We start from the raw sequence: 72,089 nt of genomic DNA on the forward strand, positions 1-72,089 counted from the left end.
TTACCCATTTACTGTTATTTCATATGAGATGTGTGTGGAACTGTTGGAACAAAACCACATACTTCCAAGAAAGTAGCACTACAGGTGAAGAAAAAGAGCCTTTAATCTTAAAGTTCATGTGAAAAAGTAGAAAGTTTTGTAAAAATAGTATCTTTTCAAGTGAAATGATCTTAAATCTGGTCAATAAATCTAATATTTCCCATTTTCAGATGGTTGTGCACTGATTATGAGATTATCCATCTTATTTCTAAACACTTTTCACTTGTTTTAAGTCATTTTATTTAGTAAAATTATCTCACTATACTGGCAGGTAATTTTGCTGGCATCAAGCTCATTTCTGCCAACATAGTGAGATAAATTTACTTAATAAAATCACTTAAAACAAGTACAAAACGCCTAGAAATGAATTAAAACGTCTTAAATTAAGCTTATAACAATCTTAACAGGAGAAATATTAGATTTATTGACTAGATTTAAGATCATTTTACTTGACGCGATGCCGTTTTTTGCAGTGTAGTGAAGATTTAGGGTCTAAATCTGCTGCTCTTGGACAGCATCGCTTTTTTTTAGACTGTGCAACAATCAGAACCGAAGTCCTAATAAATATGTGCAGCTTTGCGTGTCTGGGAACAGAATGCGATAGCCTATATGAGGCATTTCCTTTGCATCTAAGGGTCCGAGCCCCGTCATTAGTCAATCAGATAAAGTCCTCCACGGCCCTCCTGCGAAATTCAATTTGTTTGGTTTCCTGGATGGAATGTTTGCTGAAGATTTGCTCCGAGCGTCACCCGAGCCCCCCCTGCTCTCCCATAGCTGACCCTTCACTTACAATATCCAGATGTGGCTTCCAAAGCACAAATATGTTCCAGGCATGTTGTTCAAGAATATGCCAAGTCATTCTCTTGACCCTTAGAAGCGCAGTGTATTTTCAGCTTTTGCTAGGAATTAAATACACATTACTTACTTAAATTACTCAACTGCGTTTGTAATTATGTAGTTAGCCACATAACGAAGTAATTGTCTGCACTCGATGTGTTTTTCTGTGTGTTTCTGGCAAAAAAAAGCAAAACATGACTGAAATCTTTCATCAAATCATTTTTTAAATAGAGATACATTACTAATAATATATACTGCACACACACATATTAAATAAGACTAATTCGCTGACTGCACTCTGAAAAAAGATGGTGCTTTAGTTAAGAAAGTGGTTCCATATAGAACCATGAACACTCAAAAACCCTCTGCATGATGAAAGTGTTCTTCACAATGTGCTGTAGTTGGTTCTATATAGAGCCTTTTTGAAAAGCGTTCTTCTATTGTTACGATGTCAAGCTTTTGGGTGCTATATAGAACCCTTTTCAAAAATGCTCTATATAGAACCATTTTCTTTACTAAAGAACCCTTGAAAAAGCATCGTTTTCAAGAGCGTAAACTGTCGGACTCACACTGATAATGATAAGCTTGCAGAGACGTTTGGTGAAGCAAATTTAACACCTTGAGGCACCTGATAACTTCACATGCTGATAATTGTGCATGTTTCTAGTTATTTAAGCATCTAACTTGCATCACAAAGGACGTTTGAGTTTGGCCCACCAGAAAGGTACCCACCCCAACCTCACTCAGAAAGAAAATAAACATGTTTTGTGTTCTGTAAAAGTGAGTTATTTATGTTATCATCATGACATAATGGGAGTTCTTTCAGTGAGATAACAACTGTTATGTTGGTATAATGATATAAATGATATAAACTTGAAATCTTGAGAAAACACATAAAAATGACTCGTTATCATGAAAAAACAGAGTAAACCATGCAAATCGCTGGACCTTTAGCCTCTCTGTAAACTCTTACAGTCGAGACAAATCCTGCAGTTTAACACACACCAGAAGCCCTGATGTTATTTTTACTTAAATAATAAAAGTATCATTGGTTGTAATTAGTTATAATCAGATAAATGAGTTATAACTAACCAGTCAGTTATAATTCGTTATAATTGTTTACTATCTTGCAAATAGTTGTGGTCACTCAATCCAGGCAAGTTGTCTGATTGAAAACTTAAGTGTACTTATTTTTATGGAAGAACACAAAAACTCTACTAGACGAGCATTGAGAGAGTAAGGCCCAGAATTCCTAGCATGTTAGTTGATCATCTTTTATTTTTCCTTCAGATGTTGTTTTCAAACATATACAAAATGGTAAACGCCATCCATTATCAGCTCCACATACTATATAGGTGCACTTTGTAGTTCTACAGTTACAGACTGTAGTCCATCTGTTTCTCTGATACTTTGTTAGCCCCCTTTTACCCTGTTCTTCAGTGGTCAGGACCCCCATGGACCCTCACAGAGCAAGTACTATTTGGGTGGTGGATCATCCTCAGTACTGCAGTAACACTGACGTGGTGGTGGTGTGTGAGTGTGTGTTGCGCTGGTACGAGTGGATCAGACACAGCAGTGCTGCTGGAGTTTTTTAACATCTCAGTGTCACTGCTGGACTGAGAACAGTCCACCAAACCAAAATATCCAGCCAACAGTGTCCTGTGGGCAGCATCCTGTGACCACTGATGAAGGACTAGAGGATGACCAACACAAACTGTGCAGCAGCAGATGAGCTATCGTCTCTGGCTTTACATCTACAAGGTGGACTGACAAGGTAAAAGTGTCTAATAGAGTGGACAGTGAGTGGACAGTGAGTGTTTAAACCTTAAATGGTGCAGCAGCAGCTTTCTGGTGTCTGAAGCTGCACCATTTAAGGTGGAACGGGAAAATTTGAACAAGAAGCTGGTGAATAGGAAGCCAGCTTCAGGTTTGTGTAAGAAGCTGCTCACCAACTCACCAAGCTAGAAAGGTCCCCTGAATAGAATATTAAATGAAATAAGCTTAATATAAAACCAGAGGAAAAACAATCACATCAACAGGTTCTCTGTGCTTTACCAACCACACGACCATCTACATAAACATCACACAAACAAAACACATCACACAAACATGAGTGTGGGTCACTGCGTTCCCTCCGTTATATAATCCTATCCCGCTTTCTGAGTGTAATATTCTTGAAATAGTGTAATTTCGGACAGTATCTTTCTTAAACTGCCACTCTGTAATGGTACAGAATGCAGTCCAGCAGCGATGTTGACCTCCCCAAAATGGCGGCGCCATTGACGTGCCTGGCTGGAGCCAATATGCATCTAGGTATGCATATCTATGCTGTTCTAGCTTCATATTTTATTGTTTTAAGTCATTTTATCTAGTAAAAGTGTTTTATTCCATTGGCGGATTTTACTTGTTTTGTGAAATAAAGAAAATAAATTTGCTTATTTCAAGCAATGATGCTTGAAACAAGTAAAATGATCAGTCAACGGGATAAGACACTTTCATAAGATAAAATTATGTCTAGAAATAAGTTAAATAGTCTTAGAACTTTCCTACAACAGTCTAATATTGAGAAAGATTAGATGTATTAACTAGATCTAAGATGTTTTCACTTGATAAGGGACCATTTTTTGCAGAATGCAATGTACTTTTTTATCAGCCAAATATATTCAGGAGCTCCAATATATCCAAAAACCGCAGCCAGCATGTTTATGAGGGTACAGACATGTGAACACATTGCAAATACAATATAGTAAATACAAAACCAGTAATACATTCTTTGTGCTGGCTTCCTGCCTCATTCTGAATTGACTATAAAAGTCTCCTCCTAAGTCCTCAATGTGTCACGGAAATGCTCTGGATTATCTCAAGGAACTTCTTGTCCCTTGTAATGTTAGTCGCCCTCTCAGGTCAGGTCTTACACTAATCATCTTCTCCAATTTCCTAGAACTAAACTGCACACAATGGGCAATCTTTCCTTTTGTTCAGCTGCCAATCTCCTTTGGAATGAACTTCCTGATGGCCTGAGGCTTCAGGAGACACGGACTTCTTTTAAAACTGCCGCTGCCCACAGGACGCTGCCCACAGGACGCTGCCCACAGGACGCTGTTGGCTGGATGTTTTTGGTTATCAGTCCAGCAGCGACACTGAGGTGTTTAAAAACTCCAGCAGCACTGCTGTGTCTGATCCACTCAGACCAGCGCAACACACACTAACACACCACCACCATGTCAGTGTGACTGCAGTGCTGAGAATGATCCACCACCCAAATAGTACCTGCTCTGTGAGGGTCCTGTGGGGGTCCTGACCATTGAAGAACAGGGTGACAAAGTATGCAGAGAAACAGATGGACTACAGTCTGTAACTGTAGAACTACAGAGTGAAACTATACGGTCAGTGGAGCTGATAAAATGGACAGTGAGTGTGGAAACAAGGAGGAAGCCTATCAGTGTATATTGATTATATATAAGTTTGAATGCACTTCAAATAGTTTGAGTAAACTGAACTTGTCAAGGTTTACAGTACAGGACGCTACGCAAGTATTACAGATTACTGTAAGATAAATATAAGAATATTATACAGAGGAAAAAATATAGATTATTATAGTCAGCACTGCTCAAATGTAGCTTCTTTTGCTGTATGTTTTGCAGTAGAGCTTCAGTGTAAGGGAAAATACTTATCTAGAGATTGGGAATTTCACAAGAATCTACACATTCTTCACTCCCGACCCAGATGTCTCTTCCTCCTGAGTCTGGTTTGTGTTATGGTTTAAAGTTTCCCTCAAATGTTCTCCCTTTGGACTTTTTCCAAACATCCTCTTGCTGGAGGCTCTCATGCTTCATGCCTACTAGCACAATGGCTGGATGGAGGGGGGACGCCGAACCCGAGACTGCTTGGCTTTGTGTAAAGTGGAGAGAGTCTTGGAGTTCAGCCTGGTTTCAGTGGGCAGGAACAGTGACGCTAAACAACACCGTTTACATACACACTGCAGACCAAAGGAGTACCAGTTCACGCTCAGCTCTGAGGCTCACGGTGTGTGCTAAAAGATTACAAGGAGGAGACGACTCAACATGTTAGAAAAAAGGAGGAGACGACTCAACATGTTAGAAAAAAGGAGGAGACGACTCAACATGTTAGAAAAAAGGAGGAGACGGCTCAACGTGTTAGAAAAAAGGAGGAGACGGCTCAACGTGTTAGAAAAAACACATTTGGTTTGGTTTGTATTGGCACAGTGGGTGGCGCAGCAAGAAGGGCCTGGGTTTGATTCCCCGGCCGGGTGACCAGGGTCCTTTCTTTATGGAGTTTGTATGTTTTTAACTGCTCACTTGGATAGACGATCGCTGACGGGCCCCACGATCGCCAAACCAAGACTGGCAGGAAAATTAGGTAGCCTACTGGCATTTACACAACAGGTACAGGAAGATATTTGGAATGTAATATGTAATAAACACGCAACAATGTTAGTTACTAAGACAAAAGCATATCATCGCTGTCCAATGAAAAACATGCATCTCCATTTTTTGCGTTTTTTTTACTTTTTTAGTTTGAGCTCAGCAGCTGTGTTTTACACTGTGTAAAATTTCATGACGATTGGACCAATAGAAATGCTCCAAAATCGCTTAGAATGAAAACTTAACGTACATTGAAAGCAAAGGAGATTTTTGCTCTCTCCTGTAAAGTTACTATTTTGGAGATACACGTTTTTTCTTTGGACAGCGACGATACATATTAGTTGTTAAACTGAACTATTGATCATCTTGTGCACTGCTCCACAGCGACATCTGGTGGGGCCAGGCCCACCGGCCCCTAATGTAGACACGCCACTGGTGTGTGATTGTATATATCTGTGTGTCTGCCCTGTGATGGACTGGCGACCTGTTCAGGGTGTTTCCTGCCTTCTGCTCAATGAGCCAGCGCTCCAGTGACCCAGGAGGATAAGCAGGTTAGATGATTAATGAATAACTGACATTTATCCTTCAAATGCATTTCTGAAGGAAAATTTAGATACACTTGCAGAAAAAGGTACTTTCTGCATTCATCAAGGTATAAACAATGTAAATGTGCCCTCAAAGGTACAACAGTGGCTTTAAGGTCTAACTTACCTTAAGATTTTCCCAGTGAAAAGGTACGTATTTGTACCTTTTCATAACCTGTTTTAAAACAGAACTATGGGCCTCATTCACCGAACGTTCTTAAGAAGACATTTCTTCTTAAACCTTCTTAGTTTTGATGAATATTCTTGAGTAAGAACAGAATCTACGCACACTCAAGAGCACGAAGGTGAGAACAGTTCTGCACTTTAAGAACACGTCATGAATCTGACATAGACTTTTTCTTAGGACCTTTATCAGGAACACACTTAAGAACAAACTTAAGAAGATACTGGAGAATGAGGCCCAATGATTATTGAAGCGCTCCACAAAACATACAAAGTAGGTTACTGCAGGTGTGTAAAGCAAAAATATCTGAATCAGAATGGAGTGGGAAAAGTGTTGCCCGCACAGTAATAAGTCTAGCAAGATACATATTTATTCCATTAAATACAGAACAAAAAGCCAGATGCAAACGTTTTAGCCTCTTGCTTCCATGAATAATCATACAGGCTGCATCCAGAAACCCTAAAATTTACTGCTTTCCCCTCCGTGATCCGGAAACCGATTTGGTGACACCATCTTACCAGCTGTCCGAATACCGAGGAGACGAGAGAAGCTGCTCCAAACAGCCGCTGAAGACGTTTCCAATGGAGAATACACAAGTGTACACTACCCAGGAGGACTTTAACAGAGTTTAGAGTGACATCACTGCACGAACACCTAGAGAGGGCGTACAAACACAAAGCCATTCAACTGGACTTTAAATTCTGTTGTGTTTGTGCTTATGGGTCCATTTTGGGGTTCAGGGCTTAAAAAGATTCTTAAAATATGAGGCACAGCTCCAAAAGTCAGTATGTACATTTACACAGTTGACCTAAGGTTACATAACACATTTCCCTTATGATTCTCTGATTTTTCTTTTTTTATCCTGTTTCATTGTCGCTCTGCGTCTGTAAAACAACTCATCACATAACTGATTTTCAACATTTGAGAAACCATTTTAATATAAAACAATATTTTAAGAGGTTTTTGTATAAAACAGGTTCATGTTTACTTTTTATATCACTAATGTTATACTACATTTAAAAATATGTATTTTTTTTAAAGAGAGATTTTGGTCGCTGTTGTTATCAGGAGTCTTATTTTACATTTTAACACAGTATTTTCAGTTCTATTAAACTGCTTCTTTGGGTCGAGGCTCATCAGAGAGGAAGCATCTCAAGGCATGAGAAGGCGAGTCACACTCGCTCACTATATTTCATTAAATTATTAATACCGTTTATCAGGCAGCTCATAACTTCTATGTGTCACCAGTGTTTTGTGCTTTGATGGCTGGTTAATTAAAATGTTGTCTAAATAATGCCATAAATCATTTTTATTACAAGCAGCTGCACAAGGTCACGTTTACGGTATTTAGCAGACACTCTTATCCGGAGCGACTTACAATTTGATCATTTTTACACAGGTAGGTGAAGGCAGTGTTAGAAATCTTGCCCAAGGACTCTTATTGGTATAGTGTAGGGTGCTCACCCAGGTGGGGATTGAACACCAGTCTACAGCACAGAAAGCAGAGGTGTTACCCACTACACTATACCAGCCAGGTCGCCTGATGGGCAATGAGTCAGCCAGTTTACAAAATCCTCAGTTTTATCCAGAATGTCACTGGAGTCACAGTCACTGGTGTTACACAGTGGTGGACGAAGTACACAAATCATTTACTTGAGTTAAAGTAGAGACACCCAAGGTAAAATATGACTCCAGTAAAAGTAGAAGTTCCTCCCTTTAGACTTTAGTAAACAGTACAAAAGTATTTGCCTTCAAATGTACTTAAGTATCAAAAGTAAAAGTACTAAAAGATTAACTATGACATTAATGTCCTATTACTATTTTTATAACAAGACTCGCTTCATTAACTCATTTTAGGTGAAAATACTCCAGTGTCTCTCTTGGTAAACCAGTCTTTTAATAGAAGGTCATTAATTAGTGACGCTGATGTCTATTAAAATTATCATAAGCACAAAACACTGAAGGCAAACAGTTTCCATCAGGTAGAACTGAGTGGCTCTGAAATCACTTTTTACAAACAAGCAAAGTTTCAGTTTAAGATTTATTTGAACTTAGTTACAAGTTTGAGTTTAATAAAAACTTTAAACTCAGATTCACAAATGAGTTTCCTTTACTAAACTGCATCTGTAGGTCTCTGTTCATAAACATAAACTAGCCAAAACTAATTTACTATAAAATGAAATGTGTTTGTATAAATTCAGAAAAAAGACACGTCAGTCACAACTGCATATGAGTACATATTTCTATATTGTGGTCTGTTTACACAAAGTTAGGTTAGTTCATCATTTATGTTGAATAGACTCTCCCAAAATTTTACGCTGCTGCACTGATGTTGAACCGTGTGCTGCACTGGGTCGGTAGGATCAAACCAGCAACCTTCTGGTCACAGGGCTGGTTTGTATGTAAATAGTTTTAAAATCAAGTCAGAAGTTTTGGTTGTTTAAGTTTATTAGGAATATTCAACTTAGTGTTGCATTCAGTTTGTAATAGGAATCGAATTGATTCATTTACTGTATTTTGACACCCCTGTCTTACATAACTTTCAAAGTATCTATTTTATTTTAATTCAGTCTTAATTTATTTGCCATGTTTCAAACTCATAATTTCTTGATGTTGGGGTGAATTATGAAGAATCCAAACCCGTCACAAACCAGGGAGCAGCTCTATGTCTGGAGAACTAAGGTTTTATTTCTTGCATGCATTTAACCAGCCCATTAAACAGTGGACTGACACAACTTTGACAAATAACAAATGTGGCACACATGACCGTGTAGGGATAGACAAAAATAGGTGGAACAGATTGTTCTAGATACACATCACATGCATGGCACAACACACACAATAGTAGATAGAACAGCATATAGCACAGCACTGAACACGTTACCCAGCAGTACATTCCTTCAGTGATCAGTGATCAGACCATGATATGCTTCAGAATTAAAACAACAAATATTTACTAAAGTGTATTAAACACTGTTAGACATGAAATCTGCAGGTATTTCCAAGTGGTGCAATGGACAAAGCCATCACCCCAACAGGAGTTTGAACCCCAGTGATACCAGAGCCATCCATAAGTAAATACCCAAGAGGAGAAAACGCCTGATGGGATGGTGTGATGGAAAAATTTCCAGCTAGTGGGAAAACTGAGCAAAAAAGCTGATTCTGTATCACCTAACTGAGATGCAGACGTACAAAATAAGAGAAGTTTTGACTAACTAGGAGTCAGAATTAGGTGAACTCAAGTTGAGTTAACTCAAGCAGTTACCTCGTAATTTTAAGTTGAGCTGACTTTCATTTTAACAGGGCCTTCTGCTAGATTAGGGGTCGCAACCCAAATGTTAAGAAGAGACATTTTGTCCTCTCAACAAAAATCAAACCACCTTGGGAGGCACAACATTTTATACCCATTTTACCATCTTGGCTGTAAATGTCTCAGTATGTGCTGATGAACTAGTATAGGATAAAAATACAATATTTATGAATACACAGACTTACATTGCTCTGCTTTTCCTCAAATGTAGAGTAATTGTTTGTAAAATGTCTCTCAACATTCGACTTTTTATGAGGCTGAAGTCGCTTCTCATTCGCAGCTTCTTGTTTGAATTTTTCCTTTCCACCTTAAATGGTGCAGCAGTTAAGGTGGAACGGGAAGATTTGAATGAGAAACTTCAGATTTGTGACTTTTTAATGTTTGTCAGTTTCTCACTGCATATTAAATGTATCAGGAAACCAGCTGGAGTGATTATAAATGTAAATAAGTCAATTCATCTCCAAATTATCTATGTTTGTCTTAAATGTCTCTCTTTGCCATTTCGTTAGCTACTAGCTAGGCGAGATTTTTGTCTGTGTTGCTATGGTGACCAGCAGTCTGTGTTGATCTTCAGGGTTAAAGGGTGAATTAGCAGTTCTACGTTAACTCCAGTTTTGGTTAAAACTGTGTTGAATGATCAGCAGAGCTTTATTTTACTGTAAAGGAGGATTATTGTAATCTAATTCTGCTGTGGAGCCACAACAGGACAGTAAAAGAGCTGCATGCTGACCCCTGTTCTAGCTTATATACTGTAAAATTAGAGCAAAGCAGTTAGCGGCAACTTTTTACCATTATAAACGCTTTACTGTCTGCTTATTTGGGTATATATATATATATATATATATATATATATATATATATATATATATATATATATATGTGTGTACGTGTGTATATATATATATATATATATTTTACCTCTTTGGCGACAGCTCTTCATGTAGATTGTCTACTTCTTCTTGTCCAACTACAAGCCAAAACAAATTTCACAAAGTTAAGCCCATGAAAAACATATCTTTAACTTTAAGCCTTTTCTCTTTTTAGTCCTATCTCTTTTTATCCTTTCATCCCCTTAGGTGCCAGAATTTAACCGTAACTGATAAAGAAATGTGGGACAGTGGCAGCAGAAAGTGAGATTTTAGTGAATATACTTAGTGACTGACTGAAGATCAGCGTTTTAAGGTGTGGGCTAATGTTTTGATTAAAATGTAAAATTAAAAGATTTATGAACTGAAATTTATTTCATTTGTATTAAATGCCAAACAACATTTTTCAGGGGTGCTTGAGCTCGGTGCCTGTCCATTTGCATATCGCTGTTGTCGGAACAAAACCTCGTATCTCCAAAATGATTTTATTGGAGAAGGACAAAACCGACTTTACTTTTAATGTAAGTCAATGGAACCAGACTTTTTCCCCCAAGTCATTTTGGGCCGTTTCAAATTATGACAAAAACTGAAAAACAACAAAAAATGGAGATACAAGGTTTTCTTCCGACAGCAGTGATGTGTTCTTCTTGGAGCCATGATTAACCAGTTGCTTTTTCCACTCGCTTAAGCATCTAAGACAACATAAAGGTACAGTGATAACTGAGTGATATTAGGGGGCCCCCTGGTGGCCGTAAGCAGCTGCTAGCTGCTAGTGTCGCTTATTAAGTAGAGCTGACACTGGTGATGACGACTATCCTAAATATGGAGGAATGTGATCCAAGGTCAGCCCTGCTCTGATAGTACCAGCTCTGCTGTTTATCTGAAGTGGCTGCTCATAGCAGTGAAGTCTGGTTCATTTTTGTAGCTCACAGTAAGTCATACTTTACTCTAAACCACACTGACACATCTGCATGGCCTTAATGAAAACCTGGGAACACTTTAAGTTTTGCGGATGTAATTTTGCACAAGCGATTTGGGTGACTATTGAATTCTTGGTTTTATGAATGACGTTAGCCTTGTAGCTTCAGGTCTAAACTTAAGAAACAAGTTAAGGACTCCAAAAGTGTCTCTAGTGATCTACTCAGCCTGGGCTAAGTGGAAAACTGGGTGAATCTGATTTGAGCTGAATTTTGACTGTAAGCTGGATTCAGATACTGCAGGTAAGTCAGTTAGCTCACTTAAAGCAAAGAGCCTCAAGGTCTCCCGTTCTATAGGTCTACACACTGTGGACGTCACCAGAGTGTGGACTTTGAGGAGGAACGCAGGCCTCAGGGTGCAGTTTGGGGCGCAGCTGAAGTCGCAGAACTGAAGCCGGCCTACAGCTTGCTTGCTTTTCCCGCCCTCTGCAGGTGAGAAGGTGCAATTACACACTGCTCAGTCCACGTTTCATTGATCAGTTTCCTCCAGACTAATGAAGATGCTGGTTTATTCTGCATTATAATAAAGCAGATCACTATGAGGAACACAGATTAAAACCCTACAAGCAAATCAAGCAAGAGAGTAAAACAAATAATCATATTTAATGTTGTGAACATAAAGTTTCTGATTAATGTTTATGAATATTTGAAGGTTTTATGCTCCTTCACCTTTAATGAAAACATGATTAAATGCATTTTCGGTAAAATAAAATCAAGCTCAGCTTAAACTTTGTGTGTTTTTGTATTGATTTTTTTAAAGAGCTTGTATCCACCTGAAAAGGTGGAATGTCATGACTCGTCAAACTCTGGATAACTTGCCAAGCCCTGCACATACAGATGTAAAGTGTAATTATCAAATGAAATAGAAGATTAATGGAAATGACCAGTTTTTAAAATGTATTTTAGTTTGGAACAAAACAATTGATTTGCAATGTATCTCACATAGTTAAAAATACAAATATTACCAACGTCGATTATTCTCTCTTGTTAAATTATGGAATATCCTCAGCAAAATGGGAATTCCAGAGTATCTCATCCTTCTACACCATTAGAAATAAAGGTTCTGTGCAGGTACATTTCTTGTTGATCAAGGTACAAACAGTGTAAATGTTCCCTCAAAGGTTCAACAGTGGTTTTAAGGTCTGATTGTGAACCTTAAATAAGTTTCTCCAGGTGAAAAGTTCGTATTTGTACCTTTTCATAACCGAATGTTTGAAACAGAACAGTAAAATAAAAGCCTGGAGACGAGACGGGGTGTGTGGAGTCAGTACAGCTTAGAACATATCATTTCAGTGGATTATGGTTCAATTATGTTCCCTGACTAAAGGTACTGAGATGAACCCTTTAGGGAACCACCCCAGTGACAAGAGGAGCACTGACCCAGTGATGGTTTACTACCTTTATTTCTGAAAGTGTAGTGAAGAGTGATAGCTACATACTATCACTATACCTATTCAACCTGTATGCAGAACATACAATTCGAGAACCAGGACTGAAGGAAGATGATCGAGGATTCAGGACTGGTGGAAGAAACATCAACAGTCTTCAACACTCACAGCGGAAAATCTTGAAGACCTGAAGGCCCTTATAGGAACGATTAAAGCACAGAGTAAAAATTGGACTTCAGCTTAATACAAAGAAAACTAAGAGAACTTGTAGAGAGGAGAATTACACTCTGTAATGTCTTCTGGGTTTCTCAAACACTAGAGGGCGCTCCCGAGCGAGTCCAAAATGAATGGGTTAGGATGGAGCATTTGAGCAAAATCATAGTTTATGAACACTGAAACATTTTTAATGTAAAAGAATTCATTCATTTCCTGAACACAGAGCAGCATAAAACATTTTAACACTGCTGTTATATTTTTAAGAGCTTTTAAACTCGAGTTATAGGAGTTTAAAACGACGCCTCATGTACGTTCATGACGTCAGTGAGTGCGAACAGCCAATGAGCTGCTCCGCTCGCCAATCAAATCAGCACTCAGTAGCAGTAATGTTAGCGTTCTGCTACCCAAAACCCGTTTACTGTATAAAAAGGAAACATACAGGTGAGTTTTTGCTTTTTTAGTGAAATACAAACTTCTACTTTCTAAAACTAAAGGAAAGTTCTGGACGAGTGATTAGAAACTATTTTAACTTTTTGTTTTTAGCCATTTCGCTCCATTTACTCCCATTCACTGAGGACTCGCTCTGCTGTTCAGCAGTCCTGTTTTTGGTACAATAGGGGAAACAGGAAGAGGCCAGGCTCCTCATAAACCAGCCCTGCTTAGGTCTAATTCTCCTGCCTCCCATGGCCACGGCTGCCCTTCGTATACGATCCTGTACACTGTCATCACAGAGGTTTGTTAAAAACAAAAAAACAAAAAAAAACATAACCTTAGCACTGTAGCCTGGTGAACAGTTTCCTATTCTCCAGGGTGTATTTTGGTTTGTCCATCTGAGTTTACATGACCAAATCGTAAGGCAAATTATTCAGTAACTGCATGAAATAAATGTACATTTTTATTTATTTATTTATTTTTTGTAAAAGCTCCCCTCAAATTAACAGAGCATGTGTTTTATGATCACACATATTGCTATATGCTTACAATTTACTGCTGAAAGCCAAAAATCTTAGACGCTCTTTGTATTAATTTATAAAAATAATTTTCACAGAGCAGATCACTGAAGAGACGCCATCTGTTTATAGTTTATAGCCCAGATTTGTGGAAAAATGGGTTTTTCAGTAGAAAAAAATGTGAGTTCAGGGTTTAAATGACATTAAATTACATTAAATTACATCACCCATCTATTTGACTGGAAAGAAGACAGTTACAGCTCTCATACGACCCCCACCTTTAGAATGTAGCATATGAAATATGAAAGTTATGAGGAACATGATGAAGTGCGTTGTGGAACCATCAGTGGTCCCACGGAGTTGAAAAGGTTAAAATAGAATTACAATGTTGTGTCTCTTTGCTATTTGCGGTGTTTAAGGAACTAACGTAATGTTTACATGGACTGCACAGCACAGGGCTATCATAACACAGCGCTTTATGCACCCATCCGCCATTGTGGCAGGGTTCATCAGTCCAGGCTAGTTTAGAGTAGTTGAAAAAACTGACTTATCTACCTGCTTTCCTTTATTTGGCCTGATCTGTAGCTTGTGGTCCCACTAAATACATTTGCAGAGATGAGTGGCATGTGGGTCTACATGAATTCCAGATCACTGATCAGATCAAAATCAAGATAGGAAGGAAAGGAAGGTTTAATCAGCTATTCGGACGCAGCTCTGGTTAAACAGCACATAGGAAGCATCACAGTGAGAATGCAGATCAACATCAAACTCATTTTATACTCTAATCTTCTGGTTTTAATGGAATAAAACTTTCAACATCATTTAGTTGATTTGTCAGTTTTTTCTGTGTAACTGCTGCACCATTTAAGCTGTTTGACATTTGTTGGTTAAGATATACTCCCTTTTCATTTGACTCAATATGAAGCAGATTTATATATTCCGAACTCCTGTAAGCCATTATTTCGACATAATCAGTCAAAATCTTGAGAAACAAATTTGAACTCTTCTACATTTTCACTGCCACACACCAAACAGCACCAAACACTGTGTGTGTGTGTGTGTGTGTGTGTGTGTACATATATATATATATATATATATATATATATATATGTATTAACAATTCTAATACTACTAATACTAAAATGTATATTAGTAATTAGCATTTTAAGGTACATTTACAAGGTGTGCTTGTTGTTTACAGCTTGTTATACATATATGTATATATATATATATATATATATATATATATATATATATATATACATATATATATATATATATATATATATATATATATATATATATATATCAACGTATACATTAACAATTTATCAACATCGAATTGACCGATAAAACTCGGTACGATCGCCCAGCCCCGCTGACGCCCGACCCACTTCCTGCCGCGTCACGCGGTGGGCGTGGCCACGCCGCTGATGTAAACACAGACACACGGATCAGATTAGCCACGGCTAAACAGCGTAAGGCCGCACCGTCGAGATTTCCTTTACAAACCGTGCTAAACCATCTATGCAGCGTTTAACTAACACTGTTTAACAGCCATGGACTTCTACATCAACCTGAAGGTGAATTTCAGAGGAAACACGAAGAGTTTTCTGCTGTCCGGCTCGGAGACGAAGAGCTGGGAGACGGTGGAGGCCACGGTGAGCTCAGCATCGACACCAGAGGCTTTATTCAGCATGACGTTCACATTAAACGGTGTCGGAGGGATGGAGGGATGGGTGCGAAAGAAATTACACCCTACACGACAAACAAAAGCCTGTTTTGACGGCCACAACCCGGGCCTGCTCGCCTCCAACCCAGTTTGCCTTTATTCCGCATCGTTGGGCGACCATTTTAGCCATTATTTTAGCATTTTGTGGACCAGAGAGGGAACATGTTTCGTTTTCTGTCCGCTTTTATTAACCTTGAATGTGTTATACATTTAATAATACATGAGGCTGAAATTGGCTTCTTATTCGCCAGCTCCATGTTTGTAATTTTCCGTTCCACCTTAAATGGGGCAGCAGTTACGTTCTGGCGACTCGGGCTCCAGAATGTAACTGCTGCACCATTTAAGGTGGAACGGAAAATTCGAAGAAGAGGCTGATTTCATCTTCGTTAATATTACTGGCCTAAAGCCACTTATCTAGCTACAAATTTAACTCTTCTGCCATGGTTTTCATATTCATATTCAATTCGTCTGGCATCATTTTCACTATTGCTCATGTTTCTCTTATCGTTTAGTATCTAAACTGAGTTTTTAAGTAGGTATGTGGGCAGTAGGTGCCGTTCTGTCACATTACTGGCTATAACTCTACCTCCTTGTGATCAGCAGTGCAGGCCTGTGTAGGCTTGGCCACAGTTGGCGTTGTTATACTGTACTGAGATACACTGTCTGTCCAAAAATATCCAGACAGCCCTTCTAATTAGTTAATTCAGTCATTTTAAGGTGCGCTCGCTGTTCACAGCTTGTTTAATTTCCATAGAAAAGCATTCACCAATGGAATGGGATGCTCTGGAGCAGCCGCACATGAGCCTAAGGTCACCATGCCCAGTGCCAAACGTGGGTTAGAGGGGTATAAACCCCCCAGTATTGGGGCACTGTAAACACTGTAAAGCCGCAGTGGAACTGTCTTCTCTGGAGTGATTGAGTTCAAATATCTTCGAAATGAGTCGGAGTGATCCAGAACTGACCATCCAACATCAGTACCTGACCTCACTAATGCTCAATCAAATCCACACAGCAATGTTCCAACATCTGGTGTAAAGCCTTCCCAGAACATTAGAGGCTGTTACTGCAGCAAAGCCTTCCTTTCAGAGGAAGTGTTGATGAACATTTGGACAGATTGTTTACTCGGCAAGAAATAATCATTGACCACCTTTCACCTGAACTTGTGATCTACTAGCAGACACTGTAATTCATTAAAAAAAGACTGAATTAAGGCGGATGTCCTTGTTTTTATGACGTAATCTGTCCAAAGACCACAACGAAGGACTTTGTTGACATCGTGTTTTGCTCAGTTTTATGAATCTATGAGAAATAAAAGGATGAGGCTTCTGCCAAATAGTTGTGCAGCTGTGTTTGTGCCCTCTGGATGACCTAAAACAATAAAATAGCAAGAATTTACCTCTGAAGTCGTGCGTCATTCTGTAATTGGTGTCACGCCCAGTATTAGGAACTCCAGGTCTAAGCTGGTTTCGACTGTGGGGGAAAAAAATGAGTGGCATTTTTGAAAATCATTGATCTCATACCCTTTGGTAAACAAAAATATGAGGGTTTTATTTGAGAATATAGGATATAAATGTTAAATATAAATAAGTGTTTATGGGTTATCTACATTTGGCAGGTAGTACTGCTGTCACAATAAAAGTCCTGTATAATTGTACTGTTTAAATAAGGTAAATTAATTTTGAACTGTAAAAGTTGTTTTTTGTTTATTCTGATTATTATCAATTACTAACAAACTGACCTGATCAAAAGCAAATGAAACAAAGTGATTTCATATGTAGGCTCTATTTACAGTCTATAATAAATTAGTAAATCTTAAACTTACATTAAAAAGAAATTTAAAAGATCAGTTAATAGAAGAGTAATAGCATTTTATAGACAAATGGAGGGAAATGAGCAAATGAAATAGGTAAACAACAAACGTACGTTAAAAAAAAGGATAAATGTGAAAAACATAATTGAGATTAGAAATTAGCACTTGGTATAATATGTATATTTGGCTAAAATGCTGATCTTAGTTATAGCCCTGCTCTTAAGAGAGGAATTTTTGCTTGAAGAAGACATAAAAATGGGTGGGACTCTGTTTTGAACAAGACACAACATTCACAGAGGTCGGCTCAAGGCCTGTTTTGCAGTGTCATGGTAGTTGAAGCACGTTTTCATTTTTCCTCTGCTTCCTCGCAGGTGAAGAGGTCTTTCGGCTTATGCAATCTACAGCTGACATACTTTGATGAGGAAAATGAAGAGGTGAGTGTGCCAACCACATTAATTCTGTAGAAAAGACTATTTTTGGAAATATCATAACCAGGAAGCAGGCGCTGAAATGCTGTGTGATGTGCTGTTGTTGTGAACTCATGACACTGATCTCTTTCTTTCATTTTCTCTTTTAGGTTTCAATCAACAGCCAGTGTGAGTACAGGGTCTCTTTCTGTGTCAGAAGCCTGAACAGACTTTTATCTTTTATTTTTGTACAGTTTTTTTTATTGCCAACCAATTCTTTTCCTTTACTTTTCAGTGGAGTATGAAGAGGCTCTGAAGGTAAATAAAGCAGTTGTATATTAAGGTTTTGATTGGGTTTGGCCTTGTCGCCACTCAGTGCTGCATTCTGTTTATTTCACCTCTGTATATTTATTGCGATGCATTCATTTGAATGATATGATTCAATTGGATCTATATTTTTAATCAATTATGATAACACTCAAAGTTTGCAATTATTTAGCCTATATGCAGAGAAACAGATGGACTACAGTCTGTAACTGTAGAACTACAAAGTGCACCTATATAGTAAGTGGAGCTGATAAAATGGACAATGAGCGTAGAAACAAGGAGGTGGTCATAAATTTATGCCTGATCGGTGTGCATCAAGGTTAACATCCAGTTGTTCACTTGCTTTCATTTGCATATTCCCCAGCATTCTACCATTGTTCCTAGTGTGTATGTGTGTAGTTAATTAGTTGGTGACGTTCTGTTTGTATGGCCTATAATTAAGTGTAGACTTCTCTATTGATTTTGTCTTTGAATTAACATTAAGTAACAACGATTGGACAAAGGGAGATGCTTAAATAAAGGCGAAGCAGGTAAAGGTGGGCATATGAAAATACTGTATCATTGTCATGGTAAAATTTGTTATCGTGATAAACAAAATACTTTTCTAAACATAATGTGAATATTGTCATTTCTTAAAGAAGACTGAAGAACAGTCCATATATGGAAGCTGTAAAAACAGCCCGTTTTCAATTCACTGTTCTTGTGATGTCATTAAAAACAAACCATTTAGTATATATGTTTTTAATGTATCTATTAAATATATGCAGCAGTTTAGCCCTGCCCCTCATACTAAAGTTATAAGGAGTGTTTCGGCCAGGACTGCTTTTTGAATGAGGAACAGCCAATCAGAACAGAGCTTATTTACATATGAGTTCAAAAGACACAGTAACAAAAACAACCTGTTTATTTCTTATTTTCTCCTTATGATCATTTTAAAATGCATTTTGATTATTAGTACATAAAAACACCAACATTGTAAATGGACCTTAAGGAAAAAGATAAAATACAAGAAAAATGTAGGATATAGGCTCTTCATACATCATGATGTAATATTTTTGCCTTATTGCCCAATAAAAAAGGGACCAAAAAGTGAAACAGAATGTTAATTTGCATAATATAGATGCTAATTTGAATTATGATATTCAGTAATATCAAGGTTATGGTGTAAATAGTTCATTCAGTCACATTTCTGTGCTGACTGTGTTTTTTATATTTTTTCTCAATCTTACCAGGACAATCAAATTGAATCTAAAGAATCCAAATCAAATTGTTGAGAGCTGATAAGAGTCCCTGGTCTTTGTGTCTTCCCTACAGAGTGCAGCCCGACAGGGGAACAGGCTGCAGATGAATGTTTATGAGACCCGTGGCACCACGGGCAGAGTGCCCGGCCCGGCACCAGCCCTGAGTTTGGCTCAGGTGAAGACGGGCACCATCCCAGAGCCCAAGAAAGGCTTCCGGCCTCCGCAGCACTGCCCGGCTCTGGCGCAGGTGGTGAGCCGAAAGGTCCAGGCTGCCGTGCCTGAAGAGGGTTTAGTAAGAATCACTAATCTTCTGTTTTCACAACACCACAGACACTGACTGCTGGCATTTCCATGAACTCTGTCACTGGTTACACAGAGTTGAGAAGCAACTGCTGCTCTTGTTTTAGCCATAAATGAACCGACACTGAAAAAAAAGCATGTCTGAATGAAACAGTAAATTAAATAAATAGATCAAATAAATCAAATAGGTAGATTATTTTATTTCCACACATGTCTGTGGTATTGCTGTCGCTCGTAGTGGCATTGTGATCTCTTTGCCTCGTCTGCAAAACAAGCCAAGGTACAGCTGGTACTGAAGTGTGATTGCAGTGTTTTCCAGATTTCGGCAGTGCCTGACGGCGAGTGTATGAGATGCACGTATGAGACAAGTGGCTTGAGAAGTTCAACAAAGCTGAGGTTGGCTTCTTATTCGAGTCTCCTGTTCCACCTTAACTGGTGCAGCAGTTACGTCAGGCGGCTGAAATGATAGAGAATGACAGGTGCCAAGGCTGTGTTTACATTACCAGGCTAAAGCGATCTGATGCTTTCAGAGCCATGTGGACACGCAAATCTCAGCTTTTCTGAGCCACTTTCATATCCGGTCCTGCATGTCTAATTTGTGGCTTGAGACCTTAAAGGGGAACGCCACTCATTTTGCAAAATTACTGAATTATTCATCGATTTAGAAGTAAACAGTGTCATTCAGAGTGGTTTGGTGTGAAATATGCCTTTCTAGAGAAACTTACGGAGTCAGAATTGGTCACCATTGTAGTGCTAGGAACCTGGGACCATATTACAGAAAATTCTTAAGTCTGAGATCATATCTTATCTGCTTTCAATCGGTTTTACAGAAACATCCTAAGTTGCCAAAATATCCTAAATATTTAATGTAACTTTAAGATAAACTCCAGAACTGTCTTAACTTCTGTTTTAACTGTCTGTTTCTATTGTTTTATGCAGTGATAGGCAGTATAGTTTGCTATAACCAGCATAATGACGCTACATTTATCTACACTGAAAACGGTGCTTTGACTTGTTTGACTTGAGTTTTTTTTTCTAACAGCGCTTAAAAACCTCAGACGCTGCAGACTCGATCTCCACCGCCCCTCTGATTACCTTCGTGTGTTAATGTTGATGATGAAATATTACAGTGATGGTGGTGAATAATGAGGAGACAGAGCTGAACGTGTGTCTGTTTATCAGGAGGAGTAACGTTAGCATGCTCGGCTTAAGCGTTTGGGAAATGGAGACTGAAACTGAAACAGTGACGCTCTGATAAACAGCAGGGGGCGCTCTCACAATATTCTTAGCTCTCAGTTTATCACGCTTTAGTTTTATTTGACATTCTGTAATGTCAATATAATCAGTAATGGTAGCTAATGTTAGCTGTCTGACTAACAAGCTTGATTACATGTTTACGTTTCAGCTGTGCACGTATGGTCAGTTGCTAGGTAACAGACACGACAGTTGATTGTTAAGATTTCCTAACTTGAGATAAGAAAAGATGCTGTAAGATAAGATTCCTAAATTAAGATCAGATTTGCTTCTGTAATATGAATTTGTGAAAGATCTTATCTTGACCTGTCAGATCTTAAGTTAAGATAAAAAGACAAAGTTTCTGTATTACGGCCCCAGACGTCCGTATGTCTACACTACAAATATCACCATTTTATCTGCCATCCAAAACGACTAGTGAACTTACATGTGTCTTGTAGGGTTTTATATGCACATGGTAAAATAGTGCTAAATTTAAAAAAATAAAAGTTTTCTTTGGGTGCTATTTTTTTTGCTTCCCAGTACTATAATGGTGAACAATTCTGACTCTTGATTTCTCCAGAAGGACGCATTTCACACTGAACCACTCAATTTTTTTGGTTCACTTCCAAATCATTAAATGACTGAGAAATTTTGCAAAATCAGTGGAGTTCCCCTTTAATGAGAATGCTCAGACCAGCATTGAAGTGCTTGCACCATCAGTCGGTGTTACAGTGTCAGCAGCGCCGAACCTGAAGTCAGTGCCAGGAAACGCATCCGACCTCTGTTCGCCTTCGTCTTGCTCTAATAATGAGCAGCTGAGAACAGTTCAGAGCAGATGACCTTTGTGATGAAGGCCTTTTCTGCTGGTTAGTTTGTTTGTTGTTCGTGATGCACACAGTTTTTTCACGTGACGTTATTGATTAGGATGTGTGCAATTGAGTCATTTTAGGAAGGTGGTTTGTTTACATTAATGACAGATTCTAGAAACCTGCCTACACAAACGTGAACCATAGAGAACTGAGCAATAAGTCTGAATGAGGAAATGAGGCTTGTAATGCAAACCTGCTGCTTCATTTAAGGTGAAACGGAAAATTTGAACAAAAACTGTCAAATAAAACACCAACTTCAGCTTTGTAGAAACATTTAGCAGCGTTTTTGTCAAAAAGCAATGTTGATGTAGGTTTATCTGTATATTGTTCAGTTTTGTGACAAAAGAAATTACAAAAATGACATTACTTAAGCTATGAAAAGAACACTTAAAACCAAGTAAAAACTTAAAACAGACTGAAGGGAGCCATCTTCCGGTGACCGTCAGAAACTCTATGACCCCCTCTTTCAATTGGATTGTGATTGGTTCCTAGACGCCTCATGATTTTAAAAATATGGTGCTTTGAAATCGGATTAATCTTTCTGAATCACCCTATATTTTTTGCCACACTTATGCAGTATAGTTTTTGTCGCAGTATAATGCAGTACAGCTCTGTTGACAGCACGCAACACAGACATTAAAATTGCATTCATCTTAACAGTGTCAGCATCTTGATGTTGGCATGATGATTAGCTGCAGTGTTTTTGTCAGTCTACACTGAAAACAAAACACAGGACGAGCTATGGATGATGGCTTGCGTTCTGTTTGTGTTTTATAACAAATATTTCAAGCACTTTCTCATTTCACCCTATAACGAAAATTGTGCAGCATCATATATTTTCTCAAATTGTCATGCTAATAGTAATTTTGTTTTTAAGGTGACCCTTAATGAGCTTAAAGGCGGTAAAGTTGAGGATAAGACACCTCCAGCCTGGTTTACGTCCTACATGGAAAAGGTAAACCTAAGGTTTTTCCATGAAGTCTTGTTATGTGGTTAAAATCAGGTCACTGAGTCTCTGTATCTCTGTGCTTGATATCCTCTTCAGTTCAAGGACCAGGTAGTTCGAGAAGCAGTGGAGAAGATCTGCAGGGAGTTTTCTGGTCAGTGCTGTATCCATAAGCCTGTTGGAGCGGAGGCCCAGGTTCCTGAGGTTTCGTCCTCCACGCTGCCCGGAGCTCCCAGCTCAGCGCCGGCCTGCAGCAGCTGCCGTGGACAGACTGCGGGTGGAGGGTACCAGTGCAGGTGAGACAGTGGATGAAAGCTTTGCACTGATGGGCCTGGCAGTTATAAATAAACATGGACGAAATTCAGGCTTTAGGATGGCGGCTACCACTGTTTTAATCTGCTTGATGTACTTTACTCAAAGCGACGCTGAGAAACTTGTTCATGCTTTTGTGACAGCAGGGTTGATCACTGTAATGATCTTCTTACTGGACTTCCTAAGAAAAGAATACATCCTCTACAACTCGTACAAAATGCCTCAGCATCCTAACAAAAACAACACAGGGAGATCAGATCACTCCTGTTTTAAAAGAGCTGCACTGGCTGCCTGTTTCATTCAGGGTAGATTTTAAAGCTCTGCTATTAGTTTTTTAAGGCTCTAAATGACCTTTAAGCACCTCTTACATCACAGAGTGTCTGTCGGTTTATGATCTTAGATCTGCAGATACTGACCTTCTACAAACATCTTCAGTAAAATACAGAAAACGTGGAGAGACTCTTTATCATGGGTAGTCGTGGGCTGCAGGTTAGGGAATCAGCCCTGTGACTGGAAGGTCGCCGGTTTGATCCCCAGAGCCGACAGTACGTGACTGAAGTGCCCTTGAGCAAGGCACCTAACCCCCAACTGCTCCCCGGGCGCTGTGGATAGGGCTGCCCACCGCTCCGGGCAAGTGTGCTCACTGCCCCCTAGTGTGTGTCTTCACTAGTGTGTATGTGGTGTTTCACTGCACGGATGGGTTAAATGCAGAGGTGAAATTTCCCTGTTGTGGGACTAATAAGGGTCACTTAATCTTCTGTTACTCTGCTTCTAAACTGTGGAGCTCAGTTCAGCTTTTATTAGACTTTCAAGCTCAGAGCTCACTTTTAAGAAACATTTAAAAACGTATCCTTTTAACTAATTTAATCTTTGTCATTTTCTTATGTGACTTAAAATTAGTACTCATAATATCTTGCATTACTGTTGAGCTTTATCACCTGTCTCTAAAGCACTTCGAGCTGCCACTGGCACGAAAAGTGCTATATAAATTATTATAATTATTATTAGTAGTACTAGTAGTAGTTGAAGTAGTAATACTATTAGTAGTATTATTTTGTCCTTATTCTAGAGACGTATTAGATTTTTAACCAAATTGTCACTTTAAAACCCCAGGGAACCTTAAACAGCATAATTATGAATACAGATTAATATATTAATAACATATTAACTCATTTATCTTGTTCTTGTAGGCACACAAAAACATGTACAAAGTATGTACATGTAAATAACTCTGAACAACTATTGTAAATAACTTTCCAATGTCCACAAAATGACCAGTGGTTCTTATTTTTCAATGTAAACCATGTGGTCCTGGTCTTGGGTAGCTCTTACATAAGCAGTTCCCAAGGCTAATGGCTCACACCTTTAACAAAAGAATGTGTTCCCTCCTCTTGGTCTGTCTCTCTCGTAGAGCTGGAGAAACTTACCAAAAGGAAACAACCAAGCGAAAGCTGATCCAGCAAGCATAACAGAGCTACCAAACAAGCTCATAGTGTTCATTTGATCCATCTGTTAACCGGCCATGACGGCGTTCACTGGATGCAGATCCAGCATCAAAGTGAAAAAGAACCTTTTTTAAGGCGTCTTCATATAAAAGCTGGATAAAGCCTTTAGTGAGTGAACACAGGGGGTCTATAATATCACCTGTGTATGTAGAGCCTGTTTCACTCGTTTCTCCTTGCTTCTCTCGCTGTTGTGTTTAGTTCTGCCTCAGTGGTGCAGAAGCTGGGAATGTTGGACTGAGGGATGTCAGTCATGCCCACTCGTCAGGATATTAGGACCGTGTCCAGACAGTTCTCAGATAGGCCTGATTGTCATTTTTAAACTGTATTTTATTACAATTATGTCTCCTCAAAACCTTAGAGCAGGGGTCTTTAATTAAAATTCAAGGTCCGGTTAGAGAAAATTTCCTCAAGCAAAGATCCGGAACATCATAATGTCTAACTTGCATCATGATTCAGTGCCATATACTGTAAACTGAAGTAGCCTAGTAGGTATATTAACATCTTACACAGTCAACAGCTGAATGTCAAATCAAATAAAGTACAATTCAGTAACATTTCAACAACATTTATTGTCAGTTTTCTCTTTTTAGAGCGCGCCATGTGAAATAACTTCCCTCTGACTCACTTTCTTTTCTGACTGCTGTTTCTCGCCTCGTCCCTCCCCTGTGTGTGCGTCACTCACTCAAGTCCCAGTGCTCATCATAATGCACAGGTCTGATTGGCTGAGTAGCGTCACTTGTGATATTTACAATGCAGGCAAATGGTCTGTGGGCTTCCCAGGCCCCTAAATCGGTACCGTAAAGGAAAGAAATGTTACGCCGATTAAAATAGGACCACATTGTTTATCGGTTATAGGTTCAGGTATGCATAGGACAGCATCTGAGTCCGGATTCGGACCACAGTCTGTCTGTTAGTGACCTCTGCCTTAGAGGATTTGTAATATAACAGTCAATTTTAGTATCATACTATGATTTTAAAATATTTTACCTTTACCTTTCATAATGAATAAGTTCTCTATTACAGCATTTCACTTTATTGAGAGCTAAAGTGTTGATGTGTTTATGTTTCTTTGTTTTCTTTCGCAGTGTCTGTACATCCTGCACTCTGTGTGAGCCTTGTAGCTTCTCTCACGACCCCAGCCACAACCTGGTGAGGGCCAGAACCCCCCTCTCCATCCCCGAACACGGCTCCCCAGCTCCGGACCACAGCAGGTCGACTCCTGTTTCTTAATATCTCACCACACTGCTTTTTCTCTGTCCTTGTTTACATGTAACTGCACACAACTGGCTTGCTCTACTTACCTTAATCACACAGCGGACATTTTCCTTATTATGCCTTGTGTAGGGTGTAATCAGGGTAATTATACACAATTCAGTCAGTAGCTTCTGGAAAGTACTTCTGTAGACTAGGGGTGTCAAATTACTGAGGTAGCTTCATACGGCCAATCACATACTTGCAGTTTATCCTTAAGTCTATAATTTAATTTTCAGGTTTTTGCGGCTAAATGTTTGCATCTGATGGCCGCTGTGGCTGGTTACCCAACATAAGGGCTATAAAATCAGGTCAGACTGATGATTACAATGTCAACAGTGAACTGCATACTAGAGGAAGCCAAACGAAAACCTGACACAGCGTAAACACCAGATCTGTGTATTAGCAGGAACCTGTTAGTACGATACAAATATTATGATTCAGTATATTGCGATACATACTGTAAGCAAGGTGATATTGCAATTTTTCAAATCTGATTTTAGGAAAACTGTCATAGAATTAAAAAAAACTACCACCATATGCATAAAATCTGAGTAAAAGAAAATGTTTTGTGCAATCAGAAAAGTGGGATCTGTACTTGCACTTATCACAGTCCCTGTAACATCCAACATCATAGCACTACTTTTTGTGTGATCCGAACAAAGGATGTAATATTTGTCTATATCAGTTGTTGTAACTCTTTGATCTTGCCATGGAAGAGATTCAGGAGACCGGGGTTTGCAGAAATAATGATGGTTTTATTAAAAAGAGAGCGCTCAGTATACCTGCCTTCGTCTCGCCCCAATCTGAACAGCAGCTCAGACACACAGCTTTTATGCTATGCAACTGACCCCCCACCCCCAATAGAGTCATACAGAACAGCGTGGGACATTTGAATCCTGTCGAAAATACCTTACAGTGTTCTGCCCCAGCACATCCTCCTTAGGGGGTGTTGTAAGGCCATTTGGTGTAATTGTTCAAACCACAAGAACAGAAATGGAGGTGGCTTCTTAAACCCTTCAGCATTAATACTGTTTAACAATGAATAACAATTGAAGCAAAGCAAAGTAAACAGAAAACTAGAAAATACATCAAAATAAAACAATTTCAAACACAGTAAAAAATAAAATGAAAGTTCGTTTTAGCTCCTTTTGTAACTTGGACACTGCAATGTGTCCAAGTTACAAAAGGAGTGTTGTCGGGAGGGTATGGCGTAAGAAGGCTCCGTTATATTCATATAGGTAGCTAACTACTTAAAACCATAGTAGGACATTTTGATAGCTTAATTCTCACAAAGCTGAAGCTGATTTAGGGTATCATACTTATGCTTTTAATGTTGGTGACATTTTCTGACAAGCTTCCTGTTTGCTAGCTTCTTTGAAATTTCGAATTCTCCCATTCCACCTTAAATGGTGCAGTTTTTTAATAATAACTGCTGCACCATTTAAGGTGGAATGGGAGAATTCGAAATTTCAAAGAAGGTGGAGCAGGAAAATTTCTAACAAGAAGCTGGCAAATAGGAAGCTAAGCTAAGTCTCCTTGTCAGAAAATGTAACCAGCATTAAAAGCATAAGTAGGATATTTTGATACTCTAAATCAGCTCATTAGGGGGCAAGTAGCAATTTTAAGCTGGACAATACAAAACACTGTACATTAGTCTAGAATTAAGGCTGAATTACTATAAAAACACAAGTTACTGTGCTGTAGTAATGGTATCAGGCTTGCTTGATAGGAAGGACAAATTATTAGAACATCAGTCTAATTCTTTCCCATTCAGCCATCAGCGTAACGTTAGTAGTCAGCTAGGTTTGCTAATGCCAGTGTTAATGCTGCGCCGTTACACTGCAGTTGTCAGCTCCAGATATGTTGTCACGTAAAGGTCCAGAGGCTTGACATCTGTATAACATACACAGCGTGGGAGATGTACAGATGCCTATTACCAGAGAACCAGCTCTGCTATTACTGCATAACGTGTAAGAAACCCTCAGTTATCAAACTGAAGAACCATTTCACCAAGAACTATTTCAGCATGAAATGGTTCAATGTAGAATAGTTCTAAATAGAACTGTTTGATTTACAAAAGAACCCTTGAAGAACCTTCATCCATCCTTTTTAATAGGGTATGGGTTGAAAACACCAGTAAAATAGGCCAAAAAATAGGCAAGCTAATAAACACCCATTTCACAACCTCAGTATTCTCTTTATCTGTCACAAAAACCACTTGAACGTGCACGATAGGTTAACGAGTTCCTTCTTGCACAAAACTAACGCCTCACTTGTGCTTCAAAGGAGAGTTACTATGTACTGTATACACTTTGGTGCTAAAAAAACAAAAATATCACGTTAAAATTCTCTCGTAAGTGCAGAGAAAGTGTGACTGCAATTCTGAAATGAACCACTAGAGGCGTACTTGTAAGGAGCTGATAGTGCGGGTCTGAAAGTGCAGTACTGCAGGTCTGCAGCTGGATACTTCCTGCTTGTTCACGTTACGAGTGGAAGAGTCTAGTGGCTGAAGATATATTACAGCACTGCCATCTAGTGGTCAGGGGTTGAAACACAGCACAAAATGAACCACAAATCTTTGTATGTAAACCGTTGGTTAAAAATTGATGCTGTGCTTTTGAGAATCGATGCTGTATCACAAAACATAATATTGCAGTACTCAAGTGTGTTGATATTTTCTTACACCCCAAAAAGCACACTGAATGGTCATGACTGTGATTTAGTTACAGTTACAACTTTCAGATTTAGACCAACAGTTAGTTAAATCTGCCTTTGTGGATTCATGACATTCATTCATAGAATTATCAAACAAATGAACTGAGAACACAGAATGAACTAGTTGTTTTGACAGTTTTACTCACAATCTAAGGGAACATCAGTGCTGTCATCATAAGAGTTCCATATAAACCTACTACTGCTTTACTACTACAAATTATAATTAGTGGAGTTTATTGAAAAGCTCTAATAAGCCCATCTCAGAGTTTTTAGGGTACAAAGTAAAAAATAAAATAACAGACTCAAGTCCACATGTTTAGGTTCTACAGGCGGGGGGACCGGAGTTTTCGGAAGGCGGAGAAACAGCGCTTAAAGGCGGAGAAGCGTCAGCTGAAGGCGGAGGTGAAGGAGATCAGGAAGCAGCTGAGGATGGAGCGGAGGGGGCTGCAGTGGGGATCAGCTGGAGACGGTAGCTCCTCTCCGGTTCTGCTGCAGCCTCGAGCCACACAGGCCAACAGCCCGGAGTACGTAGGCTTCCAGTGCATTGTCTGATAACACGGCCGTCCAGTCTTATCAACAAGCAGGCCGTAAAATGAATTATGACTATTTCTGGTAAATGAACAAACATGAGCTCAGGTATAAATAAAGAAAAATGTAGCATACGAATCCTTTAAAACATCAGAATCTAGTTGATATGTGCGATTGTAGCGTGTGTTTGTGGAGCCTGTTTAGGCTTAAGAATCATCTGAGTTTCTGTTTGTTTATTTTTGTGCCCTTCAGGCGTCCTAAGCGTCCGTGTCCTCTGGCTGTGCCCGCTATGACGGCTCTGCTGCTGGACGAGAACCTGCCAGACGGATCACGTCTGCGGCCAGGGACCAAGTTCATAAAGTACTGGAAGATGAAGAACAGCGGCAGAATGTCCTGGAGCTCAGAGACCAAAGTATAAACACATATAAAACCTGTTTATGTTCTTCTCAACAGTTTATTTTACTCAGTTAACAAGGCCTCATTTAACTTATCCACACTCCGCTGCTTTTTCATAGTACACGAATACAGAAATTTATCGATTTAATATATTTAATTCAGTATTTAAATTTTTTTTTGGCACCAAAAGTTATTACCTTATAAATAATATTCTGTATTTAATCATTTACTGTATATTCTTTATAAGTTATCTGCTTCAGTTCTGATCACCATGATTTAGATGTGAGGCATTCTGGATGTTAATATTAGATCTTCATTCTTGGGGATCTACAGCTTTCTGGGTCATTGTAGAATCTTCTACAGCTCTGTTAATCATTCTAGGCATTACTATTTCATGTTTTTTAGTTTCCTTCTTCCTTTCCTTTTCTTCTATTTAAATCTATACAGTTGTGGATCAGTAGCAATTGTTTAATAAATTTATCTGCAACATTTTTAAAATAGTTTTTAAAACCGTGATCCCAAACTTTTTGCTGTTGTGTAATAGAACTTATGTTAGCATGTTTGCAAACTCATCATTGTTTCATTTAGCTACAGTAACAGCCCAACACTGCAACATACCACTTAAACTGCTTAGATGCAAATAATTTTTTACATTTTAATACATTTTGCTGCAATTTATCAAGTTCTAAAATTAGTTTATCTAGTTTGAACTGGATTTTTGCCAGTGCTCTGTAAAGTTTGTCTGACCAACAACAGTTCATATAAAAGAACACATTTGTGGGCGGAGCATTGACAGGGCAGATACCTCAAAGTGTGTATATCACATGTCTCCTTAGTACACCGATCAGGCATAACATTATGACCACCTCCTTGTTTCTCCGCTCATTGTCCATTTTATCAGCTCCACTTACTATATAGGTGCACTTTGTAGTTCTACAGTTACAGACTGTAGTCCATCTGTTTCTCTGATACTTTGTTAGCCCCCTTTTACCCTGTTCTTCAGTGGTCAGGACCCCCACAGAGCAGGTACTATTTGGGTGGTGGATCATTCTCAGCACTGCAGTAACACTGACGTGGTGGTGGTGTGTTAGTGTGTGTTGCGCTGGTCTGAGTGGATCAGACACAGCAGTGCTGCTGGAGTTTTTAAACACTGTGTCCACTCACTGTCCACTCTATTAGACACTCCTATCTTGTTAGTCCACCTTGTAGATGTAAGGTCAGAGACGATAGCTCATCTGCTGCTGCACAGTTTGTGTTGGTCATCCTCTGGTCCTTCATCAGTGGTCACAGAACGCTGCTCACAGGACGCTGTTGGCTGGATATTTTTGGTTGATGGACTATTCTCAGTCCAGCAGTGACACTGAGGTGTTTAAAAACTCCAGCAGCACTGCTGTGTCTGATCCACTCAGACCAGCACAACACACACTAACACACCACCACCACATCAGTGTTACTGCAGTGCTGACAATGATCCCCCACCCAAATAGTACCTGCTCTGTGAGGGTCCATGGGGGTCCTGGGGTAAAAGGGGGCTAACAAAGTATGCAGAGAAACAGATGGACTACAGTCTGTAACTGTAGAACTACAAAGTGCACCTATATAGTAAGTGGAGCAGATAAAATGGACAATGAGGGTAGAAACAAGGAGGTGGTCAGAATGTTATGCCTGATCGGTGTATATAATACACAGTAATCGCTGAGTTGTCCTGTCTCTGTTCCTCTGCAGCTGAAGTTTATGTGGGGGAACCTGGCGGTGGGTTCAGGTGAGCGGTGGAGGGAGGTTCCAGTGCCCACGCTGCAGCCGGGTCAAGTGGGCGTGGTCAGTGTGGCACTCTGCGCTCCAACTCTGGAGGGCACCTACACCTCCCACTGGCGCCTGGCACACAGAGGGGAGCAGTTTGGGCCACGGGTTTGGTGTAGCATCGTGGTGGACCCCCATGCTCCTACTGCCATCTCTGCTGACGGCCTGCTTGTCTCCCCCTGCGTCACTCCTCACGTAAGTCTACTGGGTGGAGTATCTCACCAGACTGAATAGACCTGGGTGATTAAATGAGAACAAAAATGATCAAAATCAGCCTTTTTAAAATCTCAGTATTGGTAATTTCTGGTATTGTTAGTGAAATTATTATGACACGATTTGAACTTTAAACAGGTGCTACTTAAGTACAGTAAGTGGCGCTCTGTGCTTTTTACTTTGTATACTAAGAGGAAAAAGAAGTCTAGCCGTTCACTCACAACAGCACAAACCAGCAGGACAGTCATAGGCCAGAGCTTTAAGTTTTCCTCAGGGTTCAAATACTATTCAGACTTAAAATTGAGTATTAGAAAATACAAGCAACAATTGTTAAAAGTAGACGACAAAAAAAAACACTATTTTGGCCGTGTCACCCAGTGCCAAGCATGATTTGTCTGTGCTCCACCATTTAAATGTTCTAACAGGTTCCATGTACCACAGAAGGACATGCAGAGTTAAGTCCTGTTCTTGTTCTTCAGGAGAAATCGGCTCGTACGCTGGAGAGAGAGGAGAAATGTCGCGCTGCCTCCAGAGAACAGTTGCTCATTACAGTGGACCAAGACTGTGACCAGGAATTCTACATTCCATCTGTAGACCTACTTACAGCACAGGTGCGCATTATCATACGTGGTAAACGTCGCTGCCTTAATGCCATAATATACCGAAAAAATCCAGAATTTGTAGGCACATCTATTTCTAAGGTCAATCAAGCTCTGTATTTTTGAGAGAATCCAAATCAAACAATGGAAAGTAGATGTTTGAGTCAGTTGAATCAGTTACAAGGTGGATTCTTTTAGCAGCTGCTTTTTGAAACTGAAGCATTTAGACAGTATTGCAGTGCTAGTGTGTCTGCATTTCTGAACAGTGCACATACCTATAGAATTCCCCTTCCCCACCAGAGCGCTGTGAAAAAGTGTCATTTATAATGTAAATCAATATAATGTATGTTTTTACATCGTAAGACAAAATCTAAGATTTAACAGAGAAACATCAGTGAAATGCAAATTTATGTAACATGGGTAGCAGCCAAAAATTTGATTGTGTACTTTTTACTGCTTTTTTTTTTTGGCTGTATGGTTCAGAAAACAGAGCATTTCCATGATCAGTGCTGCTGTGTTTGCATAAAATTGTTTAAGCAGTTTCTCCCAAAACCCAAGATACAGTTAGAGGCAATAAGTACCTGTGAAGGAACAGTGTATGTGCAAAAATAAAACAGCGAAATCTATTTTTGATCCAAACGTGAGATCAGCAATCGGCTAGTTTTGGCCGATCGGTGTCTCACGTTTATGAGGTAAATAAGGTGAGACAGCTGAGAGGACTCCGCAGAATTATACATGACTGATTGTGGTAAATTACAACTTGTGTCTTACTTTTGGTTTGATTTATGTTATTTAAATAGGCAGCTGATTTCTCATTTAAGTGTCAAATTTCTGTCTGGCTAAAATGGTAAAACCTTTAACTTTTAATGATCTTAACAACAAATCATTAAACAAATAGATAAAGCAACTTAATGTGGGAGAGCTTTTCCCTTTGATTTCTTTAAATGTTGAAGTGTTGAAGGTTTTGTGTGTAAATTTGCAGGCAACATTTTTAAAGAAAGTCAGTATTGATCCACTCAGCATTGATGGCTTTAAACAGCTGAAAAGCTTTGCAGAGCTAGTTTGTGTTTAATGTATGACCAAATATTCTTTATAGGGTTTAAATCTGGACTCTGACCGGCCAGAACCATCAGTGAAAAACTATAGATCTCCCATACAGTGTGAGGGGAGAAAAAAGCTGATTAGAAACAGACACAAAAATCAACTATTGGCTGATTGGGCTGTGAAGTAATGAGAATTAGAGATAGAAATTCATGATTAGTGCGTCCACTGCAATGACGTATCTGTTTTCTGGCCACAGGCTGTGTTTTTTTAGATAACACTATTGCTTGAATCAGTGGACTCGAGTTCACTGAGCAGCATCTCTGGTCTGTTTTTATCTGCAGGACTTGCTGTCATTTGAGCTGCTGGACATCAACATTGTTCAGGAGCTGGAGAATGTACCAAACAACACCCCAGCAGGTAATGTTTTAAAACCTCACACAGTAGGATAGCGACAGGATAAGCAGCGAACAATAGGTTAAATTTAAAGGAGCACATCAACAAATCAATAAATTGATTAGCCACAGCTCCTGAGTGGCGCAACCGTCTAAGCATTTACTGTGTCATCAGGAGATCGCGAGTTCGATCCCCGGTGATGCTACAGCCGTCCATGGCCATGAGTCTAAGAGAGCACAATTGGCCTCGCTCTCTCTGGGTGGGTAGGATGGCCCCCCTGTCTCCCCCATTACTCAACATCATGCTATTCAGCGCAGACGTCTGTTAGCTGGTGTAGCAGATCTGGCAGTTGGTGCTTTCCTCCAGGTGCATACGGCTGGCCAGTGACGTTGCGTGTGCAACAGTTCGAAAAGATGTGGCCTGTGTTAGCCTTCTCCCTCCTAGCGCTGGGGGTATCGTGTGATTGGGGGAGTCCTTACTAGTGGGTGGAATTGGAGACGGCTAAATTGGGGATGGATGGATGGATGGATGGATGGATGGGTGGATGGATGTTAAAACTTAAGCATAGCAACTTTAGATATCTTTGACTTGGAAAAATGTCTGGTTCCGTTGGCTTGACATTAAAAGAAAAGTAGGTTATTTCCTTCTCCCATAAAGCTACCATTTAGAGATACAATGTTTTTCTTCCAACAACACCGATATATATAAAAAAAATAACACTTCTAGGTTTGATTCTCAAAAGGTTAATAGAAATGTTAAGGTATGTTTGTTGTAAGAGGTCAGGAGGTGGGCTGCGCAGGGAATACCAGTGATCTTTAATCTAACAGATTAAGATGATAACCACTGTAATCTCAACTTTCATCTCCTTTATGTATGCAGATATTACTCCATGCATATCTCCTCTGCCCCATGATACACTCCTTCAGGAGAAACCAACTCTGGGGCTCATCCAGGAGGAGGCAGAAGCCCAAGGAGTCAATAGCATTCTGGGTAAGTGGAACTAAGCAGCACTGCTGTGTCTGATCCACTCAGACCAGCACAACACACACTAACACACCACCACCACGTCAGTGTTACTGCAGTGCTGAGAATGATCCACCACCCAAATAGTACCTGCTTTGTGAGGGTCCATGGGGGTCCTGACCACTGAAGAACAGGGTAAAAGGGGGCTAACAAAGTATCAGAGAAACAGATGGACTACAGTCTGTAACTGTAGAACTACAAAGTGCACCTATATAGTAAGTGGAGCTGATAAAATGGACAATGAGCGTAGAAACAAGGAGGTGGTCGGAATGTTATGCCTGATCAGTGTATATATGTATACATAACATATATACCATACATGTAACCTAACCTGCAGAAACATCCCGTTTTGAATTAGCTGCAAAAGTTGCAAACAAATCCAGTCAAATTTTGTTGAAGAAAAATATTGGGTTAAATATTGGGTAAAAATAAAATAAAAAATATTTAGTGTCTTAACTTTTACACAGGCCACATTTTATGTTTTTTTTTATTTTTTATTTTTTTTTCACAGAATAGCCAGTCAGAACACAGCATATTTATGTAGGTCAGTCTTAAAGGCATAGTAACAAAAACACCGTTTCATAATAAGCAGTTGGAAAAGGATAAAACACAAGACAAATACATGTAGTGTATGTATAGAAGGTGTATAATAAAGGCCTTTATAGACATGTATAACACTATATGTATTGTTTCTAAACAATAAATCAGTTGTCATTGGCCTTAAATGGTTAATAAACTGTAATTATGCTCTAACTGTACAGCAGTTTTATGCACTACAACCCTTTCTGTGTGTTCCATCAGAAGTGACCCAAAGCCCGGAGTTAGGAGGAGTTCCAGCCCAGGAGAAAGGAGAGGAGAACATCATCAGCCGTCAATTTGTGAGCGAGTCAGTGATCCGCTCTCTCACACTGGGAGAGGTGTTAGACCACAGTGTCCTTCACGGGAGATGCCCCACTAAAGGTCTGTGTACCATTAAGGATGGGCAGTGTGGCAAAATATAACCTCACAATACTTGATTGAATTTTTATAATTATAATAATAATATTTAGATTTTCTGAGGTTTGTGAACTAATTGAAATGTGTTAATTAATTGAATATGTGCAAAAATAAACTTTTTATGAAGGAACTGGAGAAAAAATGAAACAGTTTATCAAAACAGTCAATAGAAAAAAGAAGAGTCACAGATAAGACAGAAAATGGATAGACTGGTTCAACGTCAGCGAAGGAGACCGACAAGGCTGCCCCCTGTCCCCCCTTCTTGTTCAATCTGTTTGCAGAACATATAATAAGAGAAGTGGGACTATTACAAAAGATGAAAAGTAAAAAGATGGGACTTCAGCTCAATAAGAAGACAAAGGTTATGACAACAGGACGGACCACTAACTTTATTGATGGAGAACATGTAAAAAAAGGTGGACAGCTTTTTGCTTACTTGGATCAATTTTATGCAACAGAAGGTCCAGCAGTCAAGAAATTGACACAGATTGGCATTTGGCAGCAGCAGAAGGAGCTTCAAACGATCTTCAGATGAAATGATGTGTCTCTACAATCAGAGATCAGAATTGTCCAGGCTGTGGGCTTCTCTGTGGTTCTTTATGGATGTGAAAGCTGGGCAATAAAGCTTGACAGGAATACTGATGCCGTTGAACTTTGGTGTTGGGTTGGTGAAGACATTTGAGAGATCCTTGGCAGGAAAAGAAAAGTGGATCCTCGACCAAATCCTCTCAGTTGAAGCCTGGGAAACCACATGAAGCTCTTATTTTGGACATATTTGCAGAAGAACCAGTTTATTGTAAAGGATAATTATGTTTGGAACAGTTGCAGGTAAAAGAAGAAGAGGACAGTCAGCAGCAAGACAGATGGAGACAATCAGAGGAATCATGAACAAGTGATTAAGAAGTCTGAAGGATCTTAAGAATAATTAAAAATAGTAATGGGCTGCCATCCAAGTATCAGTATCTAAATCTTTTTTTAATGATCTATGCAATTATTAAGTATTCTATGAGCACTGACTATATACATCATATACTCAGAAAAGCATATTGTGATGAAATTTACGACAGTAATGATACCAGTAATCCACAGTTCCCATTACCACGCTGTTAATCTTGTGTCTGTTTCTTTTTCCAGTGTTGCGTCCAGCACCCCAGGGCTCAGTGTCTCTTTGTGAGAGGAAAGCAGAGACAGTTTCAGAAAACAGCCCAGATGATAGCCCTGTCTCAGATCCACTTAAAGAGGAGACAGGAGTGATCCCAGCCCCGGCTCGGCTCCACACAGACACAGAGGCAGTTCCTGATCCCACTCCACTCCTGACGGTTCCTACTGAGCAGATCACCGCAGGTAACAGAACGATGGCATTTACACTACTGTTTAAAAGTTTGAAATCACTTATTTCATTAATATAAAACAAAGAAAGTTTTGTTGCAGTATAAATTGATTCCAGTATGATGGTATGACTTTGACTTCATAGCTTTCAAAGAATTTGCAGACTGGAGACATGTTAGATGTTAGAGCTGTAGATCAAGGGTTCTCAACCTTTTCCACCCCAAGGCCCACCTGTGTGTAACTACAAAGCATAGCGGCCCGCAGGAACACTAACTTTTTTAAATACAACTTTCTTTTTAAATTTTTAAATGCTGACACGGAAAACCTGAAAATTTTGGTCTTAGAAATATCAGATCAGCCATTCTGGGTGTCAGTAGGTTTGCGGAATTTGCAGGTACAGTTGTAGTGATGTTACAAAGGGGGGGAAAAAAGGGAAAAAAGGAATAAAAATGTACAAGGTAGATCTGGGCTGTGATTTGGAGTTGCAGTCCATCACGTTTTCACTGAAAATGCTCCACTGGCTTTCCCAAAAGAGTAATTGTTGGTCTTGAGATGTGCCTAGTTTTGAGGGATTTATTTGAAACCTAACTCCACTCACCGGGCTTTTGGATTACTGTCGTCACAATCAGCAGTAATGATGAATCTTACTTGATATCTACTTATTTGTCAATGGTTTATCAGTTTAAGTTTAACTACAGGTCGGTGATGCTCGGACAACTATGTGCATTGAATGCTATCCATCAGTTTAATCTTTCTGCTGTTATTTTATGGCTCAGCTGTTGTTTTTAACAGCAGCTTGTGCTGAGAGTCTGTAAAGAGTCAGTGGTTAAAACGGTCAGTATGCTGTCTACGGCTCTAACGTGCCTCTAGAAGAGAAGGAAAGCCAGCTCTATTAATGAATACCACGTATTCCACTCATGTTTATGACTTACAGTGACGTTACCAGCCCACTACAAATTAGTGCCTCCCCCTGAATACAGGCCTGTGGACCACTAGAGGAAGCTTCACAGCCCAGTGGTGGTCCATGCCCCACAGGTTGAGAAACCCTGCTCTAGATGACTCAGTAAGCTGTAAAGTGCAGGTTCCTAACCATGTTAGGGTTGCTTAGTTAGATAAGGTGTGCTGGGAGCAGGGAAACACTAAAATGTGCAGGGCAGGGGGTACTCAAACACCTTGTATTTCAGAAGTGGTAATGAAATCTTGAGGTGTTTCTTGTGAGTAGGCTTCTCAGAAAAAAGGTGCTGTCACTGGGGTGGTACTCCTCTTTTGACTGGCGTGGTACCTTAAATGGTACGTCCTCAGTCCCTTTAAGTAGGCAATATAATTGTACCATAATTCATTGAAATTACATTTTTAAGTTAATTTGACTCTGTACACCATGCTTTGCCTCCCAGACATTTTATTTTAAGGTATTGTTTAAAAGTATTAGGTCATGAAAATGTACAAATATGGGAAAAACATATTGAAGGTACACAGTTTAACCTTTAGGATGTTGTTGTACTTTGTAGGGTATATTTACATTATTTGGACCTAGATGAACAAAAATGTCCAGTACCTGACAGTGTGTGCTCAGTGACTGTTAACTGAGCTCCCACAGTGATTCATTTATTGATTTATTCCACGCTAAACCTCGCTAGTATTCCCGTTATTAAACTTTTACACTGTTAGGTGATGTGATATCCTACATTAAATGTTTAACCATTTACCACTGCTGCTTTTCACACATAAAGACAGATATTTACAGTGAATTATTTATTGTGTAATGAATTCTTTTTGTTCCCCAAAACATCTAAAATACTCTGTGGTATCTAGTTTTAAAATGTATTCATATAATACATATCGCTGTTGTCAGAAGAAAACCTTGTATCTCCAAAATAACTTTACAGGAGAAGGAAAAAACCTACTTTACTTTCAATGTAAGTCAATGGGTCCAGACTTTTTCCCAAGTCATTTTGTGTTTCTTTTGGTCAATTCATCATGAAATTTACACACAATGTAAAGGACAACAGGCATTTTCAAATTATGTCAAAAACTGAAAAATGACAAAAATTGAGATAAGAGGATTTCTTATGACAACAGTGATATAATGCAAGTTGTTATTGATTTGAAAATAATTATTAATATGATTTTATTTTTGTAACAATCACACTGTGCCCCCGTGTTTTAGATGAAGGTAACGAGTCTGACATTGAGCAGATCTTGGTGGATCCAGCCAGTGGTGAGCGGTTCGAGGAGGAGGAGTTGGACAGCAGGAAGAAGAAGGAGGAAGAAGAGGAGAAAACGAAAGATGAAGGTAGATCTGCATGATATGGGGAAAAAGTGCTAGAACTGCTTAGCCACATACTTTAGAGCAGATGGTGCCACTTTTATTTGATATATAGGTAGGTGTGTGTGTGTGTGTGTGTAAATATTTATATATATATATATATGTTATTAGTTTAATTAGTAATCCGGTCTTCCACACTGTTTAATCCATTACAAATAACAAAACAATTTATTTTGCAGCCTCAGAAGGAGGGAAAGAGACTCGTAGCAGAACATCCTCGGCCTCGTCTGAGGATTACATCATCATCCTGCCGGACTGCTTCGACACCAGCCGGCCACTCGGAGAGTCTATGTACAGCTCGGCGCTGTCGCAGCCTGGTGATGACTTAGCTGGAGTGGATCAGCTGGACACAGAGATCCACTCACCCAGCAGTGCATGTGTTAGCGCCGATGCTAACGACATGCTGTGTGCCTCGCAGACTCTGGACTCTGTTCCCCTCACTCCAGTGATTGTAGCTGCACCCAGACCCTCTGGAAAGTCCAGGTAAGTTAAAAAAAAAACAACACAATCTGTAGATGCCATACACTTCCTGTAGTGTATTACAGTCTGTCAGAGTGACTGTGTGGATCATATGAACATTATAGAGGCTTTTTAAATGAAACAGTAGAAACCATATCGCCCCCTACACTTCCTGTAGTGTATTACAGTCTGTCAGAGTGACTGTGTGGATCATATGAACATTATAGAGGCTTTTTAAATGAAACAGTAGAAGCCATATCGCCCCCTACACTTCCTGTAGTGTATTACAGTCTGTCAGAGTGACTGTGTGGATCATATGAACATTATAGAGGCTTTTTAAATGAAACAGTAGAAGCCATATTGCCCCCTACACTTCCTGTAGTGTATTACAGTCTGTCAGAGTGACTGTGTGGATCATATGAACATTATAGAGCTTTTTAAATGAAACAGTAGAAGCCATATCGCCCCCTACACTTCCTGTAGTGTATTACAGTCTGTCAAAGTGACTGTGTGGATCATATGAACATTATAGAGGCTTTTTAAATGAAACAGTAGAAGCCATATCGCCCCCTACACTTCCTGTAGTGTATTACAGTCTGTCAGAGTGACTGTGTGGATCATGTGAACATTATAGAGGCTTTTTAAATGAAACAGTAGAAGCCATATCGCCCCCTACACTTCCTGTAGTGTATTACAGTCTGTCAGAGTGACTGTGTGGATCATATGAACATTATAGAGGCTTTTTAAATGAAACAGTAGAAGCCATATCGCCCCCTACACTTCCTGTAGTGTATTACAGTCTGTCAGAGTGACTGTGTGGATCATATGAACATTATAGAGGCTTTTTAAATGAAACAGTAGAAGCCATATCGCCCCCTACACTTCCTGTAGTGTATTACAGTCTGTCAGAGTGACTGTGTGGATCATATGAACATTATAGAGGCTTTTTAAATGAAACAGTAGAAGCCATATCGCCCCCTACACTTCCTGTAGTGTATTACAGTCTGTCAGAGTGACTGTGTGGATCATATGAACATTATAGAGGCTTTTTAAATGAAACAGTAGAAGCCATATCGCCCCCTACACTTCCTGTAGTGTATTACAGTCTGTCAGAGTGACTGTGTGGATCATGTGAACATTATAGAGGCTTTTTAAATGAAACAGTAGAAGCCATATCGCCCCCTACACTTCCTGTAGTGTATTACAGTCTGTCAGAGTGACTGTGTGGATCATATGAACATTATAGAGGCTTTTTAAATGAAACAGTAGAAGCCCTATTGCTCCCTGCAGAGTGTTGAACTGTTCATTGAGAGCCTGCTGGTATTCTTTTGTACTGGCACAGCTTTTGAATAATTTGGAATAACTCATGCAAACTCTCTCTGATTATTTCATCATATTATTCAGTTACACAGTATATTTCTATATACAGGGAACATGATAGTTTGGGGTAACATACTTATACTGTGTTTTGTGTGGATGCCTTACCTGCAGCTCAGAAACGGATGAACAGCCAGAAGAGCCACAGCAGCCTGAGAGCAAAGAGAAAGAGGAGCAGGAACAGGGTACACACATACACTCACTGGCCGCTTTATTAGAAACACCTACCTTGTGCTTCCACTAACTGACCACTTTATTAGAAACACCGGCCTCCACTACATAGGTGTAGAATTACAGACAGTTGTCCAGCTGTTGCTGCAGAGTGGAAAACCCCCCACCACCTCAAACTTCTGTTCTGATAGCAGAACTGCGGTCGTCTTGATATTGTTTGGGTTGTGGTCCATTCTCAGCACCGCAGTGACATTCATGATGGTCATAGTAGTGCTGGTACGAGTGTATCAGACACAGCGGTGTTCCTGGAAACTGACCAATGATGAAGAGCTAGAGGACAACTAACACAAAAAAAGATACAGTCTCTACCTGTACACCAGCAAAGTGGATCTACAAGAGAAGAGTTTCTCATAAAGTGGCCATGGAGAGCATCCAGACATTTTAATGCTTTATCATCACTCGTACACTTTTATGTTTATATGTTCTGGTGGCTTTGTGTTTGTAGATTCTGTGTCCAGTCCCTCAGAGCCTGGGAGCTCTTGTCCAGCTGACTCTGAGATACAGGAACTCAAGTAAGATGTGTATGATGTGTGTACTGTGTGAAGGTGAGGTAGGGAGCTTCTCAGTATCAGACTCTGAGAAACTGAGAGTGTGGGCTGCACGATTCTTGGTTAAATGGAAAGCACAATTTATTTATATTATTTTATTTTTTTTAGAATTGTTTTTGCTTTTGAAATCACAATTCTGAACATTCTTCAGCACCAATATTGGAAAGAATAAAATGCATGTTTACTAAATTCTATGCACTCTTAAAAGAGATGGTTTTTCAAGGGTTCTTTAGTAAAGAAAATAGTTCTATATAAAACCATGTACATTCAAAGAACTCTTTGCATGATTAAAGCGTTCTTTGCATTGGGAAAGGGTTCTTCAGATTGATGTAGAATGTGCTATAAATAGTTCTATATAGAACCGTTTTGAAAGTGTTATAGCACCAGAAAGGGTTCTTCTGTTTCTTCAAGCTTGACATTGTCACAACAGCAGAACGCTTTCTGCCACCATTTTCAAAAAGGTTCTATATAGAACCATCTACAGCACATTCTCCATAAATCTGAAGAATCATGATACAAAGAACCCTTTATGTTACATATGCCTTTTTTCCATTTTCCTGACAAACAAATAACTTGTACTTAGTGGTGTTTTTGACAGGAAATAAAAAATGAAGGGTCTCTGACTTTTTGCACCTTTAGTACCGTAAATCGTTTTAATTGATAAATTGAATACTGTGCTAATTATGGCTGATGCAGGTTCCGTCTCCTTCTCTGTCTCTCTTTGACCCCTCCTCTCAGAGCGAACAGTATAACTGGAGGTTTAGTGAAAGGTGCTCTCTCCGTAGCTGCGTCCGCCTATAAAGCTCTGTTTACGGGGCAGCCTGGCCCTGAACAGGTGAGCGCTCATGATGAGAATCAGTTTCTTTTGTTTGTCATGTCCTTTTCTTTGGATAGAGGTGCAAAACTACTGCTTCTTACAGCAGACTGATGGGTGGTGGCATCAAATTAGCACATAGTAAAAGTCTTTAAATCAAATTATTTCAGTTTAGGTATGATGATAGTGCGTAGCTTTCTTTTACAGTAAGAAACTACTGATATATATATATATATATATATATATATATATATATATATATATATATATATATATATATATATATATATATATATATCTCAACAAAAATGGAGACACAAAAAACCCACTTTACTTTTAATGTCTGTCAATGGAACCAGACTTTTTGCCAAGTCATTTTGGGTCATTTCTTTTTGGTCAATTCTTCATGAAATTTACACACAATATAAAGTGCAACAGACATTTTCGAATTATTATTTGAAACATAATTATTACTTAAAGTATTTTAAAGGCTAGATTTTTTTTCCAGTAAAATATTTTTGTAATCTTTGAAAGTCAATGCAAGGTTTTTTTATTGATCAAGGGTGAGTTTCCCAAAAGCATCAAATTACATAGATGATTCTGAAATGGTTGTGCGAGCCTCACACTGAACACTCTCTCTACCAGTCAAGGTGATCGTAGCACCAAGATGCTTGTGGGAAACCCAGCCCAGTTAAGTCAGTTCTTATTGTTTGGTCCATAATGAAAGCCTTAAAATCAAATAATTTGCTTTTATTTATAAATTAGGTCTTGCTTGTATTTAAAGCTCTTAAAGGCCACATTTTACTAATCTATCAAAGTATTATAGCCCGTCTAGACGACTTCACTCAGCTAAAGCAGGCTTACTGCAAACTCCAAAGATCTCTTACACCTCTGGAACAGCATTTAGGCCATGGTATTTTATCTCTCCAGTATTTTCTTATATTTATGATCTTGTAACTGAAATGAAAAGTACTGTATGAGTACAGATTTGTTATTGTAGTGACTTTCTTACAAACCCAAAAAACTACAGAACCTAGTAAGTAAGTGGTTTGTGTTGGTGGAGTTTCATTGATCATTGCACTCATTGTTGTTAAACAGAAATTGAAACACCAAATATCTATACCTTAATACTTTAGATGTGACACTTCTTTTATTGTCCATTCATAAGGTGAGCAGATATTTCCTAACCAATTTCGTAACCACTGTTGCTCTGAACTAGATCAAAAATTCTTGCTTTAAGTCTCAAAACATTGGCTTCCTTGCCAACACCTGCCTAGAACTATAGGGCCAGTTTTATTCTTTACAGCTTCTTTATTCTGTAACAGCTACTGTTGTTGTTTTTGTTGTTGTTGTTGTTATTATTATGTGTTCCGGCAGGTAAGTTGCTGGTGTGAAAACGAGCCACAGTATCATGTTTGTAAATGACTCTTTCTCCTCTCTGTAGCTTCCTGAGGAAGCTGCCACTCAGGATGCCATGATGGCCGTCCTGGTGGAGATGGGCTTCGGCGACCGAGCGCTGAACCAGCGTTTGCTGCAGAAACACGGCCGGAACCTTCTGGACGTGGTCAACGAACTGGTGCACATGCAAGACAACGACTGGTACTCCACCCGCTACTGACACCGCTGTAGTACTCCGTCTACTTTCTCTCCGTCTCCCCTTCTGTGTGCATTTGTTATTGACCGTGATCCAGAGTGTCTCCATGATCCACATCAAAGGGAAATTCCACTGATTTGTCTGAATTAATGCACCTAATTAAATGGTTTTGATGTAAACGGAGTCATTCAGAGTGGTTTGGTGTGAAACGCTTCATTCTAGAGAAACTTACCGAGTCAGAATTGTTCACAGTGGTGGTGATAGGAACCAGACGTCCACCTCTAAAAGCTCCCTCACAGAAAGTTACTACATGAAATGGTTATGAATTCACTGCCTGATGACTGAGACACTGTTTTACGATAATTTTGAGAAGATCTAAAATGTATTTTTTAAATCCATTCATGGTGGAGGGATACATGCAGGGTGTTGTGAGGCAAAATAGTCCCCAAAGAAAACGTATTATTTCAGATTTTCCACTATTTTCCATCATCAACATTCCATATAAACTCAGAGGACTCGTGTAGGTTCACTGGTGGTTCTGGATAGTAAATAAAATGTCTATATTTGTGTTGTAGTCATGGCGACCCCTGGTTCCTATCACCACCACTGTAAAGACATCTGAACCATTGCACACCAAACCACTCTGAATCTCTCTGATTACATGTCACACACTGAATTATGCCGAAATTTGGAAAAATCATTGGAATTCCCATTAAGGGTACAGGTGAGGGATCTTAAGTAGAGATTTATGATCAGCATTTATTTCCTGAACACTAGTGTTCGTCAGAGCCGAATGTCGGAGGGCATTTATAATCACATCATCATCACAGAGGGCCACAGTTATGCAGTTAAGGGTGTGGGACTCTGTTGAGAGGAAAATCAGTGGAAACACTGAAACCATTATTATCAAGAAATTTTATTAAAATTAACCATAATTAGATGTTTCACCCCAAGAAATTGTGTGATTGCAGAGGCAAGAAATGCACTAAAATTGCTCTTTGAATTTATATGACCCAGATGTCATTAAACTGTTACAACGGTCACTAAAAGTCGGTAAGCTGAAAGACAGCGCTTTATTTATTTATTTATTATTATACACTTACTGGCCACTTTATTAGGTACCAACCCATCTATACTTATTGTCCATTTTATCAGCTCCACTGACCGTGTAGTTTCACTTTGTAGTTCTACAGTTACAGACTGTAGTCCATCTGTTTCTCTGCATACTTTGTTAGCCCCCTTTTACCCTGTTCTTCAGTGGTCAGGACCCCCATGGACCCTCACAGAGCAGGTACTATTTGGGTGGTGGATCATTCTCAGCACATAGTGAGTTGAGAATATGTCCCACAAATATCCAGAAGTGTCCTGTGGCCAGAAACTGACCATTTGATGAATGTAGTAAAGAGATGCTAACTAGAGTTTTACATTTTTCTGAGCAGGTGGACAGAAAGTCTCCTGTCCCAAACAGAATTTACAGTGTCTCAAACTAATTTTCCTTATAAAGATGTGTGTTTGTTTGTTTGTTTTTTAATATAAATAAGCACACATACAAAATGTTTTTAGGACTAACGAAAATCAGTCCTAAAGAAATTTGGCCAGAGTATTCCTTGTCAGAAACAGCAAAAATGGAAAGGTAGGGAGGGGCAGCATACCTGTTGACAGGTGTTCTAAGGTTGCAAGGTAGCTAGCATGTTAGTGAGATTGAATGAGCTAACTTTTTAGCTTGTGTGTTGAATAGTGACCTCACTGGCCGTCGCTTCGCTTTTGAACTTTAAATTTGTTGTTTAATCAGCGCCTCTGTTGCTGTAGACTATTGATAAATTTCTTTACTAAGGTTCTGGCTACTTGTTTCCAATCACCTTTAAATCTCGACCAACACCTTCACTGGACCAGCCCATCGTTTGACCTGCTAAGAAGTCTTCTGTCCTGCTAGATCCAGGAATCTAAATACTCTTGAGTATCTTCAGAAGCGATAGACAAATAAAATGTATAATAATAATAATAATTATTATTTTTTATTATTATGTGGACAACTGATGTTTTCAGAAAATGTTTCAAGGCTAAAAAGCATCCGTCTGTAGTTTAGTCTCATTGTAAGCTTCTGTGCAACAGCGAACAGCGTATCGGCTTGTTTGCTGCCCCAGATGAGTTCAGTACGGTTCCAAATAAACGCCCCCTAGCGGCGAGCAGAGAGATCCAGCGTGGCGGAATGGGGTGAGGAAGTGCAGGTGGACATGTACCGTTAATAATTTACAGTTAGGTTCATAAATATTGCAACCAAGTACCAAAAATCACAATTTAATTAAGGATTCTGTTAGTCTGTCTAATTAATTTTGAGCCTCTAAAAATGGGTGATGGCTACGTATGAAAGTAGCTGTCATTCCTTCAGCTACAGTTCACCCAATTTGGATGTAAATACCCTCAAATTAAAACTAGTCTGCACTTTGAGCTCATATTCACTGTTTAACTTCTACTCCAATGTGCTGTGGTAGACAGATAAAAAGATGAAAGTAACGTTGTTGACACCTGCATATCTTATTTATGGACATCCAATATGTGATGTTGAACAAAGTATGCAGAGAAACAGATGGACTACAGTCTGTAACTGTAGAACAACAAAGTGCACCTATATAGTAAGTGGAGCTGATAAAATGGACAATGAGCGCAGAAACAAGCTACTTTATAAAGTGGTCAGTGAGTAATAAAGTGCTGTAGTGTTCCTGCTTAAAAGAGTAGCTTTCGCTTTTAAGTGTGTGGTTTCTGTTCTCGGAGAAAGAACAGTGGGATACAATGTGCAATAGATTTGTCTGTCTTAATCTCCAGGAAAGTGGAGGAGGAGTCATGTAGCCTGCAGGTAGGAACCTGATAGCAGCTTGTATTGGTAAAAATCTGCATGATTTTAGGTAAGAAATGTGTGAAACATGCTTTCCTTCTGCTTTTATTTGTCACTTTTGGAAAAATAATGCACTTAGAGGTCAGCCTTGTTATGGGACATTAGCTGATCATCATTAATTAAGCTCGTTAAGCTTGTAATACTAATTCCATATTAAAGAGGATCCTAATGTGGTGCAAGCGGTATGTAATATTGTTTAAAAATAAAAAGAAGCATTCCTTTATTTTTCCTGCTTTTGACATGGCGCGGGTAAACCTGTAACTGTATGCTGAATGATGAGTACTGTATCAGCGCCATTCCCGATAGATTCGTTTCAGAGAGGATCACGTCTGGCGCAGGAATGAACTGTACGCTGTGATTTTAATGGATGCTTTGAAATGAAAAAAAAAAGTGGCAATCATTGAATATTTACACTTTGCTCCAGGGTTAATGTTAATACTTGTAGTTAAGATTGTGTATTCATTCCAAAACAGGAAATTGACTTATATTTTGATAATTAAATGAAGTAAATTAAATGAAATCTTCTACTTGAGACAGTGGACGTTGGTAAAGCACCTTAGATGAATATTCTGTAAGGAGAGATTTGAACCTGCCTGCTGGCAGCGGCTCGGAAAAAGGAAATCATTCCCCTGAACGCTGTGTTTATCTTCCTGTGACATATCGGAGCTCATGCTAATCAGAGTGGAAGTGAATATTTTTGTTTGATGTGAAAGCAGTTCATTTACTGTATGTGTGAAGTAACTGAACATACACTGTAAAAATGATTTGGTGTTTTAATTTTTATCAAGTGAGCCTGGTTGTCTTAAAATTAAGCTTTTATTGAACTTCAGAATAGAGCTGGCCAATGTATTAAAAGGTTATGATGCTTCCATTTTTTTTTTGTTATTTTTGGAGAATATTGAATATTCATAAATAATAATGTTCTTTCCAGCACTTGAGTAGCTGTAAGGGTTAATGCTCAGATAATCAGCCATCTGAAATTAGCGTAGGGTGATACGCTGGTGTTGCACAGAACATTAGCAGCACGCTGATGAGCACATTATCAAACTTTATTTTTTTATTCAAAAATAGTTGAGGGACATCGGTGGGCTTTTGTGTCAGATGACTAACGAAGGCCGCCTCTTCAGATGAGCTAATGTGCTACAGTCAAATGCAAACATTTTAACGTCCCTGTTGAAGTGGAAAATGTTAACACATCCTCTACAGCGAACAAACTTAAATATGGCATTTTTCAGGTTCTTTTACTGCACAATTTCTATTTATTTACATTATGAGTTCAACATTTGTTTTTAAAAAAAACAAAATATAAAATATGCTATAACTTTGCGTGGGCCACATTTTATGTGAAAGAAAAACAGTCATTGTGCAATAAAAATGCACGTTAATTTAATTTCACTGATCATAAAATCAACACCACATGGTATTTAATCAGGGGTGCCCAAACTTTTGCATGTGAACGTAACTCTACAGCTAACCAGTGCAACAGTGGACGCTGATGAGGGCTGGTCATTTTCTACACAAGGCCCAAGTAAACCGAATGCTTAAATACCCGTGCACATCCCTATTTGAATAATTTTGTCGGGAGCTTAATGCACCTCTTACAACCTTCTAAACTTATTTTATGCATATTTTCTGTATGTTATTTCCTTAAGTTGCATGACGTGTCTTGCAAGTCCAGGCATGTTAGGCCTCATTCAGCTAAACCTCAAGCAATAGAATCACTTCTAGCTGGATTATTCCTGAAGTGATTTGAATATTGTGATCTGTATTGTTTACAACCAAAACGCTGAAAAATATCAATACAGATTTTTACCCACATTGTCCAGCCAAAGTTAACAGAACGCAACACCCTGATTATTCCTCAGATAACTCACTATTAGAGCTTCACTGAACGCAATTATTTATGTATCCTAGTTATTTAAAGAAATGGTTCACCCAAAAATCAAACATAGTTTTCTCTCTTACCCCAAATGTAGTCAGTCAGCCAAGATGTGTTTGGTGTCTGAAGTTTGCTTCTTTAGTTTCAGCACTGAAGCTACGAGGCTAATACAGTAGAAGTCTGTCACCGTGAAGACTTCTGCTATTTAGCTACGTAAATCTCGTAGTTTCAGTTCTAAACTAAGAAAATAAACTTTGGACACCAAACACGTCTTTGCTGACTGACATTTGGGTCACACATCACACAGGAATCATATCAGTATGGGCAGATTAATGTTAAATATTGATGTAGGTTAGTTTGTTAGATTTCACCCATAACTGATATTAGATGATGTATTGTTGTATTATTTGAGAAGCAGAATGTTTTAGGTTACAGTTTTTAAATATCTGAATTTTATTCATTTTACAGCATTTAAAACTGTACAGAAAAAGACGCTATATTTCTCCTTAATGCTAATCCAGATGGAATTGGCCCCAGTTATGTTTTTGTGTATGTGTGTGTGTGTGTGTGTGTGTGTGTGTATGTGTGTGTGTGTGTGTGTGTGTGTGTGTGTGTGTGTGTGTGTGTGTGTGTGTGTGTGTGTGTATCCACATCAGCAGATGTGTACATGAAAGTCTGGTATCAGCCCAAAATTCCCATATCGGTGCACCTCGTCTGAGAAACAGGGTAAATGTGATTTTCCTCACTGCGCTGTTCCTTTAAGCTTCTAAATTAAAACAACAGATGTTTTTACAGTGTATGAATCTGCTGTTTGACCTGTTTTAGTGCTGTTAGGACGAACACTGAAGGACTTTAATACCTTTTTGAGTTTTAATTTCATCTCTCTCAACACTTATTCCAACTCCAACAAATCCCATTCCTTCTCTGGTGGTCTTCGGTGCTCGTAGAGGTCAAGGGAATTTTGAGAACAGACCAAAAAGACTCGGACCATGTGCTTTTAAAGCTTACTCGGTAGAGTGAATGTGTTCTCTCTGTAAGCTGGACAGGGTTTCTGGTGATCTGAAAGCTGCACAGTGAATCAACTCATGCTGTTTGTTATTGACATACACCTGACGTATGAATCTGTCTGTAATAAATGTCCTGGTAGTTCCTCTGTGTCCTGTCTTTCTTCTTACTGTGTGGTCTAAAGCCTGGTTCACACAGACTAGCTCTTCATTTCAGTTGAATTTGCTGGGATGAACAATTTTGTTTTGCAGAATTCAAATTAATTTCTAATGCCAAACTAAAATGCAAATGAGTGTTTTCTACTCGTAGCGATACTGCTTTGGTTGTACAAAGGTATTAGTTAGTGTGATCGTATACTGTTTGTCCCTGTGTTCGTCTTTTGAACAACAGACCTAGATTTATTCCTAAAGTTTATTTATTTATTTATTTATTTAACTGTAATTTAGCTCTAATTAACATTTTATTATTTAATCTATTGGGTAAACATTTGTTCCAGTTCTCACTGCATTTATTAAGACTGTTCAGTTAGAACCAAATTATGCTTCATTTGTAAAATTGCTTTTTTAAGCGATTTCAGAGTGAATGCTACCCATAGTGCTGTTTTGGCTATATGTACTCATGATTTAGCCAACTTGCTAACTGCTACATTAGCTGTTTGGCTAACTGCAGCTGCACTCATTGCTGCCATACACACCATTTATCTATGCTTTCTTTTTTTTTTGTATGTCACAGTGTGCAGCACTGTACCCTCAAGTACATGGATCACTCTACTAAATTATTTCAAAATTGAAAATGCATTTTGGACTTTTAACTGACTTACTTTGTGACCCTGTACCTTTATGCTACTTTTAATATATTATAAATTATGTTTATTTCATTAAAATAACTGATTGAACATTCCATTTTGTCACCACCAAAAAAAAATCATAACACTATCAAAACTTTACTGAAAGCTTCAGACAATTTTAGCTCATTTTGAGCAGAACTCAAAAATACTAGCCAGTACATGACTAGAAAACACAGCTTTGAACAGTTAACACATACAGACACAAAATGAGAGTATTTTTCATTAAAACACACAAATTTACTTAATTGCAGAAAAATAATGCTTCAGTTCTTAATGTTTCACACTGATTTTCAAACTTGGGACCAATTCACTTCAAAAAAGTGGGCTCTAACAGGTGACCATGTGGCCACGAGGGACAAGGATGCAGCCTCAATTCCTGCTCTAAAATGCAGGGGTGTGACTAAAATAAGGCTCCACCCATGGGGCTAAAACTCTGGATTTCGGTTGTGACATGAAAATTTGGGACATTTTTTAAATAAAGTTTCTTAGGTAAAAATAAACTCATATTAAACCTAAAGCCTTCACTTTGAAACAAATCAAACATAAAAAAATAAAAAAATCTGTTTTGCTATATTAGATATAGGTCTAAGTAAGAAACTGCTAAAATACAGCAGAGAAATGACCTACAGATAAACGCTTAGAATGAGCGACCCCTAATGAACATCAGCCAGCGTTTCTAGGAGCTTTAGCTTCCTGCTGTCTCCCTCTAAAGTTGCCAAGATAAAAATTTCAAGAGTTAATGTAGGGGTCAGAGTTTGGGACAGACACCTCCCAATAGAAAGTACTCTTTAAATGATGATTTTGTATACTTTTAGTTTAATACTATCTCAGTAACTGATGGACAAATCAGTATGTGCTCTCACATTTTTGCCATTGCATAATTTTATTGGAAATGCGTAGTTACAGAAGAATTTATAGAGGTTTCAATGAATTAAATTGCAACCATGATTCCAAAAAGTTGGGACAAAAGTATGTTTACCACTGTGTTACATCACTTTTTCCTTTAACGGCACTTAATAATTGTTCTGAAGGACTGAAGATGCCAATGGATTCAAATTTAATGCCATTCCTCTGTTATAAAAGTGCACATCTGGACTTAAGGAGACACCCTGTTTCAGGTGTTTTTGAACATTTCAAACATTCCTAGTCTTTTTTTTTTTTTTTGCACTTTATGTTAGGAATGCAAGTAGCTGATGTGTATATATTGCTGACTCTTGTTGGTATTCTGCCAGATTGGTGGCAAATTTAGTCCCACCCAACTTGAATCCAACTGAAGAAAATAGCAGAAATTTCAAAAATCTTTCAACAAAAAAGTCCGGCATCATTCCGTCTCTGCCAGATCATAGTAAAAGAGTCACACAAAGTATAGATTATAGTTAGAAAATCATGAAAATGAGTAGACAGGGACTATAAAATAAACTCTTAGTTGTTTCAGCTCTCCAGAGAAACAAATAAGCAAACTTATAGATATGGAAAAAAATGAGATATCAGTGTAAGTAAGAAAATGCTGAAATACAGCAGAGAAATGACCTACAGATAAATGCTTAGAATGAGCGCCCCCTAGTGAACATCAATCAGCATTTCTAGGAGTTCTTTAGCTCCCTGTTGTCTCCCTCTAAAGTTGCCAAGACATCTACTTTTCTTAACAATCTAATTAAATGCATTTTTTCTTGCTATTGCTCTGTATTATCATAAACATTATTGCAGTCGCCATCATCCTTTCTCTCTGTCTGGTTGAAAGCAGTTTCTGCATTGATGTAAACATCTTCATTATCATCATTCGCCACAGCGTAGATCCCATATACGTTATTCATACCTACAGAACAATAAAGGGTTAATGTTAATGTGTTAATGAAGTGTTTTACAGTGGTGTTGGAATGTTTATGAACTCTTTTAATTTCCACATAAAATATAATCAAACTTTCTCACATGAGCACCAAGCCTTATTGTCCTGCTGTGACATTTCTATAGGATTAAGGTCTTGACTTTGACTCAGCCATTTCAAAACCAAAAATTTATTTTACTTCAACCATTCTTTATAGGCTAACTGGTGTTTTTAGGGTCGTTGTCTTTCTGCAGGACCCACCTTCTGTTGAGGTTCAGTTCACAGGTGAATGCCCTAACATTTTCATGTATAATACGGGTTCACAGATCCATCAAATCAGCAGCAAAACAGCCCCAACCCATGATACTGCCACCACCATGTTTCACAGTTGGAATGAGGATGCTGAAATGCAGTGTTCAGTTTTTGCCAAACATAACATTTCTCATTTAGGTCATAAAGTTTTTGGTTTTGTCTTATATGTCTATATAACTTTATTGCAGTAGTCTTCTGGCTCATCTAGATGGTCTTAGGAAAGTTTTAGCAGGCAGCAATGTTCTCCCTAGAGAGTAGTGTTTTTTTACATGCAATTATTCTATACATACTGTTCTTGATCAGTGTTTGCCTGATGAAGGACTCATAAATATTGATATTAGTAAGTGTAAGAGAGGCCTGCAGATCCTTGGATGTTTTGCTGGGCTTCTTTGTGGTCTCCCAGAATATTATACAACTTACTCTTGCAGTCATTTTAGTTGGATGACCACGTTGGGAACAATTGTGTTGAATTTACTCCTTTTGTACACTACATATCTGACAGTGGATTGATGAAATCCAAACTCTTTTATAACCTCTTCCAGCCTAATAAGCTTTGACAACTATTTTTCGGAGGTTCTCAGAAATCTTCGTTGACTGATACATGGCATGTGCTTACAAATATTCATAATAGAGACCAGACTTCTATGGTGATGACTCAGGTAGATAGGGTCTGTTAAATAGGGTCGGGTCAGCCACATTCACACCTGATTGTCATCCAATTGATTAAACCTCCTGACCCTAAATATCCCCTGGACCAAGATGATAATTCTAAAGGTTCACATACTTTGCCAACCAAAATGTTTAATGTTGGATCATATTGTTTAATAAAAGAATAAAAAACTATATAATTGCTTATATTATTTGTTTCACTGGGACCTCTTTATGCTATAACTTAAATGAAGATCTGATCTCATTTTAGGTCAAACGTCTGCAAAAATTAAAATGATGCTAAAGAGTTCTTTACCTTCAAGCACCACTGTATATACAACATTAGTGTAAAAACATACAAAAAGCATTTAATTAGCATGCTAATTTTTTTATCACAGCATATTGTCATTATGCCCAGATTGTGGGGAGTAAATAATCTGCTGTACATTACTGACACCAAAGAACATTAAAAAAAGCAAGAAATTAGCTGTTTATATTTTAAATGATTATTGCAGGTATACATACAAACAAATGAGAAAGTACTCACAATGTCCATCATCAGTCATCATAGCCATCTGATATTTTTGTTTACATCTCTTCATGAAGTAAATGATGATCGGCAGTAATATGAGTAACAGTCCTGCTGCCACTCCAGAACCGATGAAGGGAGCCAGTGATGCTGTGGGAGAAATCACCATCAAGACTTTCTTGCTTTAAACAGAGACCAAAAGAGCAAACAAAGATTAGTGCATCTTACTGTACCTTTCACAGTGACAACCAGGAGTTCAGAGGTAGGAGAGGTAAAAGTGTGTGGAGACACAACTACTTCATAAACACATCTGTAGTTTCCCTGGTGGACAAATTCTGCCTCAGGAAAAAAGAAGGTGGTTGAGTGGCTAACAGCTGACTGAGTTCTGGTTCTGGATCCACTAAATTCCAAGTGGAACAAGCCTCCTGGATATTGTGGCTTAGTGGAGCAGATGATTGAGAAGCTGTGACCTCTGGTCACCTCTGGTCCCTGACACCCCCAGTAGAACCATCCATCAATATGTCTGAGGGAGATTTTGGGCTCCAGTAAATTGACTGGACAACAAAAAAACACTTTCAATAAGAATTTCTTAGCACAGTACAAACACATTACAACTGCAAAATACAGCATAGATCAACTACAAAACCTTGCTGAAATCTTGACTGAGAACTTTGATCTGGTACAACAGTAGCAAGACCCTTCAAGAACAAAATCCACTTCAGCAGTACTGAAAGTGACGGAAGTTTCATTCTTTGTCTCTAAAAGATTGCAAGATGCTTTATCAGAGAAAAAGATCTGCCTGTGAACTGGGTGTCTACAGGTCAGATACATAAGTGTTTCCCTCCACATAGAATAGTTTTATACAAACCCCCTGTACCATCCTGCCATCCCCAGGAAAAATTGCACCTGACTCTCAGTGGCAAAGTTTTGGATGACTGGAATGGTCTGGTGAACTGATTGTCAATCGTGTACCCAAGATACCCTGTCTCAATCTTTGCTATGGTACATTTTGCTGAACTGATTGAGAGGTTTACTGAACTAATGTTCTGAGAAATTTCCCCCAGGTGTCTCAAGTGATCTCAGGAAAAATTGTAAACAATTACATCATCCAAAACCAGGCTATGGTAGAGGTATTTAAAGGCAATGATAACCTGGTCCACAAGCCCTTCCAATGTTGCCTTGGCCTAATGAAGGCCAAAGGCATCACAGAAAACTGTATGAGCCCCCAGGGTGCAAGTTTGTCCAGTGCTTTCTAATTTTTCCCTCTTAGCATCCAACCATGGTCTCCTTCAGCAGCAACAGCAGTCGTACTTCTAGGCTGTACAGTGACTCAAAGAGTGAGAATCCCATTAAGACTTGAGGTACCTCCTGATACGCACAAAGGAGGTAGTGGAGCCACTGATCCCAGTTAATATTAGTCTCATTTGCAAACTTGTGAAAAATCTGTTTCAAGGTCTGGTTGAACCTGTTCATCAGTCCATGGGTAATAAAGTTTATGCTCTTTACACCTAACAGTTGGTAGATCTGCTTTAACAGCTAAGACATGAAATTGGACTTTGGATCAGCCAGTTTGGATTTTGGAAGCTGTAAGGAACAGCTGGATAAGAAACCAAGCCAGTGTCTTTGCCCTGAACATTTTGGTTTCCATGATGCATGTTAAAGCAGTTCACTGCCTTCCTCCTTTCAAGAGGGCCCATCCTAAGCTGTTCAAACAGCACACCCTCAACAGAGAGAGCCTCTAAAAGAACTTTAGGGGGACTTTTCCTGGCTGTTTGCTAACACAGTTGGCATGGTCTACAAAAATCAGCCACTTCCCTTGTCAAGTTCTGCCAGGGGATGGAATGGCCTGGGACAAGTAAAGATACTTTTCCCCTTTTTGAGGGACCACCAGCTGTGCCTCAAGACCACAGAACTCTAATTCTGCCTGCAAAACTTACTTTCCTGGCTCCTGCACTAGAAGATATTGAAAATCCATTTTCATCTGTCTGCTATTACCCAAAATCATAGAGTAGGATAGGTCTGATAGACCAGATTTCCAACATGCATTATGGGGTCTATGGAGCCATCCTATTTGATGTCGCTAGCACAGGTCAGCATTTGCAGGGTGATGGCACGGGGAATGTTTTCTTTATATACAATTAGGGAACATTTGGATGCTATGGCATGTATATCAGAAAATCACTCCCAAAACAGTTTATGTCTTCATGGCTGCAGTTTATCCACTCTCAGATAGACACTTCCACCATGATAATGCACTCACAAGACAGGTACCATCAGTCAATAGTTTCAGGATGACAGCAACTTTGCTTTGAGCATCTTTAGGATGAGTTTGAAAAGGCTGATTGCAGCATGTCTGTGCAGCTGTTCATGTACCACGATGCATCCAGCATCTTATAGAATACATGCCCAGAAAAATTCATGCAATTCCAAAATACTTTGTAACCGTTGTGGTCAAAAACACCAGGAGGAAACTTTCTGGACAAAAGTTTCACACTGCCTGGATTATCCCCTCACAAGAACCATCCCCACCATCTGTGATATCCATATTCCTCAAGGATCTGCTCCAACACTTTACAAACCCAGTGAGACTGTTCCTTGTAAAAATATATTGCAGGAGAGTAAAGCTGGATTCAAGGACTTAATTTTCTGAAGCCAAAGGACTGAGCAGTTGTATATTGATGTTGGGTTTTGTTGCTGTTTTTTTTGTATATAGGGTTGGGAGCACACTGAATACACTTGAGGGTTTCATTGTATGTTTGTGGATGTGTACTCTGTTCTTAGTTCTTAATTATGCCTTTCTTTTTGACCTCCTGGGATACATTTCTTATCTATTGACTGGTAGGTGCAGGCTTCCCTTAATTTCCTTATGTTTCTGTGAGACTTATTTTAAGTAGGCAGTTACAACCTAAAAAACCAGCAACCTCACTGTAAGAGAAGAATGAAAAGTGCCCACTAAACATTAGAGCTTAGAAAAGAATTACCAACACTCACTCATGAAAAATTGCTCAGAAAATTATTAATACTTGAGAAAGCACAAAGAAAACAGAGGTGTATATATGACCGTTTGTCAGTCTTGAGACAAGTCGAAGGTGTGGGTGATGAGGGACAGGGGTTAGATTCTATGTAGTCTCCCAGTAGAGAGACACCAAAACAATGAGTGACAAATGCAGTTGTACTGTTAATATTCAAAGACGTAATCTATCCCATCCTAAAAATTGACTTTACATTTAAATCTCATTTGTACGGAAATCTCAAGAAGAGTTTAATCGTGAAGCACAGGATTAAAACATCAAAACCTCTTCAAAATGTCAGCCAAGATTTGAGGACCAAAACGGCCAACAGAATTAGTCTTACCTATTACAGAGATATTAACAGAACTACTCTGTGGAGAACTGAAATCATGTCTGGAAACCCTGGTCTGGTACTGGCAGTAGTAAGACCCCTCATGAACAAAGTCCACTTTAGGAAAACTGAAGGTGACAGAGTTTCCATTCTTGATCTCAGTATAAGACCCAGAATGTTTTATCAGAGTGAAGTTTCCACCTCTGAACTTGGTTTCTACAGAGCAGGTGATGTCAACCTTCTCTCCCCATGTGACCTCTTTGGTAGGACTGAGAAAGATGCTTGGAGTGGGCAGAGTCACTGAAAAAGAAATATCATTAAAATACATGCTGGGAAAAGTTTATCTGATTTACAATACCTTTTTAATTCAGTTCAGAATACAAAGTTTGACCTGTTGAATTAAAATTCTGCATTTGGCAGACAGCATTACTAACTAGTTACAAATCACATGGAACACACACAATGTAACAATGTCTTTTTTTCCTTTTAATTAGTATTAAGAATTAAACCCACAATATGAGCACAACATTCCAGTGAGCTTTAGAGCTAAATGGAGAATGGTGAGAGCTTTGCTAACACCTGAAGTATTTATCAAAGCCCAACATGGCATACACACCAGATATTATCCTTAAAATTAATTTTATCATAAGTTTACCTAACAATGATATACCAATGCTGCTCTATATTTCAGTGTAATCTACATGGCTTGCTATCTGATAAGGCTTCTCACTTTCTGAATGAGATCTGTGCTGGAAAGCTTGTCAGATATAGCAACAGTAACTAAAGTGAACAGGGTTTAATGAAGGGCTTGTGTGTTTGGTTATCTTTATGTTTTTGGTGCCTATATACACTCAGCAAACACTTTCTCAGAAACACCTTTACAACTACTTACTCATGCATTTGTCTAATCATTCAATCATGTGGCAGCAGTGCACTGCATAAAATCATGTAGATACGAGTCAAGGGCTTGATGTAATTTTTTCATCAACCATAAAATGTGATCTCAGTTATTTTGACCATGGCATGATTGTTGGCGCCAGACAAGCTGGTTTGAGTATTTTTTTATAACTGCTGATCTCCTGGGATTTTTACGCACAACAATCTCTTAGTCAGAATGTTGCAATATCGGGCCTTGTCATGGTGGAAGGGGTTGTGTGGTCTAGGGATCTTCAGAGCTATATTGTCTGGAGCAGTATGCTCCTGGTGGGGTCTCCCAAGGCAAACAGGTCTGGAATGAAGACCCAGACAAACTCGATCCAAAACCCCCCTGATCAAGGGACATGAGATACTGTGTACCCAGCCCGGGAGAGGGTTCCTGCCACCTACCCCTGGAGCCAGGCCTGGGGGCAGTGTTCCTTGGTGGGCGCATGGTGGCCAGGCAGCCCATGTAATCCGGCCCAAGCTCAGCCCGAAAACGTGGGGGGGACCATGTGGGCCCAACACCCGCAAGGTCCAGCGTGGGGGACTGGTGCAGTGCCATATGGGCAGTGGAAGATAGCAGGGAGGTCTTTAGTGGTATGGACCCTGCAGTGGCAACTGGCTCTTGGCAAGTGGAACATAACCTCGCTGAGGGAGAGAAACCAGAGCTTATGCGGAAGGCTAAAAGGTACCAACTAGACATAGTTGGGCTCAACTCCACTCAGTGTTTGCTCTGGAACCGAACCTTGGTCCTTCTCTTACTCAGGAGTTGCACAGTGTGAGAGGTGCCAGACCCCGGCCCTGGAGTTTGTCCCGGTGGATGAAAGGGGTCACCTGAATGTGAATTAAAATCTCAGGGAGAACAACTCTGACTGTTGTGTGTGCCTAGGCACCAAACAACAGTTTGGAGTAGTTGACTTTCTTGGAGCGAGTGGGTGGGGTTTTGGAAAGGGCCCCACCTACAGACTCCATAGTCTTGCTTGGAGACTTAAATGCTCATGTTGGCAATGACTGAGAAACTTGGAAGTGGGAGATTAGGAAGCTCAGCCTACCCGATTTAAACCTGAAAGGTGAATTGTTATTGGATGTCTGTGCTACTCATGGATTGTCCATAAAGAACACCAAATTCAAACACAAGGACGTTTATAAGTGTACTTGGTGCCAGAGCTCATTGGGTCAAATGTCACTGATCGACTTTGTTTCATTTGACTTAGGACAATATGTTCTGGACATTCAGGTGAAAGGAGGTCCTGAGCTGTCAAACAATCACCATCTGGTGGTGAGCAGGGAACACTGGTGGTCAGACGTGATAGACCCAAGTGAATAGTTAGGGTGTGCTAGGAATGACTGCCAGAGGCCCCTGTTCAGACTCCCACCTCTGGGAAAACCTTTCATATGCCAGAAAAGGGACATAAAGAGACATAAGGCAAAGCTCTCTGTTTACTGGTCTGTCTAAATCTCAACCCTCACTTATATTTATCAGCTTTGGGTAATGACCAGAAGAAAGAGATCACAAATACAAGCAGCAGAAATTAGATTTCTTTGCAGGGTGGCGTGCTACACTCTACTTGATAGGGTGAGGAGCTTGATTGTCTGGGAACAGCTCAAAGTAGAATCACTACACCATCACATTGAAAGGAGCCAGTTGGGGTGGTTCAGGCATTTGATTGGGATGCCCCCTGGCCACCTCCCATTGGAGGTTTACCAGGCACAGCCAAGTCAAGTCAAAGGTTATGTATATAGCACTTTTTACAATGCAATGGTTACAATTAAGTAGTTTGAGTCTGTGCAGCAGCAGCAACAGTATCATCAGAAAGGTCAGTTCATGCAGGTGAGGTTTGCACAACGCTGTACAGCTGGAAGCTCCATGGTTGTCAAACCGGTCCAGAAGGCTAGCGAGCAGTGAGCACCCGATCAAGGCAGAAGAGCAACAGCATCAGACCCACAGAACGGGCAGTTGTTCAACTTGGCAAAGAAAACACACAGAATTCTTTAAAGAGTCTGACTGATCACAGTTTACAGTGTTAACAGAGTGCTGCAGAGACTCCGGCAGATCTAGCTATCACAGCCCAACTAAAAGGGAAAGCCAGAAAGGTAACAGAGACATGACAGCCTACTAGGATTAGACCCCAGTGTCGTCCTAGGACCTGCTAGAGGGATTATATCTTCAAGTTGGCCTGGGAGCAGCTTGGGGTCCCCCAGAATGAGCTGGAGGAAGTTGCAGAGGGACAGGGTCATGCAACCACGACCCTAGCTGGATCTGGCAGTTTAAGATGATGAAGATGAAGGTGCAATAAAAAAAAAAACCTTTCAGTGAATGGTAGTTTTACGAAGGCTACGGTAACTCAGATAACCACTCTATACCACTGTCTTGAACAGAAAAGAATACTGAACATGTCAAACATTGAGGCAAATGGGTTACAGTAGCAGAAGATCCTCCTTTTGCTACAATAACAGCTTTATATTTGTTGGGGTAAGTTTCTACCAGCTTTGCACACAGTTCCCCTTTCTTCCTGGCAGAGTTTCATATTGCAATTTTTATTGCCACAGATTCTCAATTGGATTGAGATCAGGGGCCGTATTACAGAAACATCTTTTTGTCTTAAGATCTGACAGGTCAAGATAAAAGTTTTAAAATAAATAAATTCATATTACAGAACCAAATCTTATTAATTCAGGAATCTTCAGCTGCTTATCTCAAGTTAGGAAATTTCAACTTACTCGATCAAAGTCGACAATCGACAGTCATGTCTGTTACCTTACAACCAACCATACGCAGAGCTGTTGGAGCCAAAACAACGCAATAGCAAGCAAATATTTGCAGTGTAGTTGGCAGTACTGTAAATTTAGGGCTGGACGATATGGCCAACATTTATATGACGATATATTTTTTACTTTTGGTCGATATAATTCTGATATCGATATGAACAATATAAAAGCCACAGAAAAACTGCCAAGAACATCCACAACGGATGTCTGTACCTACAAACTTCTGAAAAATTAATTTGCCAAGTCTATGAAACCTCCTCATATAAAACTATATAAACTTTTAGAAATAAAAATGGGACAAATCAATATTCACCTTTTATTTGTATTCAGCCTTCATACACAAGAGACATGGCATCACCAAGAAACATGGCATCACCATCAAATAAACATAAACTTCTCGGCTTTGTCAATATTAATATCTTCAAACTACAGCATAGGCTGATTATCTTATTCGTATGTACATAGATTAAAACAAAAATGCTTCAGCCAAGATAAATAATATGAAAAGTGCTCAGAGTTGCTGTAGAATACAGAAAAAAAGAGTGAGCAACAATAAAAACACATGTTGCTGGGGGAGGGACAGGTTTGAGGGTTGATGACACCCTGTGATGGGCACTAGAGGTTTCTGGCAAGAAATACATGCTGGTCTACATTATCTGGCTTCAAAGCTGCCCTTTTACATGTGACGATGTTGCCACCTGTGCTAAAAACTCTCTCAGAGGGGGAGCTTGTGGCCTGAATGCACAAGTACTGTTTTGCCAGTTTTGCCAGCTCCCTCTCAACTGCCTTCTGTGCACTCAGGCCTGCTATATTGGTGGTGGTGGGGCTGTTTGAAAAAAAGCTAGCCAGAGACCGCTTTGCTTTCTTGGCTGGTGGCACTGCTGCAGAAGCTTCTCCCATGGCTTCTTCACTGGACTCTTCTTTCCTAACCACAACAGCTCTCTCTCCCTTCTGCATCTCCAACACGGCTCTGTCTTTGATGTATTCTCTCTTCTCCTCCTGAGTGTACTGAAGCTTGAATCTTGGGTCAACGAGGCATGCTGTGTCAAGCAAATCACCCATTGCTGGGTCATCATACTTTTCGTTGAGGTATCCCATCTCTGTTGTCTTTATGGTCCAGGTGAGCTCTGTGTCATCCTCTGATTCCTTCAAGATGGAAGTGTTGAAGAGATGCATGACTGGTTTTAGGAATGACACACTGACATAAGACTCGCCGGACAAGGCATCAGTGAATTTGAGGAGTGGGCTCAGAGCTGCATCTATAGACTCCACATCTTGCCAGATGGGAACCAGTGACCTGGTCTTCTTGTTTTTTTTAGAGGACCTCTGTGATGGCCCTTTTCTGCTCCAGAACCCGCTTCACCATTTGTTGATGGGAGCCCCATCTTGTTGGTGTTTCACTCATGAGCTTGTGCTTTAGCAAGTTATACTCCTCTTGAGCAGCTGCAAGGTCCCGCTTTTTCTTCCAGGAGAAGGAGGAGGCAGCCACCACCTTTTTACAGACCCCAACTGGTCTGTCCACTTGCTTGTCTTGGTTAACTTTCTCTGTAGATAGAGAGAGAAAAATGTTGCCATGTATAGTTCTCAGTTGTATTTGTATTTTAACTACAATTTTTTCACTTATTTATATAATTCTTACAGCAAAATCACAATTCTCCTGCTTATGCACATTTTTTGTTTTTATTTCACACTTGATTTGGCAAACATCTGTTCCCATGTCAATAAAACACCTTTGAATTTGAGAGAATTGCTGTATGTATCGTCCATACAAATAAGTATTTCTTGACTAAAGATGAAATAAATGGCCTATAAAATCACATAAATCAGGGGAATGAAATCACCTAATCAAAACTATAGGCGTACTAAGTAATATTTAGTGTCTGGGTGTGGTATGGAGCATTATGCTGAGTAGCGAGCAGCCACTAAAGGGTGCAGCGCAATGCTCTGTATTTATACACAACACAGAGCACCACAACTCAAAGTGTTTTATTTATCAAATGCACAGTATAACACATGCTCAATGAAATTCTTATGTCATGGCAAGTAACAACTATATAGCAGACATAAATTGCACACAATAAAATTGTGCGAATATAAAAAGAATATAAACAAATATAAAAAATATAAAAATAGCTATCAAAAACACGCAAGCACTGCTATGATACGTTTAGGTTATTTTGTGTATGGCATAGCCTATTTGTTACTGCAATGATTTTCGTAACAAAAATATACTCATACCATACACAACATAACTTAACATAGGCCTCAAACGTATATTAACTGTGTATGACTTACCAATTGCAGAGTTCAGTCGGTGCCCGAAGCATTGTAGTCTTGTCCATCCGTTCAACTCAGCAGCTTTGATGACACTGGTCCCACTGTCTGTGGTAACGCAGACCTGGCGGTCCTCGCTCAGTCCCCAAGAAACGAGCGAGTGACTTCAGCTGCTCCTCCACCCTTTCCCTAACTTCACCGTAAAGCTTAGGTATAGCTGTGCATGAAAAATACCGGCGGCCAGGGAGTTCGTATCTGGGGTCGATGACTGACATCATTTTCCTGAAGCCTACATTTTCCAGCGTACTAAATGGCATCATGTCTTTAGCCATCATGTCTTAGCCATTTTGCAGCACACCGAAACCTGAAGTTTATCAGATCTTCGATAGCCGAACCACTTCCACACCACTGAATTAGTCTTTCCTCTCTTATCAACTACTTGGTCTGCCTTATTATCACTCGTGGAAGCTCGTTCAGTCACATTTGTATTGCGGTCAGCGGTACTCATTTTGCAGCTAGAACGTGTGGCGTTTGAGCCGAACCGAACCTGGCCTAGCCTCCTACTGCTGAGCACTGGCTGCGTGCCTGTGGTGTACGTCATCAATCACTATGTTTTGCCTTTTCAGCTTGGCTTGAATGCAATGAACTGACGGCAGTGCCCTGTAATGAACGTCAGTCAGTACAGATTTTGTAAATAATGTATATCGAAATATAAGACATTTAAAAATCATATCACCGTTATTGAAACATTTTCTATCGCAATATACACCATATTGCCAAAAGTATTCGCTCGTCTGCCTTCACACGTATATGAACTTGAGTGACATCCCATTCTTAATCCATAGAGTTTAATATGATGTCATCCCACCCTTTGCAGCTGTAACACCTTCAACCCTTCTGGGAAGGCTTTCCACAAGGTTTAGGAGTGTGTTTATGGGAATTTTTGACCATTCTTCCAGAAGCGCATTTGTGAGGTCAGACACTGATGTTGGCTCGCAGTCTCTGCTCTAATTCATCCCAAACGTGTTCTATCAGGTTGAGGTCAGGACTCTGTGCAGGCCAGTCAAGTTCTTCCACACCAAACTCGCTCATCCATGCCTTTATGGACCTTGCTTTGTGTACTGGTGCGCAGTAATGTTGGAACAGGAAGGGGCCATCCCCAAACTGTTCCCACAAAATTAGGAGCATGAAAGTGGTCCAGTGGTGCCGTGCTTTACACCACTGCATTTGACGCTTTGCATTGCGCTTGGTGATGTAAGGCTTGGATTCTGTTGCTCGGCTATGGAAACCCATTCCATGAAGCTCTCTACGCTGTTCTTGAGCTAATCTGAAGGCCACATGAAGTTTGGAGGTCTGTAGCAATTGACTCTGCAGAAAGTTGGCGACCTCTGCACACTATGCGCCTCAACATGCGCGCTCTGTCATTTTACATGACCTACCGCTTTGTGGCTGAGTTGCTGTTGTTCGCTTCCACTTTGTTATAATACCACTGACAGTTTACTGCGGAATATTTAGTAGCGAGGAAATTTCACGACTGGACTTGTTGCACAGATGGCATCCTATCATCGTACCTCGCTGGAATTCACTGAGCTCCTGAGAGCAACCCATTCTTTCACAAATGTTTGTAGAAGCAGTCTGAAGGCCTAGGTGCTTGGTTTTATACACCTGTGGCCATGGAAGTGATTGGAACACCTGAATTCAATGATTTGGATGGGTGAGTGAATACTTTTGGCAATATAGTGTATATTGATATTGAGTTATTGTCCAGGCCTATGTAAACTTCTGTAAAATAACTTCTGTAAAATGGATAAACAAAAGAGAAGAGCTTCATACTTCAAATCCAATGAACTGGAAGGTCTTTTAACAGTGATTGAAAAAGTTAAGCATATTTTATTTAGAGAATTTTTGTCTACAGTAATGCATCAAGACAAGTACAAGGAATAGGAATAAATAATAGGATGTCTGCAGTGTCAGAAATGTCTTGGAGCAAAAAAAAAAAAAAATCTCATGAGTGAAACAAAAAAAGCTGCTGTACAAGCGAGTGAAATAAGGACAACAAGTGGTGGGACCAGTGATGCTTCTATGCTAATTGCATTATCAGAAAAATACACAACAAAAGTAGAGAAAAAAATCAGGGTTTTCCTTTTTTGTCTTGGAACCTGGGATTATCTCTGTTAGTGTTATAGACAGGTTTTAATTGGAAACAAAGAACTGTTGACCAGTCCTATCACCCCTGGCATCTGAGATGACTGGAAGAATGTTCTTTTGATGTCTCTGATCCCCTGGGAAACTGAATATACACAGGAGCCAAACGACTGATTGCAGGTGCTACCTTTCTGAGATTACATGACATTACTAGATGAGAAATCTTTGCTACATCAGCAACTTCGCTGTGAACATCACCTTTGGCATGAAATTTAGTGTGTTAGCTGCACCATGACCGGAAGAGCCCTGTGACGCCTTGCTGGCTGCTCCAAATCTGGCTGCAACTACTCGGCTAACTGCAGTATCATGGCCCACAGGAGACGGTTGGTGCTAATAAGCGTTTTGTCACCGACGCAAGACATTGTTTGGATCTACCAAAAGTCTTTCAATCATTTCACATCTATAGTCATCATTTTCTATGACGAATAAATGTGAAGCCATTATACTAGCAAATAGCTAGCCTGTAAACAAGGGGTTCTATTTCCAACTGAACGTTTAAATTGTAGAAAAGGAAGCTTTAAGCAGAAGTTAGGACACCTTGGGGTTTTCTTAAAGTTAAGACCATATTTAGGATATTTTGGCAATTTAAGATAATAAGTTGTAATAATGTTTTCTTATCTGGAAATAAGATTATGAACTGTTGTTCTGTAATGGCTTGTGTCATAAATTCAGTCTTAACTGAAGTTGTCATGACATTACGCATTTTCTGTGATGCAGCCCCTGGACTCTGACTCTGTAGAACACTCACTTTTTGTTGTTCAAACACTTCTGGGTTGGGATCACTGTCCTGCAGAGAGATGAAGTTTCTCCCAAGCTTTAGCCTTTTCACAGAATGAAGCAGTTTGTCCTGCAGTATCTCCCTGTATTTTACAACATCCTTCAAATTTAACAAAATACCCAGTCCCAGAAAAGCACCCCTATAACATGCATACTTGTCTTTGGGATGGTGTTTGTTGAGAAAAGGTAGGTCTTGGGTTTGTACCACATTTGTGTGTCATCTGACCACAAAGCCTTATCCCATATTTTAGATGGGTCACTCTAATGCTTTCTGGCAAATTCTAGACAAGCTTTGATGTGTTTTATCTGAAGGGCTTCCTTCTAGCCATCCTCCAGTAAAGACCAGTTCGAGACTGGTTCACCATCACTCCAGTCTCAGCAACTAAACACTGCTGCAACTTCAAAGTGATTGTTGGGGCCTTCTTGATCTGATGTTTGATTCTGGCATTCTGACGTTGAGTTTTAAGGGATGACCTTGACTAGGCAGTGCTTCAGTGGTATGATTGTGTCACAGAATGTGTTCTCACATAAAACCTAACCCTCTAAGCAGGTTATGATTGAACAGACTTTGGAGAGAAAATTTATTCTGTATAAACTAATCAGTATAAAGTTTAATGTTTTTAAAATTCCAGAAACTTTTTATTATGCGTATCATTGCATTAGCTATAGCTGAGCAAGTTAAGAGTTAGGCCCAATATCACCAGAGATGTTGAAAAACAAACTTTAGCCACGTCATTGCGACTTCAATTATGTTTGCAGACTACTATTTTGTCTCAAAAAATCAAGAAAAGTTGAGCTCTTTAAACCAAATATCTAGATCTACTTTTAACCAGATTTTATTTTACATTCATTCTTTGCTGTTCTTTGGAAGCTCTGAAAATTGTTCATGATTGTAAAGCACATGTAATGCACACATATGTGATTTGCTCTGAAACATGGGAGCTGGGAGAATTTTTTCTCTTGTTTATTTTTTTTTCACTTTCTGTGACTTTGAATTGCATATCTTCTTTGTATATACATCTCAAAACAATTGAGAACATGAGAAACATGCTTAACGGCAATTATCAAGCACATGATGAAAACATACCACAGCTGAGGACAGCATTGGTGAGGTCCACTGCCCTCATGACTGCTCCATACAAACAAGTCTTTTCTTTTTTCTTTCCTTTTGCAACATGGCTATGAAAGAAATATATTTATTTTTTACTGGTCTACAATATTCTCACCTTTTGCCATTTTTAACACCAGATCCATGCTGGTCGTGTGAGATCCTGGAGAAGGGCAATAGATTGTGACACAAAGCAGTGGCTCTGAAGAAAATGAGCCAGCATCAGGAACTGGCTGAGTGCTCACACTCACCACACACCCCTGCTTAGCATCTTGTCGGCCAATGTCCTATCTCTGGAGAACAAGCTGGGTGTCCTCATGGCCAGGGTTAAGTTCCTGAGAGTAATTCAAAAAATGCAACCTCCAAGACAAGACAAGGCTGAACCCAGCGGTACTGGATCACACTATCTAGCTGGCAGAGTTCTTCTTGGTCTACCGCATGGACAGAAAAAGTCAGAGAAGCCAAGGGGAAGTGGAGTGCATCTGATGGTGAATAACTGGTGCAACAGTCGTCTCACATGCTCCTGCACATCCAACCTGGAGATCCTGACCATCAAATATTGCCCTTTCTACCTTACTCTGGAATTTACTTTGGTCATAGTCAGTGCCGTTTATATTCCACCTCTGGCAGATACAGACACTGCCTTGTGTGAACTACATGAGGCTTTCACCCAACACCATACTCATTACTGGGACACTGCACTCATTGTGCTGTGGGACTTTAACAGTGCCAATCAGAGCAGGGTATGTCTTCTTCACAGAGCATGACATAAGTAAAGCTTTTGGGAGCTTGAACACCAGGCAGGCAGCAGGACCAGATGGCATCTCTGGCACAGTTTGCATGCCACCCAACTGCTCAACTAATGATGCCATCACACACTTATTGCACACAGCTTTGACCCATGTGGACACTAAAAAGGGAAATTATGTAAAAAATGCTGTCAGCTCAGCATGTAATACTATAATTCCCTCTATACTCACCACCAAGTTGGACCAGGGACTAAACCCATCCCTGGGTCAGTTGTGGGGTGCTCATGAGTAAGAGAGACCCACAGAACAGGCAGACATGAAAAGTCTTTTGAAAAGTCAAAACAGTCCTCAAAAATCTCATGTGAAACAGAGGAGAAAAAACCCAAAAGGTATTTAATTAGGTCCTTTTGCTGAGCTGCTGCCATACCGAGGTTGTTTGTCTCTTCAGCAAGGGTGGCTGAGCAGAAATTAGGTTGGCAGCTGGTCAATGTGTCCTTATCTGCAGCCTCAGTTTCCTGCAGAGGTGAAGAGTGATAGAGAGAGAGAGAGTGGCGAAGCCAGCAGGGAGAAGAACATCAGGCATTAGTTCTCTCAGTTTGTAAAGTCTTTGAAGTTACTCACTCGACTGAGCCTCCAAGTGACATTTTATGGTGGCGGATCTGCCTGGGAGAGTGACTGAAGCTGAGGTGATCAAAGGAGCCAAGTGTGTAGGATTCTGGGCCCAGTATCCACAATCACTCTCTCCTCCTGAATGTCAGCAAGAAAAAGCAGCTGATAGTGGACTTCAGCAAGAAGCACATGAAAGGAACTACCACCCAGTCAGGATCAACGGTGGAGTGAGTGGACAGCTTCCAGTACCTTGGTGTCCACAGTGCACAGGACTTGTCATGGTTCTGCCAAACCAACACCCTGGTGAAGAGATACTCCTTAGATACTTGAGAGATCTTAAACTGCTCTCCACAGTGCTAAAGAACTTTTACACTTCAACCACTAAGAGCATCCTGACAGGGAGCATTGCAGCCTGGTTTGGGAATGGCATCATGCAGGCTTTCCAGAGGGTGAAATGATCAGATGAGGGCATCATCCAAACAAAACTCCCAAACATACAGTATATCTAGAACAAACAGTGCTAGATGAAAGCCAGAAAGACAGTGAAAGACCTCAGCCATCCCAACAATGGACTCGTCTCTTTTGCGGTCAGGGAAGCTCCCTGAAGGCCGACACATAAGGGGGAGCTTATTCCAGGAGGCCAATCGGGGCCTCAACAAAGACAACATCTCGGGCTACTGGACAATGACCATATGCACTACACACAATACATGCTGCTATATTTAGAAGTATTTATAACATTTATAAATTTCCTTCATTGTATTAACTCTTACTCATTTACACACATCTGCATTTTACAATCAAATATATTTATTTTTTTCATTATATTCTGGTGTTTATATTTTATACTCTTCTTCCCTATTCTTTTTTTATTTGTATATTTTTCTATTGTATATTCTGTTTATCATGGCAACAGACAGTTGTATAAACATTTCACCGCACATTATACTGTGTATGTGTATTTGGTTTGATTTAATTTGAACTGCAAAACAGGCAAGAATTTAGAGCAAAAAGGTCAAAGATAATGTTTCTTACCTACAACAGAGAAATGAACAGATCTACTGTGTGGAGAACTGAAATCACGACTGGACACTCTGGTCTGGTACTGGCAGTAGTAAGACCCCTTATGAACAAAGTCCACTTTTGGTAAACTGAAGGTGACGGAGGTTCCACTCTTGGTTTCTCTAAATGACCCAGAGTTCTGTATCAGAGTGAAGGATCCACCTGTGAACTTGGTTTCTACAGAGCAGGTGATGTCAACCTTTTCTCCCCATGTGACCTCTTTGGTGGGATGGAGAGAAATGCTTGGTGTGGGTAGAAGCACTGAAAAAGAATTGGACATAAGAAAATTTGTTGAGATAATCCAAATTATATAACATTATTTTATGTACAATGGAATACTGTAACGTGGAGTTAGTGAGCATGCTAGATCTCTTCTCTCCCCATGAGACCTCTTTGGTGGGACGGAGAGAGATGCGTGGAATGGGTAAAGTTACTGGAAGAGAAAAAAAATTGTTGTCAGTTGCTAAAATAAGAGTTAATCCAAATGACATTATGTAGATAAATTCAGAAATGACCTTTTAAATATTCATTACACTCTTCAGTTGATCATATTGTAGCGTGTTTGGAAAATGTTTTTCCTGTTAGTTTTGGGGTAACTGTTCTTCACCATTTACTCACAGGGTTTATTCTGTAAGGACTCTTATTGTGAATGCAGTGTTCTGTGTTTAGCCTAGACAACGGGAAGAGCTAGTCCAAGGGTGCCCAATCTTATCCGCAATGGGCCGGTGTGGCTGCAGGTTTTCACTCCAAACAAGCTGGTGCACACCTGACTCAACTTGTTTAATCAGTTAGTCTTAGTCTTAAAACATTTCATAAGATGACCTCCCGCTTTGTTGGGGTGAAAACCAAATGTTTTTTCCACTCGTTTACTCGTCATTCGTAACAGGTTGTAAGTTTTACATTAAATGTACTCTCTTTTCTGACATAGTTGAATACGAGATTAGTCTGTAGACGTAGTACTCTGCTTGGACTTCCTCCGACACATCCAGCAACTGGCTTTGGAACTCAAAACACCAGCAAAACCAAGGGGCCTGCATAGCAGTGATCTCACCTACCATCAAGAAGCACCACCGCAAGAAGCAGCATACGCGGTGCGAGAGACCACGCAAACTTGGGTATTAGCATTAGGCTAGAAGCCACCCCAACAGACCTGTGCTTCCATCTATTCTGCTGCCTAAGGTCCTTGCTGGAAAACAAAATGGACTACTTGAGACTGGATTTAACCACCCAAGACAAGGTGAGAGACTGTTGTACCTATATCTTTACCGAGACATGCATTGATCGGCTAACAACGGACAGGAGCCAAGCTCTCAGTGGCAAATCTGAGGGAGGGGGTGTTTGTATTTACATCAATGACAACTGCAGCAATAACGCTAAAATTGTCTCGAGCAACTGTTCCGAAGATGTAGAGTTCCTGACACTAAAATGTCGACCATTCAATTTGCCAAGAGAATTCACCGCCAATAGCATCATAGCTGTTTTCATTCCCCCAGTGCTAACACAAAAGATGCACTATCCACACACTGTACCAGTCTGTCAGCATGATGCAAAATGCCGACCCGGACTGTGTTTATGTAATTGCTGGAGACTTTAATCAGGCTAACCTGAGGACAGTACTACCAAATTACTACCAAGACGTGGACTCTGCAACCAGGGGACAAAACACACTGGGCCAGGTTTAAACATCAAACAGACATTCAGGGCAGCCCCCCAACCTCACCTTGTAAATTCAGACCATCTCTCTGTTATGGTAATTCTAGTGTGCAGGGCACTGCTAACTAGAAGCAAGCCATCTGTGAAGCAGATAAGAACCTGGCCAGAGGAAGCAGAGTGTGTACAGAGAGGCTGTCACTGTCAACCAACACATTCTGGGGGAGTATGCTGAGTCTGTGATCAGATTCATTTCCAAGTGTGTGGTAGATGTGTTTATCATCAAGAATATTACCACACATGCCAACCAGAAACCCTGGCTTACCAGAGAGGTGCATGTACCTCTGAGAGCATGTAATGCTGCCTTCAAGTCTGATGACAAAAACACTCTTAGATCTCCTAGAGCCAACTGGAACATGAGAGCAGCAAAGCAAGCTTATGGTCAGAAAATCCAGAGTCACTTTACTGACTCAAAAGATCCCAGGCGCTTGTGGCAAGGTATTCAGTCCATCACAGACTACAGGTCGCACCCACCATCCAACGATGACAACACTGACTTCCTCAACACACTCAACACTCGTTAATTTCCATCACCGATAATTAGTGGGGCTGAAGGTGCGCTGGCCCT

At 39.7% G+C, this 72,089-nt stretch overlaps 2 protein-coding genes across 5 annotated transcripts in view; one reads left to right on the plus strand and one right to left on the minus strand.

Moving 5' to 3' along the window:
* Positions 1 to 15,167: 15,167 nt before the first annotated feature.
* On the plus strand, positions 15,168 to 44,351 carry nbr1b (NBR1 autophagy cargo receptor b). Of its 4 annotated transcripts, none has more exons than XM_036589907.1 (22): positions 15,168 to 15,397; positions 17,650 to 17,712; positions 17,856 to 17,874; positions 17,981 to 18,003; positions 19,327 to 19,545; positions 22,536 to 22,613; positions 22,704 to 22,900; positions 25,507 to 25,632; positions 28,711 to 28,914; positions 29,171 to 29,330; positions 31,040 to 31,309; positions 31,753 to 31,938; positions 33,312 to 33,387; positions 34,243 to 34,353; positions 35,188 to 35,346; positions 36,517 to 36,726; positions 38,879 to 39,004; positions 39,217 to 39,520; positions 40,988 to 41,058; positions 41,550 to 41,616; positions 42,391 to 42,487; positions 43,911 to 44,351. In XM_036589907.1, exons 1-22 carry the CDS (start codon positions 15,296 to 15,298, stop codon positions 44,082 to 44,084), a joined length of 3,042 nt encoding a protein of 1,013 aa, XP_036445800.1. In that variant the 5' UTR covers positions 15,168 to 15,295; the 3' UTR covers positions 44,085 to 44,351. The 4 variants fall into 4 exon arrangements, with proteins under 4 accessions (XP_036445800.1, XP_036445803.1, XP_036445801.1 ...); XM_036589910.1 differs by having other exon boundaries at positions 31,807 to 31,938; XM_036589908.1 differs by having other exon boundaries at positions 28,720 to 28,914.
* A 17,991-nt stretch (positions 44,352 to 62,342) lies between these two features.
* LOC118821054 (scavenger receptor cysteine-rich type 1 protein M130-like) overlaps positions 62,343 to 72,089 on the minus strand; it is a 15,477-nt gene continuing 5,730 nt past the window's right edge. Inside the window, exons 3-5 of the mRNA XM_036589460.1 lie at positions 69,843 to 70,072; positions 68,568 to 68,655; positions 62,343 to 62,572 (exon numbers count right to left, since the gene is read on the minus strand). Of these exons, the coding sequence (XP_036445353.1) occupies positions 62,343 to 62,572; positions 68,568 to 68,655; positions 69,843 to 70,072 (548 nt within the window). The remainder of the gene's footprint in view (positions 62,573 to 68,567; positions 68,656 to 69,842; positions 70,073 to 72,089) is intronic.

The sequence above is a fragment of the Colossoma macropomum genome, unplaced genomic scaffold (genome assembly GCF_904425465.1).
Source record: "Colossoma macropomum unplaced genomic scaffold, Colossoma_macropomum, whole genome shotgun sequence".
Lineage (NCBI taxonomy): Eukaryota > Metazoa > Chordata > Actinopteri > Characiformes > Serrasalmidae > Colossoma > Colossoma macropomum.

What these genes read in the sequence shown, in the direction of transcription:
- nbr1b (XM_036589907.1), top strand. Translation starts at nt 15,296, where the DNA reads ATGGACTTCTACATCAACCTGAAGGTGAATTTCAGAGGAAACACGAAG. An exon ending in CCCCCTGCGTCACTCCTCAC is followed by an intron (nt 31,310 to 31,752) that starts GTAAGTCTACTG and finishes ATGTTCTAACAG; the next exon opens with GTTCCATGTACCACAGAAGG. An exon ending in ACCAAACAACACCCCAGCAG is followed by an intron (nt 33,388 to 34,242) that starts GTAATGTTTTAA and finishes TTATGTATGCAG; the next exon opens with ATATTACTCCATGCATATCT.